Raw genomic sequence first — 72089 nt, forward strand, 5'->3', positions numbered from 1 at the left:
AGTTGTGAAGATAATTCTAGCTAGTACACAAGTCGTTCAGCAAAGGCAATAAAGACACGTAATTCATACGTCCAGAAACAAGTCATGCATTCTGGTTTTACTAGGACTACTTCCCATCCTTGGTCTTGTGGAACATAACCGTTATGGCCGTTGATAAGACAGCGTGTTGTAACGTCGTCAAAGGGACGAGGGTTACGTAATGTCCAACAGTCCCGTAACAATCTAAAAACCTCATTTCTTACCCCAATTACCAACTCCGTCACTTGTGGAAACGTTTTGTTTAATAGTTGTAGCCCGATGTTCTTGTTCTCACTTTGGTGAGAAGCGAACATTACTAATCCGTAAGCATAACATGCTTCTTTATGTTGCATGTTAGCCGCTTTTTCTAAATCACGAAGTCCAATATTCGGATATATTGAGTCAAAATAATTTCTTAACCCGTTGCGTAAAATAGCATTTGGGTTCCCCGCAATATATGCGTCAAAGTAAACACATCGTAACTTATGGGTTTCCCAATGTGATATCCCCCATCTTTCAAATGAAAGTCTCTTATAAACCAAGACATTCTTGGAACGTTCTTCGAATGTCTTACAAACTGATCTCGCCTTAAATAGTTGTGCCGAAGAATTCTGACCGACTTTAGACAAGATTTCATCAATCATGTCTCCGGGTAGGTCTCTTAAAATATTGGGTTGTCTATCCATTTTGTGTTTTTATACTGTAAAATAGACAAGAGTTAGATTCATAAAAAAAATACTTATTAATACAAGCAATTTTTACATATATCATAAAGCATAAGCACACTATATTACATATATTACACCACACGAATACAACTATCTTATTCCGACTCGCTTGTTTCTTCTTCTTCGATTTTGGTTCGTTTTGCCAAGTTTCTAGGGATATATGATGTTCCCCTAATACGAGCCGTCGTTATCCACATTGGTTTAGAAAAACCTGGTGGTTTAAAGGTTCCCGGGTCATTGTTACAACTTAAGGACTTCGGGGGTTGACGATACATATAAAGTTCATCGGGGTTGGAATTAGATTTCTCTATTTTTATGCCCTTTCCCTTATTATTTTCTTTTGCCTTTTTAAATTCAGTTGGGGTAATTTCTATAACATCATCGGAATTCTCGTCGGAATCCGATTCATCGGAGAATTGGTAATCCTCCCAATATTTTGCTTCCTTAGCGGAAACACCATTGACCATAATTAACCTTGGTCGGTTGGTTGAGGATTTTCTTTTACTTAACCGTTTTATTATTTCCCCCACCGGTTCTATTTCTTCATCCGGTTCCGATTCTTCTTCCGGTTCCGATTCTTCTTCCGGTTCCGACTCTTCTTCTGGTTCCTCTTCGGGAACTTGTGAATCAGTCCACGAATCATTCCAATTTACATTTAACTCTTCATTATTGTTAGGTGAGTCAATGGGACTTGTTCTAGAGGTAGACATCTATCACATAATATCAAACGCGTTAAGAGATTAATATATCACATAATATTCACATGTTAAAAATATATAGTTTCCAACAAAAAAAATTTTTTAAGCAATCATTTTTCAAGTAAACATGGTCGAAGTCCAGACTTACTAATGCATCCTAACAAACTCGATAAGACACACTAATGCAAAATTCTGGTTCTCTAAGACCAATGCTCGGATACCAACTGAAATGTCCCGTTCTTATTGATTAAAAACGTTCCATATTAATTGATTTCGTTGCGAGGTTTTGACCTCTATATGAGACGTTTTTCAAAGACTGCATTCATTTTTAAAACAAACCATAACCTTTATTTCATAAATAAAGGTTTAAAAAGCTTTACGTAGATTATCAAATAATGATAATCTAAAATATCCTGTTTACACACGACCATTACATAATGGTTTACAATACAAATATGTTACAACAAAATAAGTTTCTTGAATGCAGTTTTTACACAAAATATTATACAAGCATGGACTCCAAATCTCGTCCTTATTTAAGTATGTGACAGCGGAAGCTCCTAATAATCACCTGAGAATAAACATGCTTAAAACATCAACAAAAATGTTGGTGAGTTATAGGTTTAACCTATATATATCAAATCATAATAATAGACCACAAGATTTCATATTTCAATACACATCCCATACATAGAGATAAAAATCATTCATATGGTGAACACCTGGTAACCGACATTAACAAGATGCATATATAAGAATATCCCCATCATTCCGGGACACCCTTCGGATATGATATAAATTTCGAAGTACTAAAGCATCCGGTACTTTGGATGGGGCTTGTTGGGCCCGATAGATCTATCTTTAGGATTCGCGTCAATTAGGGTGTCTGTTCCCTAATTCTTAGATTACCAGACTTAATAAAAAGGGGCATATTCGATTTCGATAATTCAACCATAGAATGTAGTTTCACGTACTTGTGTCTATTTTGTAAATCATTTATAAAACCTGCATGTATTCTCATCCCAAAAATATTAGATTTTAAAAGTGGGACTATAACTCACTTTCACATATTTTTACTTCGTCGGGAAGTAAGACTTGGCCACTGGTTGATTCACGAACCTATAACAATATATACATATATATCAAAGTATGTTCAAAATATATTTACAACACTTTTAATATATTTTGATGTTTTAAGTTTATTAAGTCAGCTGTCCTCGTTAGTAACCTACAACTAGTTGTCCACAGTTAGATGTACAGAAATAAATCGATAAATATTATCTTGAATCAATCCACGACCCAGTGTATACGTATCTCAGTATTGATCACAACTCAAACTATATATATTTTGGAATCAACCTCAACCCTGTATAGCTAACTCCAACATTCACATATAGAGTGTCTATGGTTGTTCCGAAATATATATAGATGTGTCGACATGATAGGTCGAAACATTGTATACGTGTCTATGGTATCTCAAGATTACATAATATACAATACAAGTTGATTAAGTTATGATTGGAATAGATTTGTTACCAATTTTCACGTAGCTAAAATGAGAAAAATTATCCAATCTTGTTTTACCCATAACTTCTTCATTTTAAATCCGTTTTGAGTGAATCAAATTGCTATGGTTTCATATTGAACTCTATTTTATGAATCTAAACAGAAAAAGTATAGGTTTATAGTCGGAAAAATAAGTTACAAGTCGTTTTTGTAAAGGTAGTCATTTCAGTCGAAAGAACGACGTCTAGATGACCATTTTAGAAAACATACTTCCACTTTGAGTTTAACCATAATTTTTGGATATAGTTTCATGTTCATAATAAAAATCATTTTCTCAGAATAACAACTTTTAAATCAAAGTTTATCATAGTTTTTAATTAAGTAACCCAAAACAGCCCGCGGTGTTACTACGACGGCGTAAATCCGGTTTTACGGTATTTTTCGTGTTTCCAGGTTTTAAATCATTAAGTTAGCATATCATATAGATATAAAACATGTGTTTAGTTGATTTTAAAACTCAAGTTAGAAGGATTAACTTTTGTTTGCGAACAAGTTTAGAATTAACTAAACTATGTTCTAGTGATTACAAGTTTAAACCTTCGAATAAGATAGCTTTATATGTATGAATCGAATGATGTTATGAACATCATTACTACCTTAAGTTCCTTGGATAAACCTACTGGAAAATAGAAAAATGGATTTAGCTTCAACGGATCCTTGGATGGCTCGAAGTTCTTGAAGCAGAATCATGACACAAAAACAAGTTCAAGTAAGATCATCACTTGAAATAAGATTGTTATAGTTATAGAAATTGAACCAAAGTTTGAATATGATTATTACCTTGTATTAGAATGATAACCTACTGTAAGAAACAAAGATTTCTTGAGGTTGGATGATCACCTTACAAGATTGGAAGTGAGCTAGCAAACTTGAAAGTATTCTTGATTTTATGAAACTAGAACTTTTGGAATTTATGAAGAACACTTAGAAATTGAAGATAGAACTTGAGAGAGATCAATTAGATGAAGAAAATTGAAGAATGAAAGTGTTTTTAGGTGTTTTTGGTCGTTGGTGTATGGATTAGATATAAAGGATATGTAATTTTGTTTTCATGTAAATAAGTCATGAATGATTACTCATATTTTTGTAATTTTATGAGATATTTCATGCTAGTTGCCAAATAATGGTTCCCACATGTGTTAGGTGACTCACATGGGCTGCTAAGAGCTGATCATTGGAGTGTATATACCAATAGTACATACATCTAAAAGCTGTGTATTGTACGAGTACGAATACGGGTGCATACGAGTAGAATTGTTGATGAAACTGAACGAGGATGTAATTGTAAGCATTTTTGTTAAGTAGAAGTATTTTGATAAGTGTATTGAAGTCTTTCAAAAGTGTATAAATACATATTAAAACACTACATGTATATACATTTTAACTGAGTCGTTAAGTCATCGTTAGTCGTTACATGTAAGTGTTGTTTTTAAACCTTTAGGTTAACGGTCTTGTTAAATGTTGTTAACCCAATGTTTATAATATCAAATGAGATTTTAAATTATTATATTATCATGATATTATCATGTATGAATATCTCTTAATATGATATATATACATTAAATGTCTTTACAACGATAATCGTTACATATATGTCTCGTTTAAAAATCATTAAGTTAGTAGTCTTGTTTTTACATATGTAGTTCATTGTTAATATACTTAATGATATGTTTACTTATCATAGTATCATGTTAACTATATATATATCCATATATATGTCATCATATAGTTTTTACAAGTTTTAACGTTCGTGAATCACCGGTCAACTTGGGTGGTCAATTGTCTATATGAAACATATTTCAATTAATCAAGTCTTAACAAGTTTGATTGCTTAACATGTTGGAAACATTTAATCATGTAAATATCAATCTCAATTAATATATATAAACATGGAAAAGTTCGGGTCACTACATCAAAGACCTTCTTAGTTGTATAGCTAGGTCCAAAATGACCACCCGCTGGGCCTTGATGATAGTGCTCCAATATTTGTTGAGCTTCTTTACCATATACGCATCGGCGGATAACTTGATCCGCTCCTATTCGAAAAAGATTAGGGTTTTTCCAGAAGTAAAACTTTAAGTCAGCAAAGAATTTCTTCTTTTGCTGGTACGTTTGGTTTTTAATTAATACTCCTGCAGCGAGATAGTTTGCAAAATCTGCAAACCATGGAACTTCAAATTCGGTTTCTATTCTCATTAGAAACTCATCGGGAAAAGTGTCATGAATAACTGACTCATCTAGTTTTTCTAGGTCGGGATTCTCAAGACGAGACAAGTGATCAGCAGCGAGATTTTCAGTACCCTTTTTATCCTTGATTTCTATATCAAATTCTTGTAAGAGAAGAATCCAACGTATCAATCTAGGTTTTGCATCTTGTTTCTTGAACAAGTACTTTAGGGCTGAATGATCGGTAAAAACAATCGTTTTGGATAGCACAAGATATGATCTAAATTTATCAAAAGCAAATACAATTGCATGGAGTTCTTTTTCGGTAGTTGTATAGTTGAATTGTGCTCCTGTTAATGTTTTACTTGCATAATATATTGGTTAAAATTTGTTATCTTGGCGTTGTCCTAAAACGGCTCCTAATGCGAAATCACTAGCATCACACATTAGTTCAAATGGTTTGGACCAATCGGGAGATACTATGATAGGTGCATTCGTAAGTTTATCTTTTAGAATGGAGAAAGCATGTAAGCATTCGTCATTGAAGTCGAATGTACTGTCTTTGTCAAGAAGTTTAGTCATGGGTCGAGCGATTTTGGATAAGTCCTTTATGAATCGTCGATAGAATCCCGCATGACCTAAGAAACTACGAATTCCTTTAACGTTAGTTGGAGGAGGAAGCTTTGAGATTACATCTATTTTAGCTTTGTCTACTTCCATTCCATCTCGAGAAATCTTGTGCCCTAAAACAATGCCTTCCTTCACCATGAAGTGGCATTTTTCCCAATTTAAAACAAGATTTGAGTCCTCACAACGAATTAACATTCGCTCGAGGTTTGAAAGGCATGAATCGAAGGAGTCTCCAAAAACAGAGAAATCGTCCATAAAGACTTCCATACTTCCTTCTATCATGTCATGAAATATTGCCATCATACACCTTTGGAAGGTGCCTGGCGCATTGCATAATCCGAACGGCATTCGTCGGTATGCGAATGTACCAAATGGACAAGTAAAAGTTGTCTTGTCTTGGTCTTTTGGATCAATGAGAATTTGAAAATAACCGGAAAATCCATCAAGGAAACAATAATACTCTTTTCCCGCTAAACGTTCTAGCATTTGGTCAATATAAGGAAGTGGGAAATGATCTTTCCTTGTGGCGTCGTTTAAACGACGGTAGTCTATACAGACTCTCCAGCCAGTGACTGTTCTTGTAGGAACGAGTTCATTCTTATCATTAAGGACGACAGTTGTACCCCCTTTTTTGGGTACTACTTAAACAGGACTAACCCATGGGCTATTGGATATAGGGTATATTAACCCGGCATCAAGTAACTTGATAACCTCCTTTTTGACAACTTCTTTCATGTTAGGGTTTAACCTTCGTTGTCTTTGTACCACGGGTTTAAAATCTTCTTCCATTAGAATCTTATGAGTACAATAAGCAGGGTTAATTCCTGGAATATCTGTTGTTTTCCAAGCAATTGCTTTCTTATGAGTTTTTAGAACGGACATTAACCTACTCTTTTCGTTATCGGAGAGTTTTGATGAGATTATAACCGGTAATTGTGACGTACCTTGGAGATAAGCATACTCCAAATGTTCCGGGAGTTCTTTAAGTTCCAAGGTTGGTGGTTCTTCCAAGGAAGATTTTATTCGGAACCTGTTACCATCGGTAATTTCTTCAAAGGGTTCATCTTCCTTGGGAATCTCTTCCTCACGGCAATCTTCATCGATGACTACTTTCAACAATTCGTCAAGTTCAAGCTCTACATCGAATTCATCACTTTCACTCATTGGGGTGAAGTTTGAGGTGTCTATATTTAGTAATTCTTGCAATTCTTTTTCAACACAACAATCAACAATGTCTACCTTATAACATTCGTCATCGGAGGAGATAGGTTGTTTCATAGCTTTATCTATGTTTAAGGTAACTCTATCTTCCCCTACACCTAGACTAAGTTTTTTTATCTTTAACACGCACAATCGCGTCGGCGGTATTTAGAAAAGGTCTCCCTAGAATTAGGGGAACCTTACTATCTTCTTCCATTTCAAGGACAACGAAATCGGCAGGAAAGATTAAATGATTAACTTTAACCGGTAGGTTTTCGGCAATACCAATAGGATAGTTAAAAGTTCTATCTGCTAGGCGTATACACATCCTAGTTGGTTTTAGATCTCCTAGGTTTAGTTTTAAATACAAGGAGTGTGGCATAAGATTGACACTTGCGCCTAAGTCAGCTAATGCATCGTACATTACTGAATCTCCCATCAGACACGGAATAATGAAACTACCAGGATCTCCAAGTTTCGGTGGCATCTTTTGCTTTTGCAAAATTGCTGAGCATTCCTCATTGAGGAATGTGGTTGAAACTTCTTCATATTTACCTTTATCGGCTATGAGATCCTTGATAAACCTTCCATAATTTGGCATACCCCTAAGAACTTCCGCGAGTGGCATGTTAATGCTAATTTGCTTGATCATATCTGCAAATTTCTGATATTGGCTCGCGAGGTTGTCTTTCTTTAATGCCTTCGGGTATGGAATAGGTGCCTTGTGCACCTTCACTGGTGGTTCTTCAATTTTCTTTGATATGATCTCAGGTGGATCATCTGTCTCTTGTTCTTTCTTAACATGCTCATCTATATCAATGGGTACTTGTAAAATAGAAGGAGACAAAGGAACTTCTGAGGATTTACTAGTTTCTGGGTTAACAATTAAACCACTTCTAGTAGTTATAGCATTTACATGTTCATTTCTTGTTTGATTGTTGTTGGGATTCACTTGAGTATTTGAGGGAAGAGCGCCTGGTGGTCTCTCTGATAGTAACTGTGAGATCCTTCCAACATCTCTTTCTAAATTCTGTATCGTAGCTTGTTGATTTCGAATTTGCTGAGTTTGAATTTCCGCAGTTTGCTCGTGTTTAACCATAAAATCTCTCAAGAGATCTTCTAAACCGGATTTCTTCTCGGGTTGTGGTTGTATAAGTGCTTGTGGTTGTGGTTGATTGTGTTGGAAATTATTTTGATAAATTCGTTGAGGTTGATTTCGGTTGTTTAGGTTATTGTAACCTGGTGATGCATTTCTTTGATTTTGATTTGGGAAATTCCGGTTATTTTGGTAAACCGGATTTCCTCCTTGATAATTATTGTTTAAACCTGAAGGTCCTCCTACTTGGTAGTTGTTAATTGGAGGATATTTTCGGTTATTTGCTTCTATTGCTGGAAAATCGTTGAAATTCATTTCACCTTTTCGCAAGTAACCTAAGAAATTCGCTTGCTCTTCCATCGTTGTTTTATCACAATCTCTAGTAAGATGGGGACCTTGGCACAGTTCACATCCTACCCTGATAGCATGCATTTCCTTGGTTACTTTCTCAATTTGCCTTGCTTGATTTGCCATTTGAACTTTTAAAGAAGCAATTTCATCATTGCTTTCGATATTAGCAACGGTTGATGATCTAGAGAATTCTATCTCTTGATGCCAATTATGAGAATGTGCTGCTATATCGGCAATGATTGTGTGGGCGTCTTCGGGTGTTTTCTTCATAATCGAACCTCCAGCTGCAACATCTATATCCTTTCGAGTAGCCACATTGACTCCTTTATAGAATATTTGGACTTTTTGGAATGTATTCAACCGGTGTTGAGGACATACCCTAAGCATTTTATTGAATCGGGTCCAAGCTTCATAAAGAGTCTCGTTAGACTTTTGCTTGAAGTGATTTATAACACTTTGCAATTTGGCTGCTTTTGAAGCAGGGAAGAATTCTGACAAAAACTTGTCCATCATATCATTCCAGTCTTTGATATAACCTTCTGGTAATGAGTCTAGCCAATCTCTTGCAACGTCCTTTAGGGACCATGGAAAGATTTTCAAACATGCGACTTCATCGGAGACATCCTTAATTTTGAATAGCTTGCAAATGCTTACAAACTTACGAAGATGCTCGTTAGCATCTTCATTTGGAGCTCCACCGAATTGGCATGTATTAGTCACCATGTGAAGGAATTGACCTTTTATTTCAAAGCCGTCAGTCATCGTAGGTTGAATAATTACGTGGCCTTGACCTGTTCTTGTCGCCTTCATTAATGCTTCCATCGTTTGATTTGTAACAGCCATCTCTTCTTCTTCTTCTTTAATAAATGGCTCTATGATTGGTTGAATATCTGGTTCAGAGTTAGAATCCAATGAAAGTGATTCTAAATCCTCAGCAAGAGATTCTACTTCTTGAGCTCTTAAGCGTTCATGAAATTCTCTTTCGGGTTCAGGATATGAAGGAGTTAATTCAGTGTTGGAAGAACGTAAATTCATGCATTAATTTCTATTATGGAATCACAACACCTAAAGTTTTTCTAAGAATTGAATTCCTTAAAAAGGATCGAATAACATAAAAAACAATGATAAAAACCTTTAAACAGACAGATTTTCCTTCTGATTTTGCTCACGTTTCGAATAGCCAAAAGATGCAGCAGAGGGGCAGGATTCGTTTAGTCCCAATATAATTGAGTACTGTTTGGCTCCAATAACCCAGTCCATGTACAAATCCAACTACTACTACGAATCAGAAAAATTATCTATTTATTTAACTGCCAACTCCCCGGCAGCGGCGCCAAAAAGTTGATGTGGTGAAACGTAACCTTTATTTATGAACGGATTTGAGTTATTTTGTTACACGAATTGTTTTATTGTATATGTAGTGTTTTAATGAATTCAGGTTGATTTCACACATATATAGGCAACTAGTCCTATCCGCGTAGTTTAGTTTGTTGGTAAATCCGATTCGTTCCACAGGGAGATGGAGTGTTTTAATGTTTTTTTAATAGTCTTTGAAGTTAAACTTATTTAAAGGGGGTTTTGGATTAGGAATTTATATTTAGCATAATAATAATAATAAAATATAACTTAATCTTAATTAAATTGAACTATTAATTAAAATTATCAGATTACATGATTTATAATTATTAACTTAAAAGTGAATTAATTGAAACTATATTAATTGTGATAGAAATATTTTATTAAATGGTAATAAGCATAACAATAATTTTTTATAAAACTAATTGAATAAGAATTTATTTAAAACAATAAAATAAAATACAAATTAACTTAAACAATAAAATAGAATACAAATTATCTTAAAGTAACTAAATAATAAGTTTTAATTAAATTAAAAGTGGATTAAAGATAATTATAATAATTAAACTAATTATAAATTAATTACTTTAAAATAATAATAAAAGATTTAATTAATACTTAGATTTTAACTAATTTCATAACAGTACTGGTGTTATACATACGCGTTTCGCGTAATGATATACGCATTTCGCGTATACTTTAAAAGATACGCGGTTCGTGTGAAATTATACGCGATCCGCGTATGGTTTATTCGATGTGACAAAACAGTACGTATAAACTGAAGTTTAATTGAGTTATAATTTTAATTTTTTTAGCTGAATAACAATATGTAAAAACAATAATAATAATTATTTTCAATATATAAATATGAGTGTTTACTTAAATGTGTCACCTCTAGATCCATGGATTTTTTTAGTTTTAAGCTCTATTAAAATGTTTAGTATAAAACTTTATATTTTTCTTTCGAATAAATAAAGTTTCAACTAGCTAAATTAAGTCTAATTTTCATCGGATCTTATTTAGATAGTTACTAGTCCCCAAGTATTTAAATTGAGACCCAACCCAGTTTTAATTTTCGCCAAAACCTAAATCATAACGGTTTCCCTTTTTACAATTTCACTATTATATACCTAATGATATTACCCAAACCACCGAACTTTATTTCTAATTTAGTGTTAATAAATTATTCATAAGTTCGTCTAAATCACTTTTAATGTTGAAGCTTAATTTATAAAAATAACTTTCGTTATTTGAATCTAATAAATTAAGTGACAAGGGTTAAATATCCAAATACATAATAATGGTTCTTTTAATTAGGCTCAATGTTAAAAATACTTAATTACATTTTAATTTTTACAAATAATAACAATCCATTTCACTAGGGGCTCTACATCTAAGCAAACACTATGGAAATTTAGCTACTCATTATACTAGGGTAAACATAAAAATATAAATATAAAAACATAATAATAACGATAAAAATTGATAACGATAATTTTAACAGAATATACTTACGAAAATCTTCACTTTCATTAACTTCAAACGGTAGAAAAATTACAATAACAACACCCTTGTACTCGCACAATAATACCCTTAATCACGAACAATACACCCTTAATATTGAAACTATCCTAAATAGTGAATCTTGGAACTGAAAATAATAATGATACAAGTACTTTGAAAGAAATAAAAACACTAGTAAATTAATTTTTTATGATGATCCCTCCTCTCTCTATCTGTATGTGTGTGTAGTACTATATTGCTGACTCTCCTTTTGTTCTACCAATATACTCCGTATTATAGTTGAAGAGTAGTAGGTAAACTTGAGTGTATATTCTCCTTTGTATCTGTAAAGCTGAAAAGTTGTAATACTGTGATGACCCGAAAATTTTTGACTTATTTAAACCAATTCTCTATACGATTTATTATTTTAACACGCTAAACAAAGTCTGTTAGATTGAGTCTCAAAATTTTAGAACTGTTTCATATATACAATTACCTTTGATTACTCTCGACGATTCATGAACAATTATATGTATGTATATATATATATGTACAAGTAAAAACGACTTTCCTACAGTAAAACCCTATTTGCTACAGTAAAAATTACTTTGCTACAGTAAAACACTATTTGCTACAGTAAAACACTATTTGCTACAGTGAAACCGTATTTTGCTACAGTGCTACAGTGAATACATGCAATTTGTTTTAAACGCAATGGATACAAGTACATACTAAATTCTACACTGAGTTTGAACCGAAAATCCCTTAGCTTTGGTAACTGTTAACTGCCAGTTATAAGAACTGGTGGGCGCGAGTAGTAGTATATGGATCCATAGGGCTTGACATCCCCGTCCGAGCTAGAGCGCTAGCCTTTTAACGGACGTATGTTATTTGAGTTTAAGACACGTTGGTTTGCGCGTATTAAAACGAATGGGGTAATTATCACTATAGCGTTAAGTTTAGTTACCAGGGTGCTCTGTTACGTAGAATCTATTGATAAACTTTTGATGAAACCTTGTGGTCTATCTTTATATATGTTTATGACTCGAGCAATTAAACCTATAACTCACCAACATTCGTGTTGACTTTTTAGCATGTTTTATTCTCAGGTCCTTAAAATGCTTCCGCTGTGATGTGCTTGTTGCCTGCATGGAGTCTCTCATGCTTTGTACAAAGTTTATTGCATTCAAAATAAAACTGCGTTGTGTAATAAATAATTGGACTGTGATGTCAACCTGTAAATTAAAGACTTACGTATTTCGGGGTTTTGCTAATACCTAAGCACTCGCCCACATGTTTATAACTTTCTATGTTTAGAAAGTCACTTATTTTAATGAATGCAATATTTTATCAAAACGTATCATATAGAGGTCAAAACCTCACTGTGGAATCAATGATTAACGTGCCGCGTCAATAGCGATTTTGACGGGACGTTACAGTTGGTATCAGAGCTTGAGGTCATAGGGAACCAGAAATTACATTAGTGTGTTTAACTGGTAATTGTTAGGATGCATTAGTGAGTCTGGACTATGACCATATCTGTTGTTACTGATTTTTGCTTATTATTTGGTCAAAAACATTATATGTGATATATTTATATGCTAACGTAATTGTTGTTTCAATTATGTGATAGATGACTTCCTCTAATCCTATCATTTTGTACGACTCGGAATCGGACACTGAATCTATTCTATCCACAACTGAAAAGGGCGTTCCAATACCTATTAAAAAAGAAATTGTGTTAGCCGGGGAATCTCAACTCCCGGTAAACCCAGAGGAGGTTCCAGCTCCACCCAGTTTTAGTTTTCCGGAGCCACAGTATCGTTGGCATGGACCCATGATCCCTGGAGTAAACGAGGATCGTCCATTTCTAAACAAATATGGACATTGGTCCAGATATACCGCCGACGGGCGGGTTGTGCCTATTACGCCTGGCAGATTTCGGTTCATGACCACCGGTACATATTCTTGCAGTTCGTCATCATATTCTCCTGCACATGACTCAGACAGTTCGTCATCAGACGAGATCAGTAAGGAGGAGGATTTCGCTAATGAAATAAAAGAGATCACTAAGGAGAAATTCCAACTTGCTATAGATAATAAAAACAACCACAATAATAAAATGTCCTTAATTATTAAAAAAGAACAGGACCATTCGATCCGTAACCACCCTTATTGTATTAAACCCACTGAGGCAACGGGTACCTCAAAACCCCAACTAAAAATAAAATACACTGCCAGAATGTCTGTCGGACCATGTGCACACAAACAATTGGCAGAGAGAACCAAATGGGAAGAAGTTTCTGATAGTTCTGAATAAACGACCTCGCAACCATAAATCTTCCATGCGCTATTTTATTGCTTATGTGTGCTACTCTATCTTGTTATGTAAAATAAGCATATGTAAAATATCAGTATTGTATGGTATTGTATTATTTTGGTTTATTAATAATAAATGCATGGAATGATTATTTGTATTATTACTACTTCTTATTATTATTATTACATAATAATGTAGTAACTCGCTATAATTTTTTATAGTGGTATATTATTAGGATTTTAGTAGTTAATTCCTTGTACTAGCTATTATGTATGAACTTAACGGGTAGGTAATACCCTAGAAATAATTATAAAATGCTAATAAGAAGAAAAGGCTTTTATAATAATCGGTTCATATTATTAATATGCTACGATTAACTATTGACAACTCATTTTACCTATAATATTCTATATGATTAAATTATATCTGTTGTGTTTATTGAAGAAACATGTCTCAAATGTCGGATGCTGAGTTTGAGCAACTAGTCGAGAAACGTGTGAATGAAAGAATTGCTGCAACTGAAGCAGCAAAAGCAACAGCTGAAGCAGCAGCCAAAGCAGCAGCCGTAAACACAAATTCACGAAACGGATGCTCATACAAAACTTTTCAAGGATGCAAACCACAGACGTTTAGTGGAACTGAGGGACCAGTCGGTCTAACCCGATGGTTTGAAAAGATGGAGTCCGTTTTCAAAATCAGTAATTGTGCGAACGGAGACAAGTCAAAGTATGCTTCGTGTACGTTGCAAGATGGTGCACTTACTTGGTGGAACAATTATGCTAAAGCAGAAGGAATAGATACGGCATATGATATCTCTTGGGAAGAACTGAAAAAGATGCTAATCGAGGAGTACTGTCCTCGAAATGAGATCAGAAAAATGGAATCTGAGTTACGTAATCTGAAGGTTATCGGCGCGAATCTCAATAACTATGAAAAGCGTTTCATGGAACTAGCCTTGTTGTGTCCCGAATTGGTGCCAAATGAGAAACGAAAGATAGAAATGTATATTGACGGTTTATCGATCAATATCAAAGGAAATGTTACATCGTCCAAACCGAATACGATGCAGGAAGCCATGACAATGGCACACCAACTCATGGACCAGATCACAGAGAGTTCGATTAAGGCACCAATTACCGAAGTCAAGACAATTGAAGGAAAGAGGAAATGGGAAGACTATAAGGGCAAAAGTACTCACCTGAAGAAACAAGAAACTTTTAAAGGTAAACAAGATGGGGCAACTGCAAGTCCAAACTATAAGGGACCCCATCCGTTCTGCAAAAGATGTTACACACATCATGCAGGTTATTGTCAAGTGGTCTGTGATAAGTGCAACAAGAAAGGACATGTGGCGAAAGATTGTTATGCCACCGTTTCTGAAGTAAAGACAAAACTGACCGATGTCAAGAAATGTTTTGGATGCGGGAAGTCTGGTCACTTTATAAATCAATGCCCTGATAAGGAGAAGAACAAAGAACCCGCACGTGGGAGGGCATTTAATGTTAGTGCCAGTAAAGCACGTGAGGATCCTAATCTTGTCACGGGTACGTTTACCGTTAATAATCAACTAGCTTCTATTATGTTTGATACGGGTGCTGATAGAAGTTATATGTGTAAAGACTTTAGTTTTAAACTAAAATGTGCATCATTACCTCTAGACGATAAATATACTATTGAATTAGCTAATGGTAAACTGATAAAAGCCGATAAAATTTGCCATGGTTGCGAAATGAATCTCGCTGGTGAAACCTTCAAAATCGATTTGATACCTGTAGAATTAGGAAGTTTTGACGTAATCGTTGGCATGGACTGGATGTCCAAAACAAGAGCGGAAGTTGTTTGCGCTGAGAAAGCAATTCGCATCCCTCGTAAGGATGAAACGTCATTAATGATTTATGGGGAGAAGAGCAACTCAAAGCTGAACTTTATCAGCTGTATGAAGGCCCAGAAACTTATAAGAAAAGGTTGTTATGCTATTCTGGCACATGTAAAGAAGATCGATACTGAAGAAAGAAGCATTAATGACATGCCGGTTGTAAGAGAATATCCCGGAGTATTTCCAGAAGAATTACCGGGGCTACCTCCACACAGATGTGTAGAATTCCAGATTGATCTCATACCAGGAGCTGCACCTGTAGCCCGATCTCCATATAGACTTGCACCTTCAGAAATGCAAGAATTACATGACCAGTTGCAAGAATTATCGGACCGTGGATTTATTCGTCCTAGTTTTTCACCTTGGGGTGCTCCTATTCTGTTCGTCAAGAAGAAGGATGGATCTATGAGAATGTGCATAGATTACCGAGAATTAAACAAATTAACGATCAAGAATCGGTACCCATTACCGAGGATTGATGATTTGTTTGATCAATTGCAAGGATCAAGTGTTTATTCTAAGATTGATCTACGCTCCGGATATCATCAACTGAGAGTGAAGGAAGAAGATGTTCCTAAAACCGCGTTCAGAACCCGTTACGGTCACTATGAGTTTCTAGTCATGCCTTTTGGATTAACTAATGCTCCAGCAGTATTCATGGATCTAATGAATCGCATCTGTAGACCGTATTTAGACAAATTTGTCATTGTTTTTATCGACGACATATTGATTTACTCGAAGAACAAGGAAGAACATGAGCAACACTTAAGACTGGTACTAGAGATACTCAAGAAAGAAGAATTGTACGCAAAATTTTCGAAGTGTGATTTCTGGTTACAAGAAGTACAATTTTTGGGCCATGTTGTCAGTAAACATGGAATTAAAGTTGACCCCGCCAAGATCGAAGCCATTAGTAAATGGGAAACCCCGAAGACTCCAACACAAATTCGCCAATTCTTAGGTCTTGCTGGTTACTACCGAAGATTCATTCAAGATTTCTCTAGAATCGCCAAACCCTTAACTGCATTGACTCAAAAGGGAAAGAAGTATGATTGGTCCACAGAACAGGAATCCTCATTCCAGTTATTAAAGAAGAAGTTAACGTCTGCACCCATTTTGTCATTACCGGAAGGAAATGATGATTTCGTGATCTATTGTGATGCTTCACGCCAAGGTTTAGGATGTGTATTAATGCAACGCACAAAAGTCATCGCATACGCCTCACGACAACTAAAAATTCATGAAAAGAACTATACGACGCACGATTTGGAACTTGGAGCAGTAGTTTTTGCACTCAAAATATGGAGACACTATCTATATGGCACCAAGTGTACAGTGTACACCGACCATAAGAGTCTTCAGCATATTTTTGATCAAAAACAACTCAATATGAGGCAACGTCGCTGGGTAGAGTTGTTAAACGATTACGATTGTGATATCCGTTACCACCCCGGAAAGGCTAATGTTGTAGCTGATGCCCTAAGTCGAAAAGAAAGAGTAAAACCTCTTAGGGTCCGAGCTTTGAATATTACAATTCGTACTGATCTCACAAAGCAAATTCAAGCAGCACAGTTAGAGGCTTTAAAAGAAGAAAATGAAAAAGGAGAAATGAGCAGAGGGTTAGAAAAACAGCTTGAAGTAAAAGCCGATGGAACCCTGTATTTTGCTGATAGGATATGGATACCAAAACATGGTAATCTAAGGCAACTAGTACTAGATGAAGCACACAAAACGAGGTACTCAATTCACCCAGGAAACGGGAAAATGTACCACGATCTCAAGAAGTTTTATTGGTGGCCTAATATGAAGACAGAAATTGCTACTTATGTAAGCAAATGTTTGACGTGTGCAAAGGTCAAAGCTGAGCACCAAAAGCCGTCAGGATTACTGCAACAACCAGAAATTCCGCAGTGGAAATGGGAAAGAATAACTATGGATTTCATTACGAAATTGCCAAGGACTGCAAGTAGTCATGATACTATTTGGGTGATAGTTGATCGTCTAACTAAATCAGCTCACTTTCTACCAATAAAGGAGACAGACAGTATGGAGAAATTAGCACGCCTATATTTGAAGGGAAGTAGTTTCCAGGCATGGTGTACCCATCTCTATCATATCTGATCGCGACACCCGATTCACATCACGTTTCTGGCAGTCATTACAAAAAGCATTGGGAACTCGATTAGATATGAGCACCGCTTATCACCCACAGACAGATGGTCAAAGTGAAAGAACAATACAAACATTGGAAGACATGTTACGGGCATGCGTGATTGACTTTGGAACCAGTTGGGATCGACACTTACCGTTGGCAGAATTTTCATACAATAACAGCTATCATACGAGCATCAACGCAGCGCCATTTGAAGCACTTTACGGTAGAAAGTGCAGATCTCCTATATGTTGGAGTGAAGTAGGAGAAAGACAACTTACTGGACCAGAAATTATTCACGAAACCACCGAAAAGATCATTCAAATACAACAGCGATTGAAAACGGCCATGAGTCGCCAAAAGAGTTATGCTGATGTAAGAAGAAAACCGCTAGAATTTCAAGTGGGCGACAAAGTCATGTTGAAAGTGTCACCCTGGAAAGGCGTTGTACGATTCGGTAAATGAGGAAAGCTAAGTCCTAGGTACGTAGGACCCTTTGAAATCACCGAAAGAATTGGAACAGTTGCTTATCGATTAAAGCAACCGCAAGAACTTAGTAGTGTTCACAACACATTTCACGTGTCAAATTTGAAGAAATGTTTAGCTGAAGAGGATGTCGTAATTCCTCTTGACGAAATACGAATCAATGATAAACTCCATTTTATCGAAGAACCTGTTGAAATCATGGACCGTGAGGTCAAACAATTAAAACAAAGCAAAATACCGATAGTTAGGGTTCGTTGGAATGCAAGACGAGGACCCGAGTTTACTTGGGAACGTGAAGATCAGATGAAGCAAAAGTATCCACATTTGTTCACTGATATCGCTCATGAAACAGGTACTACTCAAAATTTCGGGACGAAATTTTCTTTAAGGGGGAGGTACTGTGATGACCCAAAAATTTTTGACTTATTTAAACCAATTCTCTATACGATTTATTATTTTAACACGCTAAACAAAGTCTGTTAGATTGAGTCTCAAAATTTTAGAACTGTTTCATATATACAATTACCTTTGATTACTCTCGACGATTCATGAACAATTATATGTATGTATATATATATGTACAAGTAAAAACGACTTTCCTACAGTAAAACCCTATTTGCTACAGTAAAAATTACTTTGCTACAGTAAAACACTATTTGCTACAGTAAAACACTATTTGCTACAGTGAAACCGTATTTTGCTACAGTGCTACAGTGAAAACGAGTTTGCTACAGTGATTTGCTAAGACTTAGAATTAAATTGGGCTAAGACTTAGAATTAAGTTGTAATTAACCTGGTTTGTGAAGTTTGCTACAGTGATTTGCTACAGTGAAACACTATTTGCTACAGTGAAACACTATTTGCTACAGTAAACACTATTTGCTACAGTAACACTATTTGCTACAGTAAACACTATTTGATGTCGACGAACTAGCAAACAAAAACGGGAAAGGCGGCCATGCGATCGCATGGCAAAAACACTGAAAACTCATGCGATCGCATGAGCTACAGTAAATCGTAAAGTACTATAAATACGCAGTTTGTTCGACGATAATTTTTCACACATAAATCTCTCAATATTAATATTTATATTATAATTATAATTTTAAATTTAAGTTTAATAATAATAAGATATATACGAGGGTGTTTTTAATTCGGGTTTCAAACCGCTTTAAGCTAAGGAAATATTGGGTATTGTTCGGGGTATTGTTCTTGAATCCAAGGCCAATCATACGATCGTCTACCATCATTACGTCTACGAAATTTGCCTACAATATTGAGTCTCAATATTGAACTGTGAGTTTCATGAGATCCCTTTTACTCTCTACGTTTTTGGGCTGAGAATACATGCAAATGTTTTATTAACCGATATACAATATTTATATGTGTGAGTTTCATTGATCCCTTTTTTAATTGCTTTTGCAATATATATTTTTGGGCTGAGAATACATGCAATTTATTTTAAACGCAATGGATACAAGTACATACTAAATTCTACACTGAGTTTGAACCGAAAATCCCTTAGCTTTGGTAACTGTTAACTGCCAGTTATAAGAACTGGTGGGCGCGAGTAGTAGTATATGGATCCATAGGGCTTGACATCCCCGTCCGAGCTCGAGCGCTAGCCTTTTAACGGACGTATGTTATTTGAGTTTAAGACACGTTGGTTTGCGCGTATTAAAACGAATGGGGTAATTATCACTATAGCGTTAAGTTTAGTTACCAGGGTGCTCTGTTACGTAGAATCTATTGATAAACTTTTGATGAAACCTTGTGGTCTATCTTTATATATGTTTATGACTCGAGCAATTAAACCTATAACTCACCAACATTTGTGTTGACTTTTTAGCATGTTTTATTCTCAGGTCCTTAAAATGCTTCCGCTGTGATGTGCTTGTTGCCTGCATGGAGTCTCTCATGCTTTGTACAAAGTTTATTGCATTCAAAATAAAACTGCGTTGTGTAATAAATAATTGGACTGTGATGTCAACCTGTAAATTAAAGACTTACGTATTTCGGGGTTTTGCTAATACCTAAGCACTCGCCCACATGTTTATAACTTTCTATGTTTAGAAAGTCACTTATTTTAATGAATGCAATATTTTATCAAAACGTATCATATAGAGGTCAAAACCTCACTGTGGAATCAATGATTAACGTGCCGCGTCAATAGCGATTTTGACGGGACGTTACAAATATTAAACCCAAAAAGCGACCGTCCCATGTGAATTTGTATCTGAATCTGGTCTCGATATTACGCGTTTCGCGTAAGGAGGTACACGGTCCTCGTAGGAGTAAATTATTACGCGTTTCGCGTGGCAACATACGCGATCCGCATAAGTTGAAAACATAACTTTTCTTATTTTTATTTTTTTCGTTTGTTCTTTGTTGATCTCATGTTGACGTATATTGACTTGGAACTTTCATTTGAAATCTTTTTCTTCGATCGTCTTGGACTTGCATTCGAGTAACGTTATCTCGATATATATTTGGTTTAAATCCGTCGTTTATTATCATTTCTTCAAACTTCACGCTCGCGTTTACTTTTGCCGTTTTTCTCGTGAATTATGCATTTGAATGTCTTCGTTTCGGTAAAAGCCGATGAAATATAAATGATATTGCGTCGAAATATATGTATGTTTAAAGCAATATCAGTATGCATGTCTGTCAACTTTCGATGTAATGAAAGTTTGTCTTTTAAAACGAATGCAACGTTTGTAAAATGTATCATATAGAGGTCAAATACCTCGCAATGTATTCATATGTTATTGTATTCGTTCTTATGGATTAGGACGGGTCTTTACAGGTTACAATAATATATTACAATAATTATTTTTTTCGAATGCAGTTTTTCTTTAAACATTAACATACAAGCATGCTGACTCCAAATCTTGTCCTTAATTTAGCATGCAACAGCGGAAGCTCTTAATAATCACCTGAGAATAAACATGTTTTAAACGTCAACAAAAATGTTGGTGAGTTTAAGGTTTAATCTATATATATATCAAATCGTAATAATAGACCACAAGATTTCATATTTCCATTTCTCATAAACATCATGCATGCATATAGCAATCTGCATAAAAATCATTCATATGATAAACACCTCCCCGTCATTCTGGGACTCTCATCGGATACGATAAATCGAAGTACTAAAGCATCCGTAACTCAGATGAGGCTTGTTGGGCCAAATAGATCTATCTTTAGGATTCGCGTCAATTAGGGGTCATTTTCCTAATTCTTAGGCTACCAAGCTAAAAAGGGGCATATTCGGTTCGATAATCCAACATAGAATGTAGTTTCGATTACTTGTGTCTATTTTGTAAAATATTTATAAAACTGCATGAATTCTCATCCCAAAAATATTAGATATTAAAAGTGGGACTATAACTCACTTTCACGTATTTTCACTTCGTCAAAAAATAAGACTTGGCCACGGGTCGATTCACGAACCTATAACAAATATATACATATATCAAAGTATGATAGAAATATATTCATATCATATTTTATTACGTTTTAACGATTTAAGTTGTTAAGTTAGTAGTCCAACGTTAGTAGTCCACAATTAGTAGTCCACAGTTAGTAGTACATAAATCAATATATTTTCTAAAATCAATCCACGACCCAGTGTATACATGTCTCAGACTCGATCACAACTCAAAGTATATATATTATTTTAGAATCAACCTCGACCCTTTATATGCTAACTCGAGCATTACCGCATATAGAGTGACTTACGGTTATTCCAAATAATATATATATATGACGTCGATATGATATGTCAAAACATTGTATACGTGTCTATGGTCTATCAAGACATGTATAATACAAAAATGTTAGTTAAGATATAGTTAGTATGGATTTGTTACAAAATTTCACGTAGCTAAAAGAAGTAAAATTATCCAATTTTGTTTTACCCATTATTTCTTCGTTACAAATCTTTTTTGAGTGAATCAAATTGCTATGGTTTCGTATCAAACTTAACTTTATGAAAATAAACAGAAAAAGTGATGGTTTATAGTCGGAGTTACAGGTTACAAATCGTTTTTGTAAGAGGTAGTCATTTCAGTCGAAAGAACGACATCTTGATGACCATTTTGAAAAACATACTTCCACTTTGAGTTTAACCATGATTTTTGGATATAATTTCATGTTCATAATAAATATCATTTTCCCAGAAGAACAACTTTTAAATCAAAGTTTATTATAGTTTTTAATTATCCAACCCAAAACAGCCCCCGGTTTAACTACGACGGCGTATGTCCGGTTTTACGGTGTTCTTCGTGTTTCCAAGTTTTAAATCATTAAGTTAGTATATCATATAGATATAGAACATGTTTTTAGTTGATTTTAAAAGTTAAGTTAGAAGGATTAACTTTGTTTGCGAACAAGTTTAGAATTAACTAAACTATATTCTAGTGATTACAAGTTTAAATCTTCGAATAAGATAGTTATATATATATGAATCGAATGATGTTATGAACATCATTACTACCTCAAGTATAGTAGGTAAACCTACTGGAAATGATGAGAAAATAACTTAAGCTTCAAAGGATATTTGATGGCTTGAAAGTTCTTGAAGTAGAATCATGACACGAAAACAAGTTCAAGTAAGATTACTACTTGAATTAAGATAATTATAGTTATAGAAATTGAAATCAAAGTTTGAATATGAGTATTACCTTGAATAAGAAAGATAACCTACTGTAAATATAAAAGGTTTCTTGATCTTAGATGATTACTTGGAATGGTTAGAAAGCTTGGAAGTAGACTTGCAAACTTGAAAGTGTTCTTGATGTGTTCTTGAGTAGTTGTTTTGTAAGTTGATTTATGTATGGATTTATGAGCTAGATTGATGTAGATTTTGATGAAGATGATGAAGAACACTTAGAACAATGAGAGAAAACTTGAGAGAGAGTAGTTTGATGCATGAAAGTTGAAAAATGAAAGTGTTTATGATGGTGCCTAAAAACGTGATCCATGGTGTTGTCATATAGCCTCCATTAGTTTGTATTTTTGTTAGATATTTCATGATAGTTGCCAAATGATGGTTTTCACATGTTTGATGACTTATTAAGGGCTGCTAAGAGCTGATCATTGAAGTGTATATACCAATAGTATGTACATCTAGGAGCTGGGTATAATACGAGTACGAATACTGACTGACTACGAGTAGAATTGTTGATGAAAATGAATGGGAATACAATTGTAACCAACTTTGATAAGTATGAGTGTTTTGATATGTGTCTTGAAGTCTTCCAAAAGTGTATTAATACATCTTAATATACTACATGTATATATATTTTAACTGAGTCGTTAAGTCATCGTTAGTCGTTACATGTAAGTGTTGTTTCGAAACCTTTAAGTTAACGATCTTCTTAAATGTACTTAATCCATTGTTATTATACTTAAATGAGATGTTAAATTGTTATGTTAACATGATAACATGGTGTATGAATATATCTTAATATCATTTATATATGTTAAAATACTATTACAACGATAATCGTTACATATATATATTGTTTCGAAATTCTTAAGTTAGTAGTCTCATCTTACGTATATAACTCATTGTTAAAATGCTTAGTGAAATACTTACATCTCATAATATCATGTTAATATATATATATATATATATATATATATATATATATATATATATATATATATATATATATATATATATATATATCATGTCGTTTTTACAAGTTTTAACGTTCGTGAATCGCCGGTCAAATTGGGTGGTCAATTGTCTACATAAAACTCATTTCAATTAACCAAGTCTTAACAAATTTGATTGCTTAACATGTTGGAAACATTTAATCATGTAAATATGAATATCATATAATATATAATCATGGAAAAGTTAAGGTCACTACATACGAAAGACAAAAAAAAAAAAAAAAAAAAGGTGTGCTAATCTAAAAGTCTATATTGCACAAAAAACTAAACAAAGTACTACGGTTGTACCTTAATCATCTTACGTTATACAATCATGCGCCAAAAAGCTTTACCGGATCAGTTTTCGATCTTGAAGGATAGCCGTTAGAAGAACCTTCGCCAGTTAAAGTGCCCGAACAAAGTGAAACTAAAACTTGATCCGACACTTTATGGAAGGCGCCATTCTTCGACTTATCAAATTACGCATTTGACAAACCACGCTCGCATCTTGATTACCTAAAAAACAAGTTTTTGACTGCATCGCCATAATCAAAATCTTCATCGAAATCTTTAACCTTGTAAGAACCCGATACAGAAGCCTCGATCGTCTTCTTTCTCGAGGCCTTATTTTGGTTACCAAGATGAGACATTGGAACATGCCTATTCAAAATGTACCAAGACTTACAAAATCCTTTACACACGGGCACAACGCAATTGCAATACTTTCTTCCGCTACGTCCAACCAAAAATCGATAGAGCCTTATCTTTGATCTTCTTTGCATTAAGATCAACGAAATTACCATCTTCAATTTCTTTCTTCTTTAAAAAAAAATCCAATCTTTCCACAAAGGTAAGGTTGCCACCTAGTGGCGATTCCCGAATGAAGATCGAATGGGGTTCCAAAAAAAGTTTTCATAGCTAAATATATTTGAAGGGTACTTTAGTGGTTGTTTACCTAAAAAAAACCATAAAATTTTAAAATATATGAGTCCTATAGTTAAATTTAGTAGTGCCATATACAATTTCGAAGTGTACATTATATAAAAAAAATTCAAATTAGTGGGGTCATAGGACCCCACACCATTACATGTACAATCGCCACTGTTGCCACCAGTGGGTTCTCCTAACTCAACAATCTTCACTTCTTCCATTTGGGCGGAACCCGGCCCATTCTCTAGCCCATAAGACAAAGAGTCCTTGTTCTTCACTTCCCTCATCACTTGCGATCCTCTAAACTGACCCAAAGTGGGACCATCTTCGACCACCACCTCATTAAGCCCATCAAGGCCAATTAAGAATCAACCCGTTATCGCTGTTAACCTTCTGCCCAGAATCTGTCGAAATGAATGGGCACGAATTAGCATCCCTAACCTCAAAATTAATGATGACGGAATCTTCAAAAGAGCCAAACTTGAAATGAGAATGAAAAGGAAACTTAACTTAACCGAAGCAAAATTACTCTAAGTAAAAGAAGAAGTTTTGGTGGACGTTTTCGATACAATTATACAAATCCGGTTTCAGATTTCCTCCCAACAGTTCCAACAGAGTTACCCAAGTCCATATCGCCCGAAGACACGACAAAAAGATTAGTGGACACCAACAAGTTCTTGTCAAATACATCATTAAAAACGTGATTCTATCATATTAGAATCCGACACTTCGGAAACCCAAACGTTACAACTCAAACACACCGAATCTTCGACTTCTAAATCAACTACAACCGAACCAAGTACAACCCTTTCACATCCATACCAAAACACACCAGCATAAATCTTATTCACTACATTTCATTCTTAAAAAAATATCCACTCATTCTATATAATTCAGCCATAAACATGTCAAAAAACTCAAATAATTCTTACAACCACCACTACCAATGGAATCAACTAGTAAAATAGGCCCGCGCGATGTGGCGGGACCTTTCGGATTGCATATTCATATTTAACGTAGTGTTATGTATTTACAGAATTAAAAACGCGTTGATGCGGGTATGTTTGGATACACGTGGTTAGTACCTAATGTATCTAATGGTCTATTTTTAACGCCAGGGTAATCGCGTAAAAAAAAAGGACGAAACTATCGATATGATGTAGTTAGTTTGTGTTGTTTATTATATGTGTATATATATGTATGTAAGATAGTCCGAAATATTAAAAGCGTTTTTTTAAAATGCGTCCGTTTCACGTATAGTTAGTTGCGTTGTGTTCGTAAAATTATTTCGAGTTGAACGATCGTGTCGGAAAAATTTAACTCGCGGCGAGCGAAAAGATACGGCCCGTAAAAAATTTGGGTGGAGTTTGATTAAAGTTTTTTAATAAAATAATAATTTTACGTATTATATTATACCGCTGAAGTTGTAGATTGTACCATAGTTTAGGGGACAGTTTTGTAAGTTATTGTTGATTGTGATTTGAATAACCTGGAATGGCAAATACGACCAAATGTTGGGCGAGAATTAATATATAGGATAAATAAATAAATTTCAGTCATCACCTACCTTTATAAACGTTGTGTGATTACCTCTACCTTTATAAACGTCTGAGAGACAAGGTTACTACAAAAACAATGACGTAGAGACAAAGATGAAGTTTGACGATGTCCACGGAACACTTGATTTTAAAGAACGTGTCATTGAGATGTCAAAGACAATGATTCGCACAATGTTGGAGTTAAGCGGGAGATAGATCGGGAGTGGGATCAAGATCGGGATTTGATGTTTGTTTATCTGGCACTATGTATCTCTTCTTTCGTTGATTTTCTAGCACTTGTAGTATTTGTTTTTTTTAGGACTTTGTAATCTTTTTTTTTTATTAATAGTCTTGTATATATTTAATTTGTCTTATTTTATATTATCTTAAAATTATAATTAAATAATTTTACTGTATTAAATATAAAAATGAAATTATTATAATTGTAAATAGAACACTAACCCTACTACTTGACCTTTTTTGCTAGTGGCGCTTGAACGAAATTTTTAAGAGGCGGTAATTATTTATTTTTTTTTGGCGAAAATACGAATACTCAAATAGAACCGAGGTTGTTTTTCAAAAGAAAACACACTCAACAAGAATACAAAACGATGGGAGAAACGGGGAGCTCACGCCTAGAAAACAACTAAACAAAAGCTATCTATAAACGGGTCTCCTTAACATCCCGAAAAAAACCTTACAATCGAACTAACCAATTAAACCGAATAACTATAACATGAAAAAATAACGAACAAGAACAACCGAAAAACAAAGACGGACCACAACATCAACCTCGAGGACCCGCCCTTTTTAGTTTTCCATTAACCGTCTCTTTCATAGAATTCTTCCCGGATCGATTCTCAATCTTGTAAGATAATACATTAGCGGGTCCATCACCGGGCGCGCTCTCCGCGGCCAAACGTGTCATCATATTGTCGAATGCCGCGAAAGCCTCCACGGACATATTTCCTATCCCGATTGCCGATGAGCCGCCGTCTTTTCCATCTTGAGGACACATGAACAAGTTTTGAATTGCATCCCCGTAATCCACGTCGTCAATGTTATCTTTAAGCTTATAGGCACCCGAAGTGGACACCTCCTTCGCCTTCTTTCTTGACCTCGGGTTAGCATCACTAGGTAAACATTTTGAAACATCTTTATTCCTAACATACCTCGCTTTACAACAACCTTCACACGATGGGACCTCGCAATCACAATAACACCTTCCACTACGACCAAACAAAACCGGTTCAAGCCTTTCAACGTTCGAAACAACCTTATTTTTTGCCAACAATTCTTCCTTCTTTTTCTTTTTCTCCTTCTTTAAACGATCTAATCTAACCGCAAACGTAATGTTATCATCATTCGGTTCCGACATATCAATAACCTTGTTTATCAATTGTGAAGATGCACTCTTAATACCATCAACAAAAACATGCTCCTGATTTGGTTCAATACTAGAGCGAACCCCCATTTTCTTTTTTATACAATCAAAATTAACATTATCACCACTTAGATCACCACTTAGAGAATGATCATCCGATTGTACACCATAAAAAATGTCATGCACCTGATTTGGTTTCACTAACTTGCTCCTAACATCACCAAAAGAACCCACTGTAATATCTAATTCATTAGATTCGTCAAGAACCTCTACAACATCTTCAACCAAATTGCAACCAACAGGAGTACCCTTCACTCCAACATCGTCAACAAAATCTATAGAACCAAATTTAATAGCCAAAGCATTTAAACCAGTAACAAACCCATCTGCATTTGTGTTTTTAGCAGGATCTAAATTGGTACCAACTCTAGCCTCAATCGAAGTACTCTTAAACATATCAGAATGAGAAAAATAAACGGAATTCTTGTTAGGAGTAACTTGTTTATCTGCCATAACCGCACCTTTAGAAACCACGTATCGATTGGTGGATAACATCAGTCGTTCATCAAAGGAATCAAACACAACTCGCTTAAGACGTTCAAAATCAGAAACTTCGGATACCCATACATTGCATCTCGAAAACACCTCGTTTTCCACATCCACCTCAACCGTATCGTGAATGTGTTTCGTGTTTGACGACTTAATAAAGGCAAACAAAGAAGCGACGTTACCCAAATCGGAAGACGTTTTTGACACTGCAATGACTTCGCCAAATTTCTCAGCAATTTTTGAGGCACTCTCCTTTGACACGCAAGTAACCGGGCTGCCCGTCATCTCCAACCAAGCGAATCGATGAAAAGAGGATGCCAAATTTGAAAAAGGAGTGATTATAACAAACTCATCCGAACGAGAACTAATAATGTTGTTGAAGCTTTCCTCATCACCACACAAACAAATGCACCCGAAAGGCCCGAATTTGCTGATATGAGATACGTGAGCCTTATTCGAAATCAGGAAGGAAGAAACTTTCGTTTCCATAAGGGGTAAAATATCGAGCAGTAACACCGAAAGGTGTAATTGGTTCAGTAGCTGGACATTTGGTGAAATTTTACACCTGAGTTTGGAGCCCGTCAGGACCCTTGTTTGACCGGAAAAACAGCCCCCGGTATGGCCGGAATCACCACTACGACTTGGCCAACCCACATAGATGGGTTTACCGAAAACCTTGCAACCGTTAAGCTCATTAACAGCCTTTTGAGCATCCATATCTTTAGAGAAAGAAACGAAACAATACCTCCTTGATGGCCAGAATTTGATTTCCACGAGAGTACCGATTTTCCCAAAAGTCGATTCAATCATATTTCGAGTAATCGAATGTTCGATCCTCCCAACAAAGACAGTGTTGTTAATCCTGCTCGTTAGGCCTTCTTCAGTGCGAACGTGAACAGCTGTACCTGGACTTTGAACGCCGGCGGTAAGGTTCTCGCCGGAATTTCTAGTCGGAATGTGAAAAAAGCCGGATCTTGAGTACTCAGAAGGAGAGGGATCTTTCGAAAGGGTTGGGGGTTGTAAGGGGACATCAACAGCATCGAAAGAGAAAGAATTTTGATTGAAAGGAGGGGGTGGAGAATGGTGGTTAACGGCAGAGGGTGGTGTTGGAACATTGGGGTTTGTGAACTTTTGGGGAATAAAGCCGTTAACGTTTGAAGAATGTGGGGTGGGGAAAAGTTTATTTGGGAGCATATTAAAAAGTTTTTTATTTCTCTCTTTGCTATTAACTTTTTTTTTTTTTTTTTTTAGGAGACAGTAATTATATAAGAGTATAGAGTAAACATATAAATAAATAAGGTTTCTATTTTTCGGATACCCAACAAAGGGATATATTTACTCGATTAGATGTACACGGCCTAACTAGGTAATTCAATGACCGATTCTGACATGTTTCTCTAGTTCCCCGAGATATTCTGCTAGTAAGATTTGAACGTTAGAACTCTAGAAAGGTAAATTGTTGCTAACTGAAATTCTGCCTGCGAGGCTTCACTATTTTGCCCATAACTTGTTTGGTACAAACTCCAATTCAGTTGATTCAAAGCTCAAACGTTGATAACTCAAAAGGCCACAAATTCAAAAGCCCAAATGTTCATAACTCCAAGGACTACAAATATCACTACTTCCTCAAACTTTAGGGGGCAAGGACCGCTCCTTTCCCTCATAAAGATTCTCCCTTATGTTCAACTTAAATGTTCTGCCACAACACTAATATGAACACTGAAAACAAACACTTCTAAAGTAAGTTAGGAACGACTAGTAAACAAAAGTTCTCATATGTTCGAAACAAGTTGACTAACGCGTCAAGATGGCTAACAAATCAAAACAGGTGAGCTTTTCTCGTTAAGGTCATCTCTAAATGGTTTTCATCATCATCAAATACATTTTCGTCTATTAAAGAATCACTATCATTATAACTTACAGAAGCATGTGAATCTGATTTATGACATCTTTGTTCTTGAAATCCCTTTAGTGATTGCAAGAAGTTGAAGTAAGCATATTTGATGTCAAACTGCATATCATACCCTGTCAGACGAATATTTTGTGATTAGATTCATAGCCAATGGATATGTTCATCATATTTAACTTTCCAGAAAGGTAATCAAGTAAAAATACAATAATTCACTGCGATGGTAAGTCCTCTGCTATCTGGAGTTTGTCGAACATGGTGAAACCACATACTTGGCCTGCATAACCATCAAAAATTCAACAATCAGATTACACTTATTTAGTTAACAGTTGCAGTTTACACATTCACTTATGAATCGGTCGATTTTCTTTCTACTTATTATAAAGGTAAAAAGGCTTACAAATAGAGCATTTCACCAGCCTTAACAGTGACCTCAAATGGCTTCGGTCCGTTATAGTATAATGGAAATTCAGACATTTCTTTCTCCTTATTCTCAGGTGATGGATAAGGGTTTACGCTGCACCAAGGGACATTCCTCGGTGGAATTTCAAGTTCCAAATCAAATTTACCCGTTTCCTGTAAAATCACGTACATGAATGAGTGTTAAGATTTGATTTATATAATGCTATTTTGCAAGAACTGGCAAATGTTTCCTTGACTCTGATAAAACAAACATGAACCACTTCAAATTAGATGCCACACTTGTGTTTCTTTTCTAAAACGACAAGGCTACCAAAACGTTAAAGACGTATAACTGTACCGTAATACATATATATTAATCGTATACCTGAGAGTAAGAATAATTAGCAGCCGGATATTCGCGAATATACATTCGATGAACATCCGTAGGCGGAAGTAGCACGAAATGTTTCTCGCCACAAACGACAACATACAAATTCTCATAATGATCTTTATGAAACGAACTTTCGCTAGCTTCATTACCAATCCACAAATTTACAGCTTCAGGCCCACCCCCAATTGCTTCACTAGCCCAATTGATATCTAAATCAACATCTCCACTTAATGCCCCATACTCACCTCTAAAACAATCATTCTGCTGTTGTGCATACGCAACAACGCCTCCTTTAACTGAATTTTGGATGGCATGAATAGCTTCTGGGAAAGGCGTGGGTTGCACGTGAGCGGAAGCGAAACAGAGGGAGTTAGGGTTTGTAGGGTTTGGGGTGAGGGAATCGGCGTGGCCGGTGGGAGTTAAGTGGAGGGAAATTAAGGAGGAAGAGAGGGTGGTGGTGAGGTAATTGGTTGAAGACCAGAGAGTGGTGGCCGGCCAATGGCGGGTGGCGGTGGCGGAGAGGATGAAGGGTTTGTTTTGGGAGAGGTAATGACGGAGGAAATGGAGTGGAGATGGTGGTGTTTCGAGACGGTCGATTTTAGAGGTGGTTCCGAAGGAGAGTTCACGGACTTCTTCCCATAGGTGTTCCAGATTTGAAGGATTCATTGATGGTGATGGTGGTGACTGGTGGTGGAGGGTTTCGCGAGGGAAATTGATTTTTGATAAATACAGTAAAAGTCACTAAACTGATGTGATGTGTTATATAAAATTTTCATTTCAAAATATTGGAGAGTATAACTAAAAAGTAACCATAAAAAATGTATGGATTTATCAAAAATATGTTTGGAAATATCAACTCCCTTTGAGAGAGTGCGATGGGTAAAATATTGTATTTAAACCTTCGCATTAGTTTGAACGGGAAACAAATCAAATTCTTTTTTAGTATTTAGGGTGCGTTTGATAAAACTGAATGATTTAGTGCTGAATGGTTCATAATCTGAATGATTCAGAGCCTCTGAATAAAGTTTGCTCTGAATGAAAATAAGCTGTTTGATAATCATTTAGAACGAACGATATGAACCGAGTAAAACTACCTTATTAACATGTTACATTAATAAAAAATTTAATATACTTGTTAGTTAAGTGATCAGGATATGATTTCACGACAATATTATAGAAAATTTAGGCTCTTAATGGTTAAGAGAGTGTTTCTGCTCTGAATGGTTCAGAGCTTAATTCTGAACCATTCAGCACTATATGTCATTCAGAGGTCATAAACAAACGCACTGAATGCTGAATGGTTCATTCAGCACTATATGTCATTCAGAGGTCAGAAACAAACGCACTGAATGCTGAATGGTTCATTCAGCACTATATGTCATTCAGAGGTCAGAAACAAACGCACTGAATGCTGAACGGTTCAGCATTCAGTGCTGAACCATTCCATTAAGAGGTAAACAAACGCACCCTTCGTTTTTAGTTCTCCCGGAAACAAATTTTTTTTTTTTTTCGATCTGTGTCATCAATGTTAAATCAGTCGGTAATTCCAACTTTTAAAGTTAATCCTCATTGGCAAATTTTTCTTTCTTTTTCAAATAAGTTTTTTCTTTTTTGGGTAATCTGACTTCTCTTTTGTGAAGTAAAAAAACCTTCACTTCTTGCTAGTTGCTACCAATTGATGAAATATTCTGATAAATAAAATGTTTTTTTCCCTAAGCCAATCGATAACATTTCGTACTTGATCTTAAACCATTTCAAATGATACTCACAAAGAGTATCTAGCTCATAGGTGAATTTATGACCAAAACTTAAAATCAAAAATTCAAAAAATATGTGTGTCCTTTAATTATATTTAGAGGCGTCATATAATTTTTTAGCATTACTTTATAAAATTACTATTATCATAAAATACCATTGCAGACCATGTAAGTTCGACACGAATGTAGGTCACCATTAACTAGGTGGATTCATTTTTGTGATAAATAACATAAGGTTAGATCACCGAAGCTTGGTTTGAGGGGTATGAGAGTGAGATTCAATTTTGGGTACTGTCAATCCAGGTTCGATTATCACTTCAAGCAAAGAGTTTTCAACCTTTCATGGTATTGCCAACATCAATGCGATTTGGAAGATCTCTGGGGTTTTCCCAACCTTCCATGGTACTGCCAACATCGTTACGAATTGAGTTTCCTCCTAACGCGTGTGTGGGTGACAAATGAGAGCATTCGATGTCGATATTGCCGTTCAAAAAAAACATAAGGTTAGCATTTACCCTGATTTTAAACTTATTTTTGCATAGTCACAATACCAAGCATTCTATTTATTTAATGTATATTTTATATCTACGTTTCCGACCCGTTTTGCAAGTCGACTAATCTCAAAATAACTTTGCTTTGCGACAGCCCAGCATCATCGCGAGTGAACCTCCGTGACGAGGAAGTTTAATATTTTTAGTTTTACGGATTTGAACCCACGACCTCCGCTTGAAAGGGTAGGGCTAACCACTCGATCCCTGTGTTTAGAATGAGTTAAAGTTATTGTTGGTTATTTTCTCACAAATCAATAACCGCTAAGGTTTCTTTTTAAATAGAATAATACTCGACACATTACACGCTACTTTTAAAAGCATGATACAAACGCGCCTTTAAATCTTAATCTAAAGTACACAATTATAAAGTTGGAATATATACAACTATAAAATGCAAGGACTTCGTAGTTTTCGAAATTTTAAGGTGCCAAGAAGTGAAGGTAATATATGCTCAACCAGGATTGTAAGTGAAGGTTTCTATGTTTTATCAAATAAAACTAAACAACCTCGAGCTAGATTTGAAATTTCAACTCGGCCAAGGTATTATTTTATTATTATGTACATCAAAATTAGGATTGTAAAGAAGTTAAGGTTTTAATGTTCAATCAAGTAAAACTAAACAAGTTCAAGCTGGATTTGAACTCTAGCCAACGTAATACACAAGTCAACTACGATTGTAAAGAAGTTGAGGTTTTATCGTTTTATCAAGTAAAACTAACAAACTCAAGCTGGATTTGAACCCAGCCAAGTTGATCTTTATAAGATCTCGAATGAAATATGCCTGAGCTTGAGTTGAGCAATTGCTCTAAATTCTAATGAAGAGTTATTAGCTTCATCGGGATGAACACATGCTGAGTTGTCAAAAACAGTTTCTAACTTTAGCTAAGGTTATCAAGCTTCCATTGTCTCATAAACTTGAAGAGACTCATTTGCACAGCCTCATTCTCACCACTTGGCCAAGATCACAAGAACATATCAAACCAAAATTCCAAAATAAAATAATGAAAGAAAAACCAATTCCTCGGGCATAACAATGATATACAGATGCAATAAGTTTAAAATTTTAGTTCAGCAAGGTTTAAGACTAAGATTTTGGATTCTATATAAATGTAGTAGCATAACACATCAATTGACTAAGAAAATCAAACAACCCTGGTCTTCTATTACGGTATAAGCTTACTACTTTGGCCAAAATGATACATCTCGTTCTGCAAGTCACACACAAACTTGAACACTGTCGAAAAAATACTCTCAAAAGGTCATGTATTAAGTTGCTGTAGCCTCATTTATACCAACCAGTGAGGATCCACCTCAGGAAGAAACAGAAGCAGCAGCCTAGGGCCTGTTACAAGCAAGTTACATGATCAGTAATCTCGAATTCAACTTTAACATGAATTTCTCAGAATATAATCTCCCAAACGTTTTTAGTCTAATATTTAAAATCAAACATTGTGAAATTCCTAAACAAGATCCAGATTCTTTAAATTTGAAAATGTCATTAGGTGTTCAACTCCTGCGATTATACAAGATCCTATAAAACCCTAAAAGTTACTGCATGTAACAGAAGACAGTTCACTATATATCAAAAATAAAATAAAAAATGAGTAGTTATTGGCATATTGCCACCTCTAGAACAAATAAACAGAAGGTAATATGTTTCACCTGAAGAACAAGCAGTAAGATGCATAGGGACTTTTCAGATCTCCGGCCGAAAATTCGTAAGGAAACATTAACAAGTGTCCCATCATTTGTCCCAGTCAGTAGTCCCGTCTTAGGGTCGAACCTAATAATAATGAAATATAAACATCAAGCTGTGAACAATACAAGTCTTACAACTAAAAGGAAAAAGAATGCTAGTCTTACCTTGGCAGACGATGACGTGGACAAGGGATAATACCTGCAAGCTGTTAAAAAAGCAGTATTTTTAGTTGTTTGAATCCAACATTTACTCTGACAAATAAAGTTGCGAAGAGAGTGTAAAGGGAAGAAAAGAGATCAAACCTGAGGAAGAGACAATAGGAAATTTATAATTTGAGGTAGGAAGAATATAAGAAGCGTCTCGCTGACATAGAAAAAGTAGCAACAACATATTACTTAATCAAGAATAAACATTTGTCACATGTTAGGAATTAAAAAAAATGGAAGTTATTTCTAAAAAACATTTAGAAATTTATGAATGTACATTCTTATGTGTATCCAAGTAGATACATATAGTTATATGGTGACTCACCTATAGTGGCCTAAAATGCCGACGACTGCCATCGTCATTCCGGCAAAGTATGTATAAGTGTCGCCAACAAAAACTGAAGATGGGTACCTACAAAATAAATGGTTACATTAAACACATACATCCGATGCATTAAAAAGATTTGTGTTTTAGTACTGGTTGAAACAGGTCAAGCTATTTCAAAAGCAAATAACATATTAATATAACAATAATCTAAGCTTTTCTTAAAAAAAATAAAAAAAAAAAAAAATTATGCTGAACTTGTAGAACTTAGGCGAGAATTAAACTATTCCCCTTTTATCCATTTTTTATTGATCCGCTTGACATCAACACAACCCATAGCCCAAATTGGTATAAGTAAATGGTCAAAATGTTCACAACAACAGAAAATCAAACTCAAATAAAAAGCCCTGAAAGATTTAAGAATATGAGTACCAATTGTAAGATAGTAACGCCAATGAAGTTGTAAGCAAAGGTTGGACGAGGTATATGGAGAAGGCATGTGCTTGTTGAGTTTCAGGATTGGAAGACGATCCAATTTGCATGATATTGTGAATCAGAATCTGCATGTCACCAAAAAAGTCAGATTTATTTAAAAAAATTCGGCTCCTTTCATTTAAGCAAGATTTGAAGCTTACTGCAAATGCAATAACAACAGTCTGTCCAACTTCAAGGCCATTTATACCAGCATGGATGTTGATCGAGTTTGTACAAAAGACAGCCAAGAGCCCCATATATAACTTATAGATCCATCCTGTTTAGTACCCATGCAAAACAAGTACGATATGAAGATTATTAAGCAACTTACAACTACTAACAATTCTTAATCAGATTGTAAGCCACTGATTGAGTAACACGGGGTGTTTGGAGCATCAGTTAATAGATCAACTTTGTAATATGTATACAACTAATTTGTACAAGGTGATAAACATAAATGAAACAGACACTTAAAAGAAACCATATTATAATTACCTAGATCCAAGATTTCGACACCTACATATTCAACAAGGGGCTTTGGTATCATAATGGTTGTATGACCAGCATAAGCCATCAAAAGAGGGAGAGCAGCAATAGATGGCAATACTAATTTCCTGCCTTCACAATACAACTTGAATCAATTAGAATCTAATAGCAGTAAACAGGGATCAATTATTTAGTCACATTTGGAAGAATCTTGAACCGTTTTACCACCTTTATATGTTAAAAGATTTCAATATAGCCCATTTGACCAATTATAGACAAATAAAACCCAAATTGACTCATTCACAAGTAAAGAGGTTAAATTTGCCACAAGTAAACTATTTAGTAAGAAACTCACACTCGCCAAGGAATATCCAAGACATCATCCACAAACCCAAGCAAGATCATGAAGCAGACTGATGCTAAAGCTGCATTATACTCAACAAGCCACTGCAAGCATATGTATCAACCGATCAACCCCTTTTTATTATCACAAGTAACAAATAGCGAACAAGCAAAGGTAAATGTCACATTCTGAAGAAGTAAAGATACATTAGAATCTGATGGGATATTGAAATACTGAAACACGATTGCCACCACCAAGAAAATGATGCCCACAACAATACCAAGGGATTCAGGCCTGCAAAAAAAGATAGTAGTGTCAACTTATAATTTAACCAGCATAAAAAAAAACCCGTCCCAAACAGTACCCGGACCCGCCAGGTCCCCATTTAGTTACTAACTAGCGGGTAAACGGGTTCCCCACGGGTATCCGGGTCCCCATTTACTTACGAAATATCAGGTAAACGAGTTTTTCCACAGGTATTCGTGTCTTTTCGGGTATAGGGGCCGGGTAATCGGGTATACGGGACGAGTAATCGGGTTTACGGGTCAGGTATATGAAATTGGGTCTTTTCGATTATACGGTCCGGGTAATCAGGTTTGTGTCTAAAAACATCACGGGACCCAGACCCACAAAAAAAAATTAAAAACCATCCCCATACCCGGACCTAGACCCATTTAACCAACCCGAACCCAGCCCAAAGATAATCGGGTTTCCCCATTGGGCACAGATTTTTTTGCCATCCCTAAGCATGATCTAGATCAGCAATCCTAGATAGACGTTCAATTGCACACATAACATTATCTGGACCACCTTGGAAAATTACAAAGGCAAATGCTTTTGTTGTTTAATAAGCCGTTTATTTACCAGGGAAAAAATATACATACGAACAAGATAAAAAAATTCTTCATGATTACTCTCAAATCCACATCAAACTTAAGTAGCTAGTCAGCTAAAGAAAGAACATTTCACCATCCCCCTTAACCTCATAACCTTTTCAATTAATTTACTTGACTAACTCAACTACTTCTTTAACATCTATACTACATATCCCTATGTTCTAACAAAGCAAACCTCTATTTTCTCGCTCCTATATATGTCTAAAGGAAAAACAACTACAAGTGTAAACTATATCATAACAATGTCACCCCATAAAGAGTCGAACTTACGCATTAACACTAACATTGATTCTTCATGTCATACAAAGTAACAAAATCGCTAATAAATTCACACAAGCTATATCAATAAACATAAACATAAAGAGCATAGAAATAAAGAACTTACACTTTAATAAGACCTTGAGGAGTGCCTTTTTTATTAATATCATAACCAAACAAATTACGTCTAATAACATATCTCGAAGCCACCGGAATCATAATTAGGGTTACGATAAACCCTGCGAGGCTGAGTGCCGCATTAATCACGATCGATTTCTTCAATTCATTCTCAATTTCATAGTAATAATATATCAGGTAAAAGTAAGGAGCGAAGAAAATTAAAGAGAATAAGAGCAATTTGCTAGGTTTTGATGAAGTAATGTTCAAGTCTGTTGAAGTAACGGTGGATTCGGTTGGTTTTGGACGTGAGTAGGCGGTTGACGTTGGTTGTTTTGACGGTCGTCTCTCACGAGCTGTCATTGTTGGTGTAGCAATTGGAGGTTGATGGTAGTGATTTGAGCAGACTTCGGCGATCTATTTGATCTGTAGATTTTGGTTTAAGTCGTCACCGGGGTTGGTAAAACCAATTAGATACTGCCAAGTAGGATTTACTGGGCCATACCGACGTGGTCAAGTAACATTGGTGTAAACTGTAAAGACATTATCTAATCTAACTCATCTTTAAATAGGAATCAACTAAACTGTAGTCGGTTATTACAAGATGCTTGTTTATTTAGTAAAGACATTATTTATTTATATTTTTATGGTTGTTTAGGTTACCTTTTTATGGTTGTTTAGGTTACCTATAAGCAAATGTTTATTAACGGATGGTATTTTTTTTAGAAGGTTAGTAATCTGTATGCTGCTAATTTTAATCCGTAAATCACTAAAACATGATATTGTATAGCATCCAAAAACATGTTTGATGGTGCATAATGAAAATGGGATGGTTTGTATAGTATGTTTGAAAGTGTGGTGGATGAAAGTATATTCGACATATATACGTTAGAGAAATGCCTTTTTTTTTTTGTAAAAAGTTTTCAAATATCAATTGTATTTTGCAGAGCAAAATTCAGTTACTAGTTACAAATATCATCAATATTATCTTGAATTCTAGGTAGTAGTAAATAAATGCAAGGTTGATCAACTGTACGTACTCCGTATTCTAAGGCATTTTCGAAATCATGTCCCTAATTAAGGTGGTGTTGAAGCAACTGAATGAGGTTCCTCAAGCTAAGAATGAAGAGCTGAGCCCCAACCTTTCATTCGCCTGATCAAAAAGAACAAAAACTTGCTCACCGTCTGAAGTGTCCCAATGACAATCTTATCGTCCACTTATAATCATCCATCAACAAATCCCAATCAAGCCATGCCATTCCAAAGGATTATCTTAAACAGGGCACAAGTCAATATAAATTATCTTACAAAAATCAAACCATTTAGTGTAGTAAGATAGTTAGATACTAGGTTCACATGTATTAGACTAACAAAAAAAAAAAAAAAGGAAAGAAAAAGAAAATAACGCTTCAATAAGTGCAGAGTTAGAGCAACAATTGAACTACTACCCTACCCTCAAATGCCAAAGGATTGAAACTCTGTTTTTCTGATTATGATCCTCAAGAACAAATTTAATCTTCGTCTTCTTGTGTGTCGTCTGTTGTTAAAAGATGATTAAGCGCAACTTTTTTCTTCTTGTTTTCTACAATCATTTCACCAGTAACAACATCTTCAACCTTCCTTTTGTTAGACTCATCATCATTCTGTTCTCCGAAATCTTCACTTTCAACAGCCTTTGGTTGACCCTCAGAAGCCACTTTCGGCTCATCTTCTTCAATCTTTGACTCCGTCTCATTCTTATCTGTTTCTTTCGATTCACTTGGACAGTTCAGCAATGAACGGATTTCATCATTGGTTGCAAGATCCATAGGGCTCTTACCAGCTTTATTTTTAATGTTTACATTTGCACCCTTTTTAACTAAGTACTTTATGAGATCAATATGAGATCCTTGCACAGCATAATGAAGTGGAGTCATGCCCTTGCGGTTTGTGGATTTAACTGAGATCCCAGATGATACAAGTGTTTTGACAACTTCTAAATGGCCTTTTTGGGCAGCAAAGTGAATTGCACCCATATCATCCATTGCAGCTGCACCAATATCTGCTTTGTTTTTGCAAAGGAGATTCACCACCTGTGTCTGCCCAGCCCATGCAGCTAAATGTAGTCTAGGGTTCAGTACACGTCAAATCAAGGAAATGAACAAGCTGTACATGTTAATATGCACTTATGCAGTAAGTTTCAAAAGCTAATATAATAAGGGCTAGCTCCAGAAAAATGTAACCAACCTTGTTTGAAGGCTAAAAAACTATCAAACTTCAAAAAAATTACGATACAAATGCTGCTCCATCTCTTTTTTTTTTTTTTTTTTCTTTTTTGCTTTATCCAGACATTTTATCAAGTTGACAAGTCATGATGTTGTCATAGCTTATTTAGTTCTGTTAACCATGTAGACTTTTTAAGATGGCACTAAGAAAGATTACATCAAAAGTATTGAAGGGCTACATATTTTTTAGGGAGAAAATTGTTAGGGAATTTGGGTGCGATAATAATCCTGGATAAATATTGAATTGTGTAATCACTTTCTCAATAAAGTTTTTCGACCCTTTACTGCCTGTGTCCACAAAATCTTTACATAAGACAAAGAACGCACTTAGAATTTTGGAAGAGAAACTAAGCAAATCCAGAGAGAAATGTTTTGTTTTCACAACAAATCTCTTTGGATTCGTTTGGCGGGTAAAAGCAGTTGGCGGGAAGCAACAGTCACACCCTTTCACAAACAGATACAATAAAACTCGGCCCCCTAGAACCCGCAAGGGGCGCTTCCCCTTGACCCCCTCTGTTTAGTGACAATCCAAGCTAGTTTAACACATTGTGCACCCTGCACTTACCGACTTGTTTTATAACTTAACTTGAAATATCCTTTGATCCGGAGCAAATCGCAGTTACGCTAAAATTACCAATAAATGACCAACTTGGTTGCACAAAATGACAACACAGAGATTATACCATAGTTAGCTACCTATTTAATGGAGGGACCCCATATAACAAAGCAAAAAATGTCGTAAAGTAATTTTCAGGATGAAGATGGAAGAATTTAATGTTAATTCCACAAAAGATGCAGATAACGTTGCAAAAAAAAAGTTTAGACTAGTTAACACCTAAATCTCTTCTGTGAAAGTATTCCAAGTGGTATTTATGTGTAGTAAAACTTCATCATGAATGGTTCATCAAACCAAATCAATCCTGATACAATTTGATGCAATGTCTATTCTTACTCAGTTTCACTACATAATGCCATGTAAACAAGGGGACAATTTTTCAACAGATTACTTATTAGAGTATACAAGAATTTAATTTAGCTATTAAACAGATAAACGTTATAGGCATATCTTTTCATCTCACTTGCATCTTCAAAAACATTACTATATTGTTTTCCATATGGCGAACAAAACAAATACAAATTCCTAAACAATATCACCTACAAAGTATCAACTTTTAGTTTATTTTTTTCAAAAACTGTAATACATTAAAACACCACGCGAAGTCACATATAGGAAAAGGAGGCTCCAATGAAGACCTACCAATACCAAAAAATGCATACAATCAAAAATTTTGGACTCATGTTACTCAACTATTGATCCACAGTAAAAAAATATTTCAATCATGAGCTTATTAGGCAGCATAAATATTCTCGAATGATGATAAACTTATTCTAACACTTAAGACATATATACGCTACTACAATTCTATACATACATACTACAATCAAATACAATAATTTGTATAACAATATCCAGCAAAAGAATGTGGTGAAAGTTTGAAAGAAAAGAAGGATACGGTGTTCTGGAGTGTTTATCCCTGGAGTTAACAGACAACGGATTAGAGCTAATAATCGTTTGTACGGCAACCAAATCGCCTGATCGAGCTGCTGCGTGAACATCATCTTGATTCGAATTCGACGTTTTCCCCATTTCTATAATTTAATTTCAATAAAGCCCCAGAGTTAGGGTTTATTTTAAGGGTTTGAACTTCCAACTACTGGCTAATTCGATATTAGCCGACCACCTCTCTAGTCTCAAGTTGAAGGACGTTTACAAAATTGCTAAAAGGATCCACGTGATTTGTATCAAAATGATGATTTAGTTCTTGTACTTTTTTTTTTGACTAAGTTCATCCCTCGTAGTATGTTAATGTTGCTGATTTAGTCTTTATTTCTAGCGAACGTCTAAATTAGCCGTTAAATCTGATCATGTGCAATGAATGTAAGGGTAAATGTGTCTTTTCATTTAGTTATCTTCTTTGTTTGTTCTTTATCAAATTCTAAATCACCCGTAATCTTTATCCAAAAGTCAAAATCACGTGTTCTTCCCCAAATTTAAATATGTTCTATCCCAAAATTAAATTGAAATCAAAAATAAAATTAAACTTACAATGAACTTATTTACAGGGACTTTTTGTTCTAAATCTTTTGATTACTCAAAACAAATGAGATATGAATAATCAACATCGACTTCTCGATCACAATATGAACAAACCTTTCATCGCATATATATGAACAAACGACATAATTCAAACATTTCATCACATACTTCTTCTTTTTCTTCACACCCTCATTTTCTTCTTATTCTCTTTTTTCTCACACCATCGATGTCAACAACCATCATCACCGATGTCCTACGACCTATATCTGATTCCAGCAAATTCGTCTTCACTCTCGTTAGTTGTTGCTGGTTTTGATGTTAACGTCAATGAGATGTCGATTCCACCTAGTAATCAACCCATATCTGCTATTTAACTCAAATTCGTCCATTTAGACATGGCGACGACGATATGCAGATTTCAGATCTCCGATTTGTAGGTAACGATTTTATGGATCTGATTTTATGGATAAAAACGGTGGTTTTATGGCCGATTTCGTTTCTTGTTTATGAGTTGAATTTTGATGATAATGAATGTATGGTTTAATGAACATGTCGATTTAACTCATATCTATTCAAATTTTGTAATGTGTTTTTTTTTTTTCTTTCTCTTTTAATGTATGAAAATGGAAATGGATTTTGTTAACCGAATTGTATTTTGTAATGTGTTTTTTGTAATACTATTTAAGATAAAGTTTATTTTATATGTGCATTATAATATGTTTTTAGATTTAGATAAAGTTAATATAATATGTTTATTATATTATATTATATAATATATATATATATATACATTCTCGTGTACATGCCTCCTCCATACATCACTTATGTAGTATTGAGTTTTGTTGTTGTTGTTGTATATCTATATTATATGTATGTATTTGTTTGCCAAGTTTATAGGTTTTATATACACGTTCTTGAAATCTTCATCATTCGTTCTTCATATTCAAAAACACGTTCATATTCCTACTCATACGTTCATACATATTCGTATGAATCTTCATGTTTATATATATATATATATATATATATGTATATATATATATATATATATGTATATATATATATATATGTATATATATATATATATTATTATTATTTTTTGAACGACAAGCTTGCATCAGTCCGGACCGAAGCCTAGTCATCATTTGCACACACACGCGTTCGGGCAGGAAACCCGAACCACACTCAGGGGATCCGACCCTTAAACCATCCCATACGGGGCAGGCGGGCCGGACCTTAGTCCCGGAGCGAGTCGGTAAAACATTCCCTTTGGGCCACCCTCAAGGAATTTCTTTCAAATAATATCCTTTGTAGGTGACGAGGCTCGAACCTGAGACCTCTAGCCCGGCGGGGGTGCTAGCACCACCACAGGTCCACTGAGCCAAAGCTGCGGGGACTTATATATATATATATATATATATATATATATATATATATATATATATATATATATATATATATATATATATATATATATATATATATATATATATATAACCTTTATTTAATTACATAAATTATAATAATTCAAAGGTTAGATCAAAGAGTTAAGTTTTAGTAGTACCTCACGAGTAAACGAACAAAAAACAATTGTGTGTGGGTATGTTGGGTGCCTCGGTCGGACTGCAGCAGGAGTAAGGGAGTAGCAACAACAAAACAGTTCTAAATGGTGGTTGTTGAAGTGGTGCTTGCTTGGTGGTTTACGGCCAGAGGTGGTGGCCGGGTGGTGGCGGCGATCGACTACCACAAAGCAGCAGCAGGCGGCGGTGGTGAGGTGAGGGGGAGGGTGTGCCGATTTGCTTTAAAGAAAAAGAGATGAAGAATTTTGTGGTGTGGTGGATGAATGAGGGTTGAGGATCCTTTTTATAGGGAGATTTATTTAGGAGTATTTGGATTAGCCTCAAATTCTTATTTAAAGCATATCTTTTTTTAAGAGTTTTAATTCATCTAAAAGCAGGCCCAAACCTTCATGTCATTGTTAATGTTTTTTCAAAGAATTATTTTCCTTTATGTGTTGTTTGATGATGAAATTTATCACACCTTGAATGTTTTATTATTATATGTTTGTTAAACAATAAGAATCTAAAAATCAATAACATACGTCAAATCAAACTGTGACTATTTAAAATGATGTATATAGTATGATAGAAGAATTCAAAAATAATTATGATTTTCGCGAGGTTGAACGAGGTATTTTGAATCCATCTTTTAATGTCAAATAAGTATCATGTATGACAAGGAAAATAATAATTGTATTGAAAACTGGAAGGGGATGGTGGGAGAATTAATGTAGCTCATTTATTGTGACTAAGTTAATAACGATAAGTTTCTTAGTCAAAATCTGTGATCTCACTGGTTATTAAACTAAATAATATATTTAGAAGTTGTTTGTTGAATTTTAAAACTTTTTATATTTTACTTGGGATTGGGGGTGAATAATTAATGTACTTTTTATTTAATAATTAATGATTGAATTTTATAACATAATGACCAAAATAAATAAATATAATTAATATAAAAATTTAGAATTTTTCTGAGTACTTTTATCCGCCATCAAATAGCAACGGAGTACGATACACTATCCGCGAAGAACTGTCGGCAGTATGATTACAATTAAAAATCACGAGAGTTACATTATTTCACTGTGCTATTTTTTTTGTTGTTTCCCCCAACATATGCATTATATATAGATATAACCTATACATTCATATACACTTGCATAAAATATATGATAACATGAAATATATGATATGCTCGATCAACTACTATCAACCGCCACCTCCTTCAGCCACCAACAATCACCACCCTCTGCAACCATCGACTACCACCATAAAATCTCATAACAACCGCCATCATCATCACTCTCTATCTACGTCTCTCTCCCTCTCTTATTTGTGATCACCAATGAACCACCATCTAATCCCATCATGAGCCATCACCATCATGTCGATCACCACCACGGTTATAACAACCATCGAACCACAATAACCATCATCCTCACCACCTTTCTTAATGAAACCTACCATCACCATAGTCAATCGTCAATACCCATGATTATAAAACCATCACCCAAACCCATTTGTTTGATTTACTATCACTAATCTATCTCAGTCTTGAACCACATATGATGCTGTGTTGCAGCCATTTGAACAACAACCACCATGATCACTTACGTGTTATATTCTTTTTCTGTTTTAACTCCACAACCTCTGCAATTACTTACTGCCATGTTGACCATCAAACGCTGCCCCCTTATTTACCAAAACCCACTACCAACCCGTCGTACCGTCTGTTATTTATTTTTGTCTCGTTTGATCGAACAAAACCCAACAATATTAAGATTATCTGCGGCTGCTATCGCTGTGAGACACCAAACCAAACAACCATCTCATCGATCATTATTTCAACCCAAACAAACATGATAGTTAATAACTACTGTTGCTGTTTCATTTTTCTTTTTGGTCCGACAATTGCAAGACAAAAGTACCCCCACTTGTGATTTAATAAAAGTTACGGAGTATTATATGATGGTAAATATGAGTGGAACCAAGACCCCACTTGTGCAAATTGTGATCAAGTATTTGATTATAATCAGACGCGTATACAACGAAGTATTATAGTCATATTATAAGCCCAATGTTTTGAAGCCAATCATCTGGCCCATGTAAGCCCATGATGACAAAAACCTTGTGAGTTGCGTATCCACTACCCAAGTTCCATAATATCGGGTCCATGTTTCTTACTGAGTCCGGATTACATCAATACTATATTGGTCGATTACCTTACTGTTGGTGAACGAAGAGGTGAGGAGAATGATTAAAATGGTGACGATGATACAGTGGAATGAATGATACATAAAAAAAAAAAAAAAATTCGATGATGGTATGATTAAGATTATTATTCAAGATTATGATAATAATTCATGATTTTATGTGATAATTATTATGATAATTAATATTCGATATTATTATGATGTTGGTAATGACGATGATAAGATGAGATATTGAATCGATTAAAAAGAAATCTTTTGAAGAAGAAGAAAGGGAAACAGAAAAGGCGGGTTTAATATAATTAAGCTATGATTTTAATTAGATAAATTGATATGTAGGAATGGTTGAGGTGTGGTGTTGGGAAATAGGAGGTCACAGGTTCAATCCCTGCTTGTGGCAATTTTTTTTAAAAAGAACATGAAGTAGAATAGACAGTTTAATGGGATAAATAAAATTAATACTGTGATGACCCGGGAATTTCCGACCAAATTTAAACTTAATCTTTATATGATTTCGATATGATAAGCAAAGTCTGTAAAAATTGAGTGTCAAACATTTTGAATTAATTTCATATATGTAATTACCCTTTAACCAATTCCGACGATTCAAGAACAATTAGTTGTAAGTAAATATGTACAGGGGTATACATATAGATAATTATAATAATTGGAAATAATAAAATTTAATCCATTGAATTTAGAATTATTATTATTAAGTATTGTCATTAAGAATTACTATTATTGTTTATTATTATAAACATCATATAATAAATAACATGTAATGTTAATATCTAATATAATAAATTTAAGTATAGGTTAAACTAAAATTGCTATAGTAATATTATCATTACTTTTATTATTAACATTAATATTAATTAATATCACTATTTGTTAAATTATTTTTAATATATATATTATATAGATATGATAGTTAATACATGTAAGGTGTTATAATTACTAATATTATTAATATCATTATTATTACAATTAGTAGTAAAAATTATAAATTTTAGTTATTACTACTATTAGTATTATTATTTTTATTATTATTATCATTATTAATTATTATTAAACCCATTGAAATTATCATTATTATATCATCATGTCATTATTATTATATGTGTTTCAATTTATTATTATTAGTGTTTACATTATTATTAATCATTATTATTAATATAATTATTATTAACATTATTAGAATTATTATTATATTATTTAGTTATTAATATTAATTGAATATAATTCATACGATCTGTTATTTATTTCCCTATATTCTGGCTGATCTTTATGTCTCTAATATCTGATGGTATTCGATTCCAACTCACAGGATACAACCAAAATTTGTTTCAAGTCACAATCACCTTTATTTTTTTTATAATATTTCGGTACTAGAAGAAACATGCTTGCCAATCACTAAACGCTATAAACCAAATAAATTTATCAGTATTAGGAGGAGAATTATTCAAACACCTAATACCATATTCAATTATATCTGATAAGTCGTTGAATTAAACAGAAAGAGGAAGAAACTGCATTGAATACTCCTGTTCTTGACTCGTTTTATCCAAACCTCAAAACCAAACGAAATCACAAAATGTATAAATGCAGAAAGGTTAGAAATCCTTCACTTAAACTATATGCAAATTTTCAGATTCTAACTCTTTCGATTAAACTCGGATTTTTGGAGTCAAAGTTTGAAGTCAAAAGTCAATCGATTTGTTCATCAAGAAATTGGAGATTGTTGTTATGTTTCTGTTGAAATTAAAGACATACAAAGTTTCAAATGATGATTTACAACATATCTCGTGTTGAAAATATTATGTAAAACATCTTTAATTTGGAAATCAATATTTTTTTTTTCTTTAAAACCGTGAACAACCCAGCAGGTTTATATATATATTTTTTTTGTTCCTTTTAACTGCCTAAATTGATTCAAGATTCTGTTATGAGTCGATTATATTTCAATCCAAAAACCAAATACGATTTTTTTGTGATGAGGTAAGTACCACTGATCGATGAAAAATGGTTAGGGAAGAAGAACATGTTACAATACGAATTATATTTTTTTAGAGAGCTTATTAAATCAGAAAACCGAAGCCAGCCGAGTGGTTAAGTGTTGGTTCAGGGAGCGGGAGGTCGCGGGTTCGAGCCTCGCTTGGGGCATTTTTCTTTTAAGGGACCTTTTTAAGGTAGTCTTTAATTATGATCCTTTTGTTATTATTATTATTATTATTATTATTATTATTATTATTATTATTATTATTATTATTATTATTATTATTATTATTACATACTAGTATTATTGTAGTATTATGTAATATCATTTATTAATATTATTAGTACTAAAACTATTTTAATTATTAGTATTAGAATTATCGTCTAAATACCATTATTAGTATTATCATTATTATGATTATTAAAATTACTATCATTGTTAAAAATATTATTTTTAGCATTGTATCTCCTCATTATTGTTAAAAATTATCAACTTTAACAAAATTAATATTATTATTATCATTGTTATTTTTGTTAGTAGTATTATTATTTAGATTACTATTAGTATTACTAAAATTATTATGACATTAAAACTATCTAATTATTTTAAAATTATTGTTATTATCATTATTATTTTTATGACAAATGAATATATTACATGTAAGATTACATTTGTAATAAATATAAGTATGTATTAATCTTATTAACTAATGTTATATAAATATTCATATATAATAAATTAAGTACTCTTAATATAATATTAAACAAATAATTATATATAATATATAATTTAAAGATATAATGTATGAATTTGTTCGATTACGATTATATGTGTTAATAAATATACAAATGATTTAGGTTCGTGAATCCGAGGCCAACCCTGCATTGTTCAATATAGTCATATGTATTTTTACTACAAAATACAGCACGGTGAGTTTCATTATTCCCTTTTTACTCATTACATTTTTGGGCTGAGAATACATCCAAATGCTTTATTAACTGTTTTACAATATTTATATGTGTGAGTTTTCATTTACCTTTTTACCCTTTATATTTTTGGGCTGAGAATACATGCGCAATTTTTATAAATGTTTTTACGAAATAGACACAAGTAATCAAAACTACATTATATGGTTGAATGATCGAAATCGAATATGCCCCTTTTTATTAAGTCTGGTAATCTAAGAATTAGGGAACAGACACCCTAATTGACGCGAACTCTAAAGATAGATCTATCGGGCTCAACAAGCCCCATCCAAAGTACTGGATGCTTTAGTATTTCGAAATTTATATCATGTCCGAAGGAGGATCCCGGAATGATGGGGATATTCTTATATGCATATTGTGAATGTCGGTTACCAGGTGTTCAATCCATATGAATGATTATTTTGTCTCTATGTATGGGTCGTATGTTTATGAGAAATGAAAATATGAAATCTTGTGGTCTATTAAAATTATGAAATGATTATTTGATGATAAACTAATGAACTCACCAACCTTTGGGTTGACACTTGAAAGCATGTTTATTCTCAGGTACGAAAGAAATCTTCCGCTGTGCATTTGCTTATTTTAGAGATATTACTTGGAGTCATTCATGACATATTTCAAAAGACGTTGCATTCAAGTCGTCGAGTTCATCAAGATTATTATTGAGTCAATTTATAGTTAGATTTATTAAGAAATGGTATGCATGTCGTCAACTTTCGATGTAATGAAATATTGTTTTTTCAAAAACGAATGCAATGTTTGTAAAATGTATCATATAGAGGTCAAGTACCTCGCGATGTAATCAACTATTGTGAATCGTTTATAATCGATACGGACTTCGTCCGGATGGATTAGGACGGGTCCTTTCAGTTGGTATCAGAGCGATGGTCTTAGTGAACCAGGTCTTGCATTAGTGTGTCTAACTAGTAGTTGTTTAGATGCCTTAGTGAGTCTGGACTTCGACCGTGTCTGCATGTCAAAAGTTTTGCTTATCATTTCTAGTCAGAAATCATCTGCTTATCATCCTTAGGAAATTACCTGCTTATCATTCTTAGTCTAGACACATCTTACTGCAATGATTGCATGAATAGTGTATAGACAAAATTCATATCTTAGCGTATCTACTAATTCATATATCGGCATATCTGTTACTGTAGACTTTGCCTGACAACTTCTGTAGATTCCTCCGTAACTTATGGGATTTTAGTATTATATATGCATATGTAAATTAAGTATTGCAGGGTACTAATCTACATCCTATAATTTATTTCTTATCGAAAATCCTTCATCTGATCGTACTAGATGAATCCCTCAACCAGTTCGAATTCATTGGATTCCGACAGCTATTCCGATATGGAGTTTCACTCGAACTCCGAAAGCAGTGTAACCGGAATGGGTCAATTAATCGGTCATCCCCAATTCATCTGATGAGTTCGTAGTCGACTTAATCTATGGAGATGCGAAGAAGGCGATCCTTTTCACCAACCGAATTTACCTCTTGGCGATGAACCTGAAGCACTTATCAGCGAACCAGTCCGAAACACCATTTTCACCCTCATTCCCCCGATATCTCGCCATGATTATATACTATCTCAAATTCTAGATCTTATTCATCCGCTCGTTCTGACCGACAATCATCCAGGAATAATAGAAGATGTCAACGAATTTCGTGCACGAGTAATCAATTTGGAGAATATGGTGCAAAATTTACCAGCTTCAGCAACATCACCGACACCAACAGTACCATCAGTAACAGCATCGGTACCATCAACAATCCATGCCTCAACATCTCATTCTGTACCTCCAGCATAATCATCGTACTACATGACATCCTACATCGATTAACATCTTTCTACGTATCGTTCTACATCAATTATCTCCGTTCTTCATAGCAATTAAGTAATCTCTAAATGTTTTGGAGATTATGTATTATAGTTCTAACGGTAAACCAAATGAGTTTAATATCATATTAACTCAAGGAATCCATGATTACATCTGAAGAAAATATATATGTATATATATTTTCATAAAGATTGTAATTAAAAATTCTTTCGTACAAAGTGTTAATTGTGAAAATATTTTAACGGGTAGGTAATACCCGAGGAATATTTAGATTTCACATTAATAAGTACACTGTACATTCTTTCAAATCTAATTCAACAGTCGTTTACTATCCTATTTACAACCACCAATATACGTATCCGTTCACCACAGAATAACCATATTCACCTAATTTCATATTTGGATTTTGATTTATCAGGATCCAACAAGTGGCATAATGACGAAAACATTTGACGGAATAAAACTTGTTAGAAACAAACAAATTAACTATGAGAAAATTTTATTAAGAATCCACGCTAACAAAATCCTAGCTAACTGTTCCTAGCTAACTGATTACATTTTAATTTAATTTTATTTATCGTCATTTAATTTCTGTTATTTATTTTACGCACTTTAATTATCGGGACACATATACAATGTTTTGACATATCATATCGACCCATCTATATGTATATTATGGAACAACCATAGGCACTCTATATGCAAATGTTGGAGTTAGCTATACAGGGTTGAGGTTGATTCCAAAATATATATATACTTTGAGTTGTGATCGAGTATGAGATGTATACGGGTCACGATACATATTAATCAAATCGAATATTATATATTAAACTATATATGAATTATTGAACTGTCAACTGTGGACTATCGACTGTGGACTAATAAGATTGGATAATTAAAAATGAATTAAAATATTGATTATAACATATGAAACTAAACAATTCTTCAAGTTTGCCACTTGATTTCATCTTAAACCTCATTTGTATCTTGACGATTACCATCTGCGTTCAAACCTTTCATGATTCTTGAAAACACCTCAATCGAGAGGATGAACCAACCGCACTTCATCTACGGAAGGAAAGATTTATGTATATAGTATTGCACCTGAAAAACTCTCGACAACTGAGTAAATGTTTAACACATAGTTGTGCTAATTCCTTTAGTGTTATTATTACCCAAAATAACTTGGTAATTCCTTTCAAAGTAGCAAATTTTGTCACAGCTCCAACAAATCAACTTCGACTTTTCGTTCGAAACAACCTTATCATCACCTTGATTTATATGTATGCTCTTTTATTGTTACCGGGGAACCTTTTATATTCCACCATATTACCGTCAGTGTTTAATCATCTAAAAACACAATTCTCTTGAAATCACCTCGGATTGATAACCAATGATTCGGATATGGTAGAAGTAAATGTAGAGGGATCGGCAATCACTACTTTGAAAACTCACAGCATACCTACATCAACAGTTATATGTATAACATTTATCTTCTAGAATAATGACCTTCCATTCTAAAATTTTGAAAAGCACCCAGTCTACAAATCAATGCTCTGAATATTGAAAAAGCTGAAAGAAGCAGCAGAAATCGTAGACAATCGTAAACGATCTTAACAGCCAAAAGTTTGATAATAAAGAATAGTTTGTTGGAAAAGCTCAGAAAAGTTAGAACTGAAAAACGGATTGAGCTAACCATGAAGGAGATCAAGGACAAATACAAGGACCAAACCCTATATTCAAAGAATCCAGGTAATTCTGGATCCGATGAAATCTTTAGAGATTATCCTACTCCGAAGTCATGTTAAAATCGTGCGGAAAATCTTTCTTCATCAACCATCGAACTTAGAAATTCCAAAATATCATCATCAATATCTTCGACATTTCTGAGGATATTTTCATAAATATTCTCGTCCGAAATTATATACTTCTTCGTGCTTCCTATGTATCATTATATTGGAAACATTCAATAGAAAATTTAGTACCGAAAAGCAGATTATGCGAAACTATGAAGAAATCCATGGACAAATCACAAAGAATAAGTTTGACTTCAAAGAATCCAAATGATTCTGTTTCAGGTGAAATTTTTAACGAATACCTTGCTTCCGAATCTAAACCCTTACGGATAAATCTTCTTCATCATCCATCGATATTAGAAATTCCAAGATACCATCGTATCTTTCATTATAAATATCCTCCATATTTCTGGAGATATTTTTATAACTATTCTTATCTGAAATCATTAATCTCTTCGTGCTATCAGTATTACATCATATAGAAACTGTTAGTTTCTATATTCTGTAAACTTTCGAGCTCAAAATATGAATGTTATTGAAGTAATGTTGGGGATTGATGCATGAATTAGTATAATATAATGACACTTGATCAACGTGATTATATTACAGTAAGTCATGCTGAGTTTCTAATGGGACGTGACGATTCACAGATCATAACGTCATCATGTGCCATGTTACATAACTCTGTCATTCTACTTAACTTCTGAACATATCAAGAAAGTATATTCTTGATAGTTCTACTCTCAGTGAATCTGGTAATTTGACAAATCAAATCGTGCTATTACGTTCCTTCTTATTTAGAACATTAATAATGTTCATTCTGAAACTTATATCTGCGAATTCTGGACCATTACAAGAGATGCCAAATCGCCAGAAAAAGAAACGAATGGACAAAGCTCTGAAATAGAAATTGGAGTATAAATTACAGCAAATAGGAGGGAGTGTTAACTGTGGATGACAATGATTATAGGAAACAGAAAGGGGAACATTGAAATATAAGGAGAGATATAAAGCCCGATAACAACGCATAAATTACAAACCGTGTATATCAATGTTTGTCGCAACATAAAGACACGGGAGAATTAAAAACAATATAACCCCAAGGGTGAAGTAGAAGAAAACAGATTCCTCTGGTGAAAGTTGGAAGAGGAGAATGATTGCTGCGGTAGAAGGATAAGGACAAGGATTAGAACTGGATTGAGCATTTTCACAATCGTTTGAGAGTATGGATCGAGAAAGAAAGAATTTGAGTGGTGAAAATAATAGAACGGAAGAAGTTCATATATAGAGAAGATATCAGACAAAGCAATCGAGATAGATAATCGCATTAAATTAAAGAGGATCCTAATATTCCATAAATCTCGAAGAATCAGATCTTATAGATTTCCAAGATTTTCTTTTAAATTCCCTGAATTCCGCAATTCAATCTTGGCTACGTCAAAAGTTAGGACGAAGCTTTTCACTCTTTCGTGATAGCTTCACTTGTACGCTTCGAGTAACTGAATTGTCTTCTTCGTATTTCTCATTAATGATAAAACTCTATTTATCAACTCATAGTCGTCATGAAAACATTTTTATTGTTAGCCATGACCACCTCACTCAAATTTCGGGACGAAATTTCTTTAACGGGTAGGTACTGTGATGACCCGGGAATTTCCGACCAAATTTAAACTTAATCTTTATATGATTTCTATATGATAAGCAAAGTCTGTAAAAATTGAGTATCAAACATTTTGAATTAATTTCATATATGTAATTACCCTTTGACCAATTCCGACGATTCACGAACAATTAGTTGTAAGTAAATATGTACAGGGGTATACATATAGATAATTATAATAATTGGAAATAATAAAATTTAATCCATTGAATTTAGAATTATTATTATTAAGTATTGTCATTAAGAATTACTATTATTGTTTATTATTATAAACATCATATAATAAATAACATGTAATGTTAATATCAAATATAATAAATTTAAGTATAGGTTAACCTAAAATTGCTATAGTAATATTATCATTACTTTTATTATTAACATTAATATTAATTAATATCACTATTTGTTAAATTATTTTCAATATATATATTATATAGATATGATAGTTAATACATGTAAGGTGTTATAATTACTAATATTATTAATATCATTATTATTACAATTAGTAGTAAAAATTATAAATTTTAGTTATTACTACTATTAGTATTATTATTTTTATTATTATTATCATTATTAATTATTATTAAATCCATTAAAATTATCATTATTATATCATCATGTCATTATTATTATATGTGTTTCAATTTATTATTATTAGTATTTACATTATTATTAATCATTATTATTAATATAATTATTATTAACATTATTAGAATTATTATTATATTATTTAGTTATTAATATTAATTGAATATAATTCATACGATCTGTTATTTATTTCCCTATATTCTGGCTGATCTTTGATGTTATGCGAGGTGTATATAAAATAGCTTTATATTTTAGCAGGAAATACTATTAAATGCGATACAATTTTACACAAGATATTTATTTATTTAGAGAATGAATATACTTAAACCTTGCTACAACACTTATAGGCAGTGTACCTAATCGTACAGTAGTGTAGTTTTTAGTAAGTCCGGTTCGTTCCACAGGGAAAATCTTTAAACAAAGCTTAACGCTATATTAGTTTACTTTTATAAAAATACAAATATATATATATATATAAGTAATATTATTATTATAAAGGGGGGTTTTTACCGTTTAATGACCGGTTTGCCGATTTTAAAACTTTAGTCGCAGTTAAAACCAAATGTAAAATAATAAATAAATACAAGACTTAATTTAAAGCGTAAAGTAAATAACGATAATGAAATTGCGAATAATAAAAGTGCGATAAAATAAACTTGCGATAATTAAAAAGTACGATAATTAAAAGTGCAATTAAATATAATAACAATAAAAATGCGATAATTAGAAGTGCAATTAAATATAAAATAAAGGAAATTAAATATGAAATAAAAGAATTATGCTTATTTAAACTTCCGTAATCATGATGTTTGACGTGTTGATTTTAGTTTTATGCCCATGGGTTAATTGTCCTTTGTCCTGGATTATTTAATATGTCCGTCTGGTTTTTGTCCATAACAGTCCATCAGTCATAAATATAAAGTGCGAGTGTCCTCGTCAAATTATCCTTATACCCGAAGTTAAATATTCCAACTAATTGGGGACTTAAACTGTAACAAGGTTTTATTACTTTGTTTAATAATTACACCAGAATGTCGACTGAGTGTAACTCAAGGTTTTAATACTTTGTTATCAATTATGCCAAGTGTCCTTGTACATAATTTCACCCCTGTTTTAATAATTCTAGTGGCTATTAATCCATTCCCGTGTCCGGTTAAATGAACGATTATTCGTACATATAAATACCCCGCCCATCGTGTCCGATTGAGTGTATATGGTTATTTATAGGGACGTCCAATTGTAAATCTTTATATTAAAATTAACAAACTATCATTTAGTTAAACAAATATAAAGCCCATTAATAGCCCATAGTCTAATTTCCACAAGTGTCATTCTTTTGTCCAAACCCCAATTATCGTACAAAGCCCAATTACCCAATTTTAATAATTAGCCCAACATCATGATTACTTCGGATTAAATAAGCATAATAATAACTTAGCTACGAGACATTAAATTAAAAAGGTTGAACATAACTTACAATGATTAAAAATAGCGTAGCGTTACACGGACAGAATTTCGACTTACACCCTTACAACATTCGCTAACATACCCTTATTATTAGGATTAAAATTAAAATTAAAATATAAATTATAAATATAAATATAACGTATATAGATGGATGGATATATTGGATGAAAAATTGATCAGAATTCGTTGGGCTTTATAGGGAGTTTCAGTTTTTGGGGCTCCGCGACTCGCGGCCCATTCCTTCTTCAAACTCCGCGAGTCGCGAAGATCGTTTTCACAGCTCACCCACATTTGGCTCTTTGCTTACCGACGGTTTATTATATAAATATAATATATATATAATTTATATAATTAATTATATATTATATTATATTTATATACATAGTTTACTTGTAATTTTTAGTCCGTTGCGTCGAGCGTTGAGAGTTGACTCTGGTCCCGGTTCCGGATTTTCGAACGTCCTTGCGTACAATTTAATATCTTGTACTTTGCGTTTTGAATCTTGTACTCTTGTAATTTCGAGACGTTTCTTATTAATAATTGGAACCTCTTTGATTGTATTTTGTACTTTTGAGCTTTTTGGTCGTTTGCGTCTTCAATTCGTCGAATCTGTCTTTTGTATTCACCTTTTATTATTTAAACGAATATCACTTTTAAATAGAACAATTGCAACTAAAAGCTTGTCTTTCTTGAGGAATAATGCTATGAAATATATGTTCGTTTTTAGCATTATCAAATATTCTCACACTTGAGCGTTGCTTGTCCTCAAGCAATATCGTCTTGAAATACTAGAATCACTTCTTTATTCTTCACACTTTGTACATCAGTGATTTCTATACGGCGGTATAAACAATGGTAGTAACGATATGGTTTACAGTCCCACATGACTATAAAAATTTAGATCCATTAAGGAAATTGGATCTTTATAAAAACATTTGATCTTTTGAAAATTAAATCTAGTTTTTACCCTAGATAAGTTTTCCGGAATAACCCTTCACCGGTGTTTGCAAATTATTTTTGTGGGTTTGGTGGGTTTCATATTTGAAAATTTTAGCTCAAAACTTGCGGTTTTGTATTACCCACTTGCTAACCTTGTATTAGGAAAGCAACACGTCCAGTTTACTTGTCCCGTATATTACCTTTCGGTAAACTACCGTCCGGTTGTAAAGGAAAGCGTTGAACAAGCAACTATTAAGGCAATGTCCCCTGACATGCTTTTAATTATGGTCTATAACGTGTCGGACGCAATTACTATCCTTGGTAGGAGCAATAGTAAAGCTCACCCTTATGATTTTTCGGTCTGGCACAAAGTCCTGTCTTTGACCATGCTATGCAACCACCGTTCTTACGGTTGACACCTGATTTGGTTCAGGTGACCTAATGAATTCCAGGTGAATTCCTAGGATTTTACGTTTAATGGTAATGAACGCATTGAAAATAGGGTTTTCAGAAAACAAATCGGTTTGTAATTTTGATCAAAATATTTTCTCGTTCAAGCTCGAGTTTAGATATCATTGAATTCCATGAGTTTGAATTCTCAATCTTTAAGGTCAATCTCTAGGATTGAGTAATATCAGGCTTAAAAGCTGATTTTTAATCTTTAAGGAGATTATCCTTTTTGGGGATCTGATTCATTAGTCTTATCTAGCTAATTTGTACGGTGCCCTCCCCATTTTACAAGACAGATCCTCTCATAATTAGGATAAGTCTGACCACTTGGCGACCCTATTTTATGCTGAGGTCCGTGGATTTCCTGCTGATTTTAGTGATGACTTTTCTAGATTTTTCGTCAACCTACAGCTGGTCTGGACGACAACTTCCTGACCTAAATCAAGAAGCGCGTTTTTTTTTTCGGAAGACTTTACTTCCTTTTAATGATGGAATTGATTCATCGTGTAGATCCATCTCTTCTTTTCTTTCATCGGGTAAAACAGTTTAGTTTAGTCCAAAGCAAAAGTATTTTCAGTTATTTGTTACAGATATATGTGACATATGTTTAAGATAACTTGGTAAGTTTTCCCACACTTGGCTTTTATTTTCCTTTTTATTGTCCTCTATTCCATTTTAAATGAATTTTAACATTTTGGTTTGTTTCTCAATTTATGTCCTTTCCGAGGTAACAATAATTTCGGTGTTAAAACCTAGTTTTATCATTCATAAATATGTATAAACATGATTTTGAGTTCATTTAATTGAAAATTTTGAAAAATTTTACTAGAATTGGATAGTCAGTATATAAGACTAGGGCTGTTCTTTATTATCAGAGAGCACTAGATTCTAATACAACTACTGCTTTACTAGTATTTTTAATGGTAACCAAGTGTTTAAGATAAAAAATTTAAAATCTGAAATAATTTAACCCCTTCCCACACTTAAGATCTTGCAATGCCCTCATTTGCAAGAAATCAGTAACAATTTAAATTATTGAGGGTGATTTGTGTGAAAATGATTAAATTTTACCAAAGTTTCCAAACATATTTGTGTTTGCTTGCTGAATGATAAATGGTGCATATCATTTGTTCATTCCGTCTTGTTGTTATTTCACATATATTTTGCATCTTGTCGTCAAAATTAGTTGCTTTTGCTGAACTTAATGCTAGTCTTTGAAAATGCGTTGTTTTACCCTGTTATGTACATAAGATAAACTGCATACATATATACATATTTTTGAAGTTTGGTATATTACCCCACATTCAAAAATTATTAAAATCTAAGAATAAAAGTTAGAAAATTATAAAAACTATTACAATATTAACATAAGTATTAAACGTATCAACATTACAAATTACAAAATAAATAAAACTAAGTAGACTAGGGATGATACTGATACCAGTAGGGGTTCCATGCATAACCATAGGTGCTATAAAATGCTTCGGCTGGATTATACGTAGGATACGGTGGTTGAATCTCTATAGACCAGGGAGGGAATATGGGCGATGGAGTAGGAATATAGTTTCTACCTATATGTTGGCAATAAGCTATAATTTGGTTTTGATGAACTTGCCAATCTTCAAATGCTCTATGTCTAGCATTTTCGTACTCCTGTGAAGCTATAAACTTTTGCATTTCTTGCATTTCATTTCCCCCTCCTACATTACCTTGCTGTTGGTTTCTCTCAACCTATGGATGTCTACCATGGTATTGTACTGCGGCGTTATTTCGCCTCTTCAAAACTTTCGCACCATGGTATACATTTAAACCTATTGTATCGCGGGGTTCTGGTTCTTCGATTAGTAATCCCCCCCGACTTACATCCACACCGAGATATTCAGCAATCAAAGTAATAAATATACCACCTCCTATTATGCTATGCGGTCTCATCCCCCTAACCATAGCTGATAAATAATAACCCACACAATAAGGTATACTTACAGCGCTTTGTGGGTCACGAATACACATATGGTAAAACAAATCCTGTTCATTTACCTTTTCCTTATTCTTACCTCTTTGTGTAATCGAATTAGCTAAAAACCTATGAATTACTCTTAACTCTGCTCTATCTATATCCAAATAAGAGTAATTTCCCCCTTTAAATCGGTGATGGCTAGTCATTTGACTCCATACACCATGTGTATCAAAATTTTCGTCTATCTTTCTACCATTTAGTATCAACCCTCTACAATCGGCAGATGCTAACTCCTCAGGCGTATATATACGTAAAGCCTGAGCCATGTCTAGTAAAGACATGTGGCGCATCAAACCTCCTAACAAAAATCTAATAAAAGATCGATCGGTTAAACTAGCTACCCGATCATTTAATTCTATACTACACAACAATTCTTCACACCATACTTTATATACAGGTCTACGCATGGTGAATAAACGTACCCAGTCGTTAAAAGTAGAATTACCATACCTCTGTGCAAGTAATTCCCTAATTGGCCCGGCCAATTCTACAGCTTCTAATGGTCCCTATTCTATGACCCTAGGTACCTCAACAACTTTAGAATGAAGAGTATGCAAACCCCTTTGGTATTTTGGATAATCTATCCAAAGTCTGTCAAATCTCAGGTTCGGGTGCAAATCTTCCAAGTGCATATCAGAAAATGTCATGACTGGATGAGGTATATCTTGTTTGTAGTAGTTATCTACCTCCTGTTGTTTCGCATTCTCAGCAGGAGCATTGCGAGCTTGGGATGAAGATTCACCCCTTTCAATCTGCAAAACACATCAAACACAATTTTTGTGCATCCAAATATGCATTAGTGTCAGCAAAATCATCAATCAAAATAATTACAATGACATGATCAATTTATATCAAACTTAAGCTCATTTTCATATTTTCATCAAATCTACACTTTTTCAAATAAGCATATACGAAAATGTTCACCAAGTTCATAAGCATTCAACTCAAATAACATATCAAAATAATCATTACTAGCAATTAAACAAGTTTCAAATGACATTATCTCTCAAAAATCAAGTTCATGAATTTTTAGATTTGAAAAAGTCCACTTTAATTCTCAAAATCATGTTTAGGCTCAAAGTTTGGATCATTTAACTACCTAAACATGTTACACTACTTAATTTAGCAACAATTCATGACAAAAATCGGCCATAACCTGTTTATATCAAAAAGCCCCAAATTTGCTCAAGAACACAAACCCTAGATTACTCAAAATTTGAAGTTTAAGGCTTCTAATCATGTTAAATAGCATCAATCTAGGTTATACAAGCATAATACATAAGCAATTTAAGCATAATTACACTAAAAAGCATCAAAATCAAATTGGGTATAAAATTGCTCAAGAACACTAATTTTCGGATTAAATGGTGTTTAGGTGTAGAAATTTACCGTTTTTCTTGAGTAATTCCTTGATAGCATCCTTCTCAACATGATTTTAGTAAAAGATTTGATGATTAACGGTTAAAAATTATGATTTTGGGGGTGTTTTCTCGGGTTTTTTCGGGTTTATTTTCGCTGTATGTTTGAGTTGTGGTGTGGACTGATCAGTTCAGCTCGATTTTATTTTTTTCTGTATTTTGGTCCTCCCGCGAGTCGCGGGGTTTGGTAGCCTCAAACACCGCGAGTCGCGGTGTTTGGTTTTTTTTTTTTTTTTTATATATAAAATCTTAACTTAATAAACAAATATAAAATAAATTTAAAATTTTGTTTTCCTTTGTTGTTTAGGACGAGGTCGTTTCGGATCGATGTCCTAGTCCGTCATTCGACAAAATTTTAAAATTTGTCTTTTTCAAGCGATTGTTTTAAAAGCTTAGATTTTTGAGTTTTTTTTAATGTTTTTGGCATACTTTAATTCAATAAGATTAAAAATAATTATAATAAAAGTTCTCGTCCCTCCCTCGGTTAAAGCAATTTCGGTTCAGAGACCTAGTCTTCAACTTACGACGAATTTTAAAAATCATATTTTTAACTTAGCGAAATAAAGTAAATTTTTGTTTTTAAATTCACACAACTTAAATTTAAAATGCATAAAATTCAAAATTAATATTAAAAATTCACACCAAACTTAAAATTTAAAATGCATAAAATTAAAAATTCATATTTTAAAAATTAAAAATTCACACCAAACTTAATTTAAAAATTCATATTATAAATTCACACCAAACTTATATTAATTTTTCAAATATTTACAATTTTAAATATATTGATTTTATAAAGTTTACAATATTAATTTAAGATTTATATATTAATTTTAAAAACATGGTAAAAATAAAATTAAAAATCTTTTTGGCTTTTTTCCCACTTTAATCAATCAAATATTATCAAAAATATGCGCCCCTCTTTTCGGTAAAGTAATTTCGGTTCCATAACCTAATTTAACTCATGACGAATTTTTGAAATATTTTGGGTTGATTGATTAAAGATATTTATACCTTAAGAATAAACGTTAAATTTCGCAGTGATGTAATAAATTTTTGAATGATATCAATAATTTCGGTCGCCAAACCTAATTTTATTTAATACCAATTTAATACTTTATAGCGAACAAATTAGCGTTTATTATCAAAAGGTTAAAAATAAAAATAAAAACTGTACAGACTTACCTGTGAGATAGTATTCTTAGTTATATGATCTATCCCATTCATAAGATAGTCGGTTTAATTGGTTTTCCATGGCTACATAGGCGTAACCTCGAGCATTCAGTGTTTTTTCTTCTAAACATATGAACGGTCCGTCTCTGCATAAAGTAACAAATTCGGTGTTTGAATAGGTTTGATTATTTGAACATTTACCTCCATGTGACCATTTTCCGCATTTGTGACATCTTTCTAGGTGTCGTGCTCTTCTTTTCGCTGCGGATTTTGATTTTCCTTTACCAAATTGTGACTTATTATCTTCGCATCTGGATTCTTTTCTTACTCCGTCCAATCTTTCTCTGATTACTGATACTATTTCACTCGGAAGTGTGTCATTATTACGTTTAGTGATCAAAGCGTGTAGCATTAGACCATGGTTTAGTTCACAGGCAGTCTTCATTTCATAAAAACCTAAAAAAATAAAAATTCAGAATGGGGGGAGAAGACTAGTTCTTTAGGGTCTGCTAGGGAAAGACCATTCGGGTTCCATTTTCGAGAACTACACGAAAACAGACAATCTAACTCTAACATAAATACATATTATCCTTTAAAGACTTGATTCTCCCCACACTTAGTTAGCTGTGGTGTCAAAATTGTGATTAACTTCGTTGTCGACTTCCATCGGACTATCTATGTAGTGTTTAACTCTGTGACCATTAACTTTAAATTCAATCCCATTTGAATTTATCAATTCTACTGTTCCGTATGGAAAAACTCTTTTAACTATGAATGGTCCAGACCATCTTGATTTCAATTTTCCAGGAAATAGCTTGAATCGTGAATTGAAAAGAAGAACTTTGTCTCCTTCCTTAAATTCTTTTGAAGTTCTGATTCTTTTATCATGCCATTTCTTCGTTCTTTCCTTATAGATCAACGAATTTTCGTATGCTTCATGTCTTAATTCTTCTAATTCGTTTAATTGATTTAATCGTAGACGTCCAGTTTCATGTAAATCAAGATTACATGTCTTCAAAGTCCAAAATGCTTTGTGTTCAATTTCTACTGGAAGATGACATGCTTTTTCATAAACAAGTCTAAAAGGTGTGGTTCCAATTGGAGTTTTGTAGGCTGTTCTAAAAGCCAGAGTGCATCCTCCAATTTAATGGACCATTCCTTCGGATTTGATCCTACGGTTTTCTCTAGAATACGTTTAAAGCTCGGTTGGTATTTTCAACTTGTCCACTTGTTTGTGGATGATAAGCAGTGGAGATTTTATGAGTTACTCCATATCTTTTAAAAACTTTTTCAAGTTGATTATTACAGAAATGAGTTCCCCGATCACTTATTAAAGCTTTTGGTGTTCCAAACCTTGCAAAAAGATGTTTTAAAAAGTTGACTACAACACGTGCATCGTTAGTTGGGAGAGCTTGTGCGTCTGCCCATTTAGATACATAATCAATGGCTACGAGAATATAGAGATTATTATGAGATTTTGGAAATGGACCCATAAAGTCAATACCCCAAATGTCAAATACTTCACATACTTGGATAACATTTTGTGGCATTTCATCACGTTGACTTATTTTTCCGGCCCTTTGACAAGCATCACAGGATTTGCAAAGAAGGTGTGCGTCTTTGTAAATTGTAGGCCAATAGAATCCAGCTTCATACACTTTTCTTGCTGTTAGTTGAGGCCCATAATGCCCTCCTGTTGGTCCTGTGTGACAATGGTTTAATATTTTACTGGCTTCATCTCCGAATACACATCGGCGTATTATTCCATCTGGACAACTTTTAAACAAATGTGGATCTTCCCAGAAATAGTGTTTTATATCACTGAAGAATTTTTTTCGTTTTTGGTACGATAATCCTTTTTCAAGGAATCCACAAACTAAGTAATTTGCATGGTCTGCAAACCATGGAATTTCTTTATAATCTATCTTCAATAGATATTCATCAGGAAAGTTGTCTTGTATGGCCGATTCATTTAGAACTTCTAATGCGGGATTTTCAAGTCGAGAAAGATGATCAGCAGCGAGATTTTCTGCTCCTCTTTTATCTCGGATTTCAATATCAAACTCTTGTAAGAGTAAGATCCAACGGATTAATCGTGGTTTAGCATCTTGTTTCGAAAATAGGTATCTAAGAGCAGAATGGTCGGTATAAACCACCGTTTTTGCTAGAACGATATATGATCGAAATTTGTCAAAAGCAAAGACAATAGTAAGGAGTTCTTTTTCAGTAGTTGTATAGTTCGTTTGTGCTCCTTGTAACGTCTTACTAGCATAATATATAGGTTGAAATCGTTTTTCAATCCTTTGTCCTAAAACGGCTCCCATTGCAAAATCACTTGCATCGCACATTAATTCAAACGGTAGATTCCAATTTGGTGTTATCATGATTGGCGCATTAGTGAGTTTCTCTTTAAGAATATTAAAAGATTTGATACATTCATCTGAAAAGATGAATGGAGCATCCTTTTCTAGGAGTTTATTCATAGGAGTGGCAATTTTAGAAAAATCTTTTATGAAACTTCGGTAAAAACCGGCATGCCCTAGAAAACTCCTAACTCCTCTAACATTGGTGGGATGTGGAAGTTTACCAATTACATCTACTTTAGCTCTATCCACTTCAATTCCTTCATTCGAAATTTTATGTCCAAGAACGATGCCTTCTTTAACCATGAAATGGCATTTCTCCCAATTAAGTACTAGATTTGATTGTTCGCATCTAATAAGCATTCATTCCAGATTAGCTAGACATGATTCAAATGTATCACCGAAGACTGAAAAGTCATCCATGAAAACTTCCATGCATTCTTCTATTATGTCGTGAAAAATCGCCATCATACACCTTTGAAAGGTTGTAGGGGCGTTGCAAAGTCCAAATGGCATGCGTTTGTAAGCAAAAGTACCATAAGGGCACGTGAATGTGGTTTTCTCTTGATCTTCGGGTGCTATTGGAATTTGAAAATATTCGAAAAATCCATCTAGAAAACAATAGTAACTATTTCCGGCTAATCTTTCCAACATTTGATCAATGAAAGGTAAGGGAAAGTGATATTTTCTGGAGGCGTCATTTAATTTTCGATAATCAATACATACACGCCATCCTGTTACAGTCCTAGTAGGAATAAGCTCATTTTTTCATTTGTAATGACAGTCAAGCCACCCTTCTTAGGTACGCATTGAACTGGGCTTACCCATGGACTATCAGAAATTGGATAAATTAAACATGCATCTAGTATTTTAATAATTTCTTTTTTAACTACATCTTGCATATTAGGATTTAGTCTATGTTGGCATTGCACATACGTTTTATGACCTTCTTCCATAAGGATTTTATGTGTGCAATACGAAGGACTTATTCCTTTAATATCATGAATCTTCCATGCAATGGCTGGTTTATGAGCTTTCAACACAGAAATGAGTTGTGATTTCTCATTTTCAGTAAGAGAAGACGATATTATTACAGGTAATTCAGATTCACCATGTAAATAAGCATATTCCAAATGGTTTGGAAGTGGCTTTAACTCTAATTTCAGAGGTTCTTATATCGATGATTTATATCGATATCTGTCTTCTTCTTTTAGCATTTGAATTTCTTCTGTTGTTGGTTCATATCCATTAGCTATTAGTGTAGCTAACATTTCAACTTCATCGATTGGTTCAGTACCTTCTCCTAAAGAACATTCTCCTGTTCCTTGTAATTCTGGAAATTCTTCTAACAATTCTGCATGTGCATCTATAGTTTGAATATAATAACATGTATCATCTACAGATTGTGGTTGTTGCATTGCTCTGTCAACTGAAAAGGTAACACTCTCGTCCTCTATACTTAGGGTCAATTTCTTACCGAACACGTCTATTATTGCTTTAGCCGTATTTAAGAATGGTCTTCCTAATATGAGAGGAACTTGAGAATCTTCTTCCATGTCTAGAACAATAAAATCTACTGAAAATACTAAAGTACCAACTTTAACTAGCATGTTCTCCATTATCCCTCTAGGATATTTTATTGATCTATCGGCTAGTTGTATGCTTATTCTTGTTAGTTTCAATTCTCCAAGGTCTAGTTTAGCGTATAGTGAATACGGCATTAAATTTATACTAGCACCTAAGTCTGCCAATGCTTCTATTGAACTAAGACTACCCAGAAAATATGGAATTGTGAAACTTCCTGGATCAGATAGTTTTTCTGGTATCTTATTCAACAGTACTGCTGAACAGTTAGCATTCATAGTAACAGCCGAGAGTTCTTCCATTTTCTTTCTATTTGAGATTAGATCTTTCAAGAATTTAGCATATCTAGGCATTCCTGAAATCACATCAATGAAAGGAAGATTTACATTTATCTGTTTAAACATATCCAAGAATTTGGATTGCTCGGCTTCAAGTTTCTCTTTCTTCATTTTACTCGGGTAAGGAAGTGGTGGTTGGTATGGTTTAACATAAGGTTTATCCTTAACTGTGTTATCTTCATTAACCTTTTCAACTACCGGTTCTTTTTCCTTATCTTGATCAGGTTGTGGTTCTTGTGGAGTAGGAATAGCTTCATCAGAAGTTACAGGTATTTCAGGTGGTTTAAGTGTTGTACCACTTCTTGTGGTAATAGCTTTAGCTGTTTCATTCCGGGGGTTTGCATTTGTATCACTAGGTAAACTTTCCGGTTTTCTTTCACCTATTAATCTTGCTAGGTTACTTACTTCTTGTTCCAGATTTTGAATAGAAGCTTGTTGATTTCTAAATGCTTGAGCATTTTGTTCATTGGTTTGTTTCTGAGATGTGAAAAACTGCGTTTGAGTTTCAACTAGCTTCGTCATCATATCTTCTAAATTCGGCTTTTTATCATCGGTTTGTTGTGGTGGTTTGTTTTGAAAATTAGGTCTTTGCTGGTTGTAAGTATTATTGGATACTTGTTGATTGCTAGGACCTTGTTGGTTGTTGTATGGAATATTTCGGTTATAATTCTGGTTTTGATTGTAAATCGGTCTTGGCAGTTGATAATTATTCTGATAATTATTTCCAGGCTTTTGGTTTATGTATGAAATATTCTCTCTTTGTTCCATTGTTAATTCAATACTGAGACAATCTTTTGTCAAATGTGGTCCTCCATACTGCTCACAACTAATTCGTATTGAGTGAATATCTTTAGTCATCTTTTCCATTCGTCTCTCGACAGCATCTATCTTTGCGGAAATGGAATCTAAGTCATGGCTAGAATCGGCTCTAGCTGCTTTAGATGATCTAACGATATCTTTTTCTTGGTGCCACTCATGTGAGTGGGAAGCAGTGTTATCAATAATTTTGTAAGCATCAGTTTCGGTTTTCTTCATAATAGAACCACCAGCTGCTATATCTATGTCTTTCCTTGTAGTGATGTCGCATCCTTGGTAGAATATTTGTACTATTTGACAGGTGTCTAAACCATGTTGCGGACATCCTCTTAATAACTTTTCAAATCTTGTCCACGCCTCATATAGAGTTTCATTTGGTTTCTGTGTGAACGTAACAATTTCTGCTTGAAGTCTTACGGCTTTAGATGCCGGAAAGAATTGTTTAAGAAATTTTTCAACTAAAACGTCCCATGTATCGATCGCCCCTTCAGGTAACGATTCCAACCAATCTTTGGCTTCTCCCTTTAAAGTCCAGGGAAATAACATGAGATATATCTGTTCATCCTCTACTTCTCGGATTTTAAATAGTGTGTAGATCCTATTAAAGGTACGTAAATGTTCATTTGGATCTTTCTTCGGCGCACCACTAAATTGGCATTGATTAGTCACCATGTGTAGAATTTGTCCTTTGATTTCATAATCTGGCGCATTAATGTCTGGATGAGTAATTGCGTGACCTTGGCCAGTGCGTTTAGCTCTCATTCGGTCTTCCATACTTAAAGGTTCCAGATTCTCCATAATTGAATTTGTTGAATCGGAATCACTAGAGGATTCTGATTTAATGGTTCGTTCCTCAACAATCTCTGTTTGAATGATTGGTGGTTCCGGAGGAAAGTTTAATGGTTCAGGATCTACGAATCGTCCCTGAATATTCTCCGAATTCTCAATTGTGAGGTCGGGTTCAAAAAATGGATTATCAACGGCGACAATATTAGTTAGATGTCTTGATCTAGTTACAGGTGGTGAACGTATAAAAGGTGATGAACGTCTTGCTCGGTGCATTTACTGAATATCCTATTAGTTTTTAAAAGAAAAGAAAAATTATAATAAGTTATCCAATTAATAGACTTTTCTGATTTTGCCCACGTTTCGAATAGCCAAAAGATGCAGCAGAGGGGCAGGATTCGTTTGGTCTCAATATAATTGAGGACTGTTTGGCTCCAATAACCCGGTCCACATACAAATCCAACTATTACTACGAACCAGAAAATTTTGATGTCTATCAATTTAACCACTTAAAATAAATTTTCGTAATTTTAAGAAATTTAGATAAGAAGTAGAATAAAAAATCTATGTCCTAAAACTAGAATGACGAGAAATAAGAAAGAAAAAGAGCGTGTCGGAAAAAGATCGAAAAATAAAAATAAGAAAGAAAAAGAGTGACTTATAGAACTTAAAAACACTAGACTAACCCAACCTTATTACTATCACTAACTTAAAATTATAATCGCAAATTGAGATTACTAATTGGAATGATAATTGATACATAGTAAAAGGTGTCTAAAAATATTAAAGCTTACAAGAAAAACTATATTCCAAATGGAAATAACTTAAAAAGAAACTAAAACTTAAAAAGGTGTCGCAAAATTCTAAAGCACCTAAATCTTAGTCTAAAGAAAAGGCACTTAAGGAATTCTACGGCAAAGCCTAAAAATCTAGAAGTAAAAATAACTATGGCAAAAACTAAGTTTAAAACTAAATATGAGCTAAAAATACAAATATTACGCTAAAACGATTAAAAAGGGACAAAATATAAAAATAAACTAAAAGTTGTAAAAAGCACAATTTTTATAAAAATATTATTTTTATATTATTTATTTTATAAAAGTATTAATTTTTATATATATTAAAACTAATTATAATTAATTAAAACTAAATTATATTAATAATAAACTAATTAGGGTTTAAATAATAATAATAATTAATTACACCGTATTAAATGCAGATTAGGGTTGCTGTGTGGCGTGTCAGGGTGGCTCCGCGAGTCGCGGTATTCGAGGCTGCAAACTCCGCGAGTCGCGGGGTTCCAATTTTCAACTCAGGTACAGTTTAAAATTCAACGCGTTTTTTATTTTTATTTTATTTTATATTTTTTTTTCTGTTTTCTGTTTTAAAATCTAAAATATTTATATAATAAAAACTTATATTTTAAAACTAAAATAAAAATAGAAAAAAATATCTTAAAAATAGATTTATATATGTTTTTTTTTTGGTTTTTATTTTTATGTTTTAAATAAAAACAAAATACTTAAATAAAACTTATATTTTTATAAAATAAAAATAAAGAAACTTTATAAAACTTAAATATTTAACAAAATCTTAAAAATATATAAATTTTTGTTTTTCTTTTTATATTTTCGAATATTTAAAACGTATTTTTACAAAAGTGAATTTTAATAAAAGTAAACTAAAAATATTTTTTTTTTTTTGTAGCGTTGTGCTTCCGGCTTTTAAGCTAGATTGTTCCCCAGCAGCGGCGCCAAAAATAACTTGATGTTATGCGAGGTGTATATAAAATAACTTTATATTTTAGCAGGAAATACTATTAAATACGATACAATTTTACACAAGATATTTATTTATTTAGAGAATGAATATACTTAAACCTTGCTACAACACTTATAGGCAGTGTACCTAATCGTACAGTAGTGTAGTTTTTAGTAAGTCCGGTTCGTTCCACAGGGAAAATCTTTAAACAAAGCTTAACGCTATATTAGTTTACTTTTATAAAAATACAAATATATATATATAAGTAATATTATTATTATAAAGGGGAGTTTTTACCGTTTAATAACCGGTTTGTCGATTTTAAAACTTTAGTCGCAGTTAAAACCAAATGTAAAATAATAAATAAATACAAGACTTAATTTAAAGCGTAAAGTAAATAACGATAATGAAATTGCGAATAATAAAAGTGCGATAAAATAAACTTGCGATAATTAAAAAGTACGATAATTAAAAGTGCAATTAAATACAATAACAATAAAAATGCGATAATTAGAAGTGCAATTAAATATAAAATAAAGGAAATTAAATATGAAATAAAAGAATTATGCTTATTTAAACTTCCGTAATCATGATGTTTGACGTGTTGATTTTAGTTTTATGCCCATGGGTTAATTGTCCTTTGTCCTGGATTATTTAATATGTCCGTCTGGTTTTTGTCCATAACAGTCCATCAGTCATAAATATAAAGTGCGAGTGTCCTCGTCAAATTATCCTTATACTCGAAATTAAATATTCCAACTAATTGGGGACTTAAACTGTAACAAGGTTTTATTACTTTGTTTAATAATTACACCAGAATGTCGACTGAGTGTAACCCAAGGTTTTAATACTTTGTTATCAATTATGCCAAGTGTCCTTGTACATAATTTCACCCCTGTTTTAATAATTCTAGTGGCTATTAATCCATTCCCGTGTCCTGTTAAATGAACGATTATTCGTACATATAAATACCCCGCCCATCGTATCCGATTGAGTGTATATGGCTATTTATAGGGACGTCCAATTGTAAATCTTTATATTAAAATTAACAAACTATCATTTAGTTAAACAAATATAAAGCCCATTAATAGCCCATAGTCTAATTTCCACAAGTGTCGTTCTTTTGTCCCAACCCCAATTATGGTACAAAGCCCAATTACCTAATTTTAATAATTAGCCCAACATCATGATTACTTCGGATTAAATAAGCATAATAATAACTTAGCTACGAGACATTAAATTAAAAAGGTTGAACATAACTTACAATGATTAAAAATAGCGTAGCGTTACACGGACAGAATTTCGACTTACACCCTTACAACATTCGTTAACATACCCTTATTATTAGGATTAAAATTAAAATTAAAATTAAAATATAAATTATAAATATAAATATAACGTATATAGATGGATGGATATATTGGATGAAAAATTGATCAGAATTCGTTGGGCTTTATAGGGAGTTTCAGTTTTTGGGGCTCCGCGACTCGCGGCCCATTCCTTCTTCAAACTCCGCGAGTCGCGGAGATCGTTTTCACAGCTCACCCACATTTGGCTCTTTGTTTACCGACGGTTTATTATATAAATATAATATATATATAATTTATATAATTAATTATATATTATATTATATTTATATACATAGTTAACTTGTAATTTTTAGTCCGTTGCGTCGAGCGTTGAGAGTTGACTCTGGTCCCGGTTCCGGATTTTCGAACGTCCTTGCGTACAATTTAATATCTTGTACTTTACGTTTTGAATCTTGTACTCTTGTAATTTCGAGACGTTTCTTATTAATAATTGGAACCTCTTTGATTGTATTTTGTACTTTTGAGCTTTTTGGTCGTTTGCGTCTTCAATTCGTCGAATCTGTCTTTTATGTTCACCTTTTATTATTTAAACGAATATCACTTTTAAATAGAACAATTGCAACTAAAAGCTTGTCTTTCTTGA

The 72089-nt window shown here is 33.7% G+C and overlaps 3 protein-coding genes across 3 annotated transcripts; all 3 read right to left on the reverse strand.

Annotated features, from left to right (window-relative positions):
• Positions 1–29609: 29609 nt before the first annotated feature.
• Positions 29610–31590, reverse strand: LOC139860563 (lysine-specific demethylase JMJ32). The gene is made up of 4 exons (XM_071849313.1): positions 30908–31590; positions 30521–30696; positions 30327–30397; positions 29610–30236 (listed from the first exon to the last, which is right to left on the reverse strand). The coding sequence occupies exons 1-4, from the start codon at positions 31577–31579 to the stop codon at positions 30031–30033; spliced, it is 1125 nt and encodes a 374-aa protein (XP_071705414.1). The 5' UTR covers positions 31580–31590; the 3' UTR covers positions 29610–30030.
• A 2790-nt stretch (positions 31591–34380) lies between these two features.
• LOC139860567 (uncharacterized) lies at positions 34381–38461 on the reverse strand. Its single transcript, XM_071849318.1, has 11 exons — positions 38036–38461; positions 36961–37048; positions 36767–36858; positions 36421–36539; positions 36087–36202; positions 35884–36011; positions 35452–35538; positions 35223–35283; positions 35085–35125; positions 34884–35004; positions 34381–34563 (listed from the first exon to the last, which is right to left on the reverse strand). The coding sequence occupies exons 1-11, from the start codon at positions 38386–38388 to the stop codon at positions 34504–34506; spliced, it is 1266 nt and encodes a 421-aa protein (XP_071705419.1). The 5' UTR covers positions 38389–38461; the 3' UTR covers positions 34381–34503.
• Positions 38462–39536: 1075 nt separating this feature from the next.
• LOC139874954 (uncharacterized) lies at positions 39537–43377 on the reverse strand. The gene is made up of 3 exons (XM_071862371.1): positions 42502–43377; positions 41804–41939; positions 39537–40131 (listed from the first exon to the last, which is right to left on the reverse strand). The coding sequence occupies exons 1-3, from the start codon at positions 42530–42532 to the stop codon at positions 39537–39539; spliced, it is 762 nt and encodes a 253-aa protein (XP_071718472.1). The 5' UTR covers positions 42533–43377.
• Positions 43378–72089: the final 28712 nt, after the last annotated feature.

This window comes from Rutidosis leptorrhynchoides, chromosome 1 (genome assembly GCF_046630445.1).
Source record: "Rutidosis leptorrhynchoides isolate AG116_Rl617_1_P2 chromosome 1, CSIRO_AGI_Rlap_v1, whole genome shotgun sequence".
In the NCBI taxonomy this organism is placed as follows: Eukaryota; Viridiplantae; Streptophyta; class Magnoliopsida; order Asterales; family Asteraceae; genus Rutidosis; species Rutidosis leptorrhynchoides.

Bases quoted from the DNA above. Each gene is read 5' to 3' on its own strand.
- LOC139860567 (XM_071849318.1), bottom strand. From the start codon at position 38,388: ATGACAGCTCGTGAGAGACGACCGTCAAAACAACCAACGTCAACCGCC. The intron at 36,859-36,960 runs GTATCTTTACTT...ATATGCTTGCAG, and splicing joins ATATCCCATCAGATTCTAAT to TGGCTTGTTGAGTATAATGC. The intron at 34,564-34,883 runs GTGAAACATATT...TGCTTGTAACAG, and splicing joins TCTTACTGCTTGTTCTTCAG to GCCCTAGGCTGCTGCTTCTG.
- LOC139860563 (XM_071849313.1), bottom strand. From the start codon at position 31,579: ATGAATCCTTCAAATCTGGAACACCTATGGGAAGAAGTCCGTGAACTC. The intron at 30,697-30,907 runs GTATACGATTAA...GTGATTTTACAG, and splicing joins CTAATTATTCTTACTCTCAG to GAAACGGGTAAATTTGATTT. The intron at 30,398-30,520 runs GTAAGCCTTTTT...ATGGTTATGCAG, and splicing joins GCTGGTGAAATGCTCTATTT to GCCAAGTATGTGGTTTCACC.
- LOC139874954 (XM_071862371.1), bottom strand. From the start codon at position 42,532: ATGTCGTTTGTTCATATATATGCGATGAAAG. The intron at 41,940-42,501 runs GTTTGTTCATAT...ATTAAATTATAG, and splicing joins TCATATATATGCGATGAAAG to AAATGGGGAAAACGTCGAAT. The intron at 40,132-41,803 runs GTATCCTTCTTT...ACTGAACCCTAG, and splicing joins GATAAACACTCCAGAACACC to ACTACATTTAGCTGCATGGG.